This window comes from Acomys minous, assembly GCF_964271855.1.
Source record: "Acomys minous genome assembly, chromosome: 13".
NCBI lineage: Eukaryota > Metazoa > Chordata > Mammalia > Rodentia > Muridae > Acomys > Acomys minous.
This window is the reverse complement of record NC_140495.1, coordinates 3,690,209-3,761,613: the sequence shown is the minus strand read 5'-3', so window position 1 is coordinate 3,761,613 and position 71,405 is coordinate 3,690,209. Positions and strand designations below refer to the sequence as shown.

Sequence of the window (71,405 nt, the reverse complement as noted above, 5' to 3'; positions counted from 1 at the left end):
GTTGACTATGGTGGTGACCAGCTTCAGGCCCTGCCATTGTGGCTTTCCTACAGTAATGGAGCACAGCCTGGGAGTGTGAGATAAAATAAGCCCTTCTCTCATAAGTGTCTTTTTTTGCGGGGGGTCAGGATATTTTATCACAGTAACAGAAATGGCACACCGGCTGTGCCACCTACCATGCCCTATTGCTTTGTTGGTGGTGTTGAACCCATGGAGAGCTTCCTGCCTCTGTCTCCTGAGTGCTGGGATTGTGCCACACCCAGCTGTCCTCCTTCCTTCCTTCCTTTCTTCTTTCCTTCTTCCCTCCTTCCCGCCCTCCCTCCCTTCCTTCCTTATTTCTTCCCTCCTTCCCTCCCTCCCTTCCTTTTTTTCCTTCCTTTCTCTTTGGAGCCCAGGCTGGCCTCAAACTCACAGCCATCCTCCTATCTCAGCCTGCCAAGTGTTGGAACTGCAGTGATGAGGCGCCATGTCCAGCTCACAGACTCCACTGGTGGTGGTTTGTACACCTACCTGCATCTTCATTTAAAGAGCACGCCTGTCCTTAGAAGCAGGCCCTGTCACCTCAGCCTACAGACAAGGGAGGTGATTGGCCAAGAACACGTTGCTAAGTCAATGATCACGTGGTTCTGACCCATAGCTAGGCAACCTGGCCTGAAAGTCCAGCCTTGTACCCACTGTACATCACCCACTCCTGACGTCTGCTGCCCTGGGAGAGGTTGTTTCAGCATCAGGGAGGAAAGGAGGATGGTGCTTGCTGAGGCTGCCTGACGCGCACACCTATAACCTGGCGCCATGGGGGGTGGGGACCGGAGGATCACTGGGGATGGCTGGCCTCTAGCTTAGCTCTAGGTTCAGTGAGAGACCCCCAGCTCAAAGAAATCAGGTGATAGAACAGGTGTGACAGCGAGTTTCATGTCAACCTAACACAAGCTAGTGTCAGTTTGCAAAAGGGAACCCTAGCTGAGAAAACACCTCCACTAGGCTGGCCTGTGGGAAAGCCTGTGCTACATTTTCTTTTTTTAAAGATTTATTTATGTATTATTATGTATGCAGTGCTCTGCCTGCATGTACACCTGCAGGCCAGAAGAGGGCATCAGATCACATTATAGATGATTGTGAGCCACCATGTGGTTGCTGGGAATTGAACTCAGGACCTCTGGAAGAACAGTCAGTGCTCTTAACTGCTGAGCCATCTCTCCAGCCCCTACATTTTCTTGACTGATGATCGATGTGGAAGGACAAGCTCACTGAGGTCAGTGGTTCTCAACCTTCCTCATGCTGCGACCCTTTAATACAGATCCTCATGTAAAAGTGACCCCAACCATAACATCCTTTTTATTGCTACTTCATACCTCTGATTTTGCTACTGTTATGAGTGGTAATGTAAACACCTGTGTTTTCCCATGGTCTTAGGTGACCCCTGTGAAAAGGTCACTGGACCCCCACAAAGGGGTCATGACTCACAGGTTGAGAACCGCTGCTGTAGACAGTGCACTCCTGGGCGTGTGGCCCTGGGTGGTATAAGAAACCAAGCTCTAGGAAGCCAGCCAGTTAGCAGCACTCTTCTGTGCTCTCGGCATCAGCTCCTGCCTCCAGGTTTCTGCTCTGCCAGAGTGCCTGCCCGGACTTCCTCAGTAATTGACTGATACCTGGAAGCACAAGATAAAATAACCCCTTCCCTCTTTAGGTTGTTGTTGGAGCAACAGAAACCCTAACACAGCAGAACACCTGAAAGCTTCCTCTGGCCACTAAGTGTGTGCAAACACGTGTGCCTCCCCACACATGTGCATGTAGTACACCCACACATGTGCACACATAGGCATGCACACACACATGCACACATGCACACATACTGAGAGACCATGCAGAGTTAGATTTGGGCTGATCAGTCCTCATAGATAATATATTACTAAATCAACAAAACCAAGACATTCAACTTAAACCACTTTTTGAATATAATATTTTTATTATTTGTCTGAGCATTTCATACATGCAAACAACCATGTCTGTAATAACATAAAATTATAATGTGCAGGTCATATTTTAAAAATCACAAAGCCAAAGATCCTCTCAGGCTATCAATAAGGTTCTGAACTTTGCTTTCAAATCTCATTTGCATAAGTTATTTTTTTCCTGTTGCTCTGACAAAATGAAGGTTGCCAGGAGCTCACCTTTAGTTCTAACACCCAGAAGCAGGTGGGTCTCTGCGCATTTGAGGCCAGCCTGGTCTACACAGTGAGTTCCAGGCCAGCCAAGGCTACAAAGTGATCCCTTGTCTCCAAAACAAAAAAAAAAAAAAGGGAAGGTTTTCTCTTGGCTCACAGTTGAGGAGTATAGGCAGTCACCCGGCCCTGATGACAAGAGCACAAGGACACCGTCACAGTGGCCATCACAGACCGTAGCCCACATGCAGGGGGTGCCCACCCCACCCCGTCAACGCTCTCTAGAAGCATCCCCACAGACAGGCCAGAGGCGGGCTTCCAAGGTGATCCTAAATCCAACTAGGCTGACAACCAAGATTAAGCTGTGCACCACTCAAAAGGGAAATTCATGTGTACAGGAATCCGCACACAGGCCCCGGGGATGAAACCCACAAGCACCCCAGAGCTGTGCAGACATGAGACTATGTTGCTCCGCAGCTACGGGGAGCTGTGAAGATGTAAGAGCAATACTGACTTAGGATAGATGCGATCTTACCCTGGGCGTCGATGACTCCCACCTCAGTTGTCTCCCTGTCTCTCTGCTGACCTTTTTGTTTGGTTTTTCGAGACAGGGTTTCTCTGTGTAGCCTTGGCTATCCTGGAACTTGCTCTGTAGACCAGGCTGGCCTCGAACTCACAGAGATCTGCCTGCCTTTGGCTCCCGGGTTCTGAAATTACATGTGTGTGCCGCCACTGCCTGGTCAGTTGATTACTTTGTAAGGATTGGGGACAAAAATCCCCAAGATCACAGTAACCCCAGATTGTTTGTGCATTTCTTTTCAACTGCGTATTTAATGTAGGCTCTAAAAATGGAATAACACATATTCCTGTTTCAAGACAGCTCAAGGGCTGGAGAGATGGCTCAGCTGTTAAGAACACTCGATGCTCTGCGGAGGACCCAGGTTTGATTCTCAGCATCCACACAATTACAGCTCACAGCTAGCTGTAACTCCAGGTCCAGAAGGTCTGACACCCTCTTGTGACTTACTCATGCACCAGGCATACAAGGAGGCAAAGCATACATACATACACACATACATACATACATACATACATACATACATACATACATACACACACATACATACATACAATAAATCTTTTAAAACTCACATTGTAAGAAAAGATTCATAGGGCCAGGCAGTGGTGGCACACACCTGTAATCCCAGTACTCAAGGAAGCAGAGGCAGGTGGATTTCTGTGAGTTCGAGGCCAGCCTGCTCTACAAAGTGAGTCCAGGACAGCCAAGGCTACAGAGAAACCCTGTCTTGAAAAAACAAACCAAAAACAAACAAACCAAAAACCAAAAACCAAAAAAAAAAAAAAAGGCAAAACAAAAAGAAAAGGTTCATAGAATGAGACAATTATCCCTAGATTCTCCTGAGCCTTGCTTGTTCATTTAGAAAGGGGATTATTTCACTCTGTGTCTGCGTGTGTCCGTGTATGCCCTCAGCCTTTCTACACAGGTGTAGAAAGAACGCTCTTAGCAGGACTGTCTCCCCAATGGCCTTCCCCACACAGTGCTATTACAGGAAGACCAACCTAGGTCTGGCTGTTGTTTCTAGAGTCGTTGCTTTAGGGAAGCTAACTGTATGCTGGGCTCTCCCAGCCCGGTGCTCACAAGGCCTGAACAAGGGCTACAGATCTAGATGAGGCCCCAGCTGTGAATCTGTTGAGTTGAGGTGAGTGCACCTGACGCCCCGGCCTGGAGTGGCTTTCTGGTGTAGGAAAAGTAGGGCATCTACGACATTTTGAGATGCCCTTGTCCTCTGAGCAAAGGCTTTGCTTTCTGACTTTGTGATGGGTGGGGGGCGGTGGGGAGTAAATGCAGTCAATGCAGCAATGTGCAACACAGCACACATTTCCCCCTACTTGTGCTACGCCCTGAGCCCATGGAGATGTAACACATGGAGGATGTGGCCTTAATCCAGGCTGGAGAGCTGGTCCACAGAGCCACCCAGTCCCGGGAACTCCCAAGGGCAGACAATCAAGCTCACAGCTTGTTCCCAGGACTGGCGGACTAGGAGCAGGTGGAGGTTGTGTTCTCAGCCTGTCTGACAGTGCCGGCTCTCAGCCGGGCAGGCGATAAGCCTGTGTCCCCAAAGGCAAGTGCCAATTCCCACTTAGGTCTGATGGATGAATCCACAGGGATCATCACTTGCCTCTTGGGCTGAGCTGGGCGGCAGGCTCAGCGCTCACAGAGGGGTTCAGCACCGCTGCCTAGGAGACACTGGACAGTCTTCTCCCACACAGCGTGGCAGGCTTTCCTCTTGTCTTACAGAAGGACGCTAGGAGGTGGCAAGGTGAGGGTGAGAAGGGGCCTGGGGGGGGGTGGCCTCTGTGGATCAGCTCATCAGAGCCCCACAGCGGGTCTCTTTGCTCTCAACACTTCCCTCCACGCATCCTCCTGGGGCCACTGCCTCCTCGTCTCTCCAAACAGAACTGTCTTCCTGACCGTTTCTTGTGCATTCCCTTGTTCCTGAAACTAGGATGTATTTAAATTCAAACTGTAGAGAAGGCTCCAATTCTGTCCCATGGTGGGAACTATCACTGATGATGTCTAATAGTTGTTCAGACTTTTAAAAAATTATATATATGTGTGTGTGTGTGTGTATATATATATATATAGTGTGTGTGTATATATATATATAGTGTGTGTGTATATATATATATATACACACACACACACACAAACAGATTTTATTTTGAACTCTGTGTATATATACACATAATGTATGTATACATTTCTACATGTCTGTCATTTGCCCACTCATCACCTATGTGTTCTCTGTCATCCATCAGGCATCCATCTTTGTCTAGCATCTTGTCTGTCCTTCATCTCCATCATCTATCCCTTCTCCATTACGTAATCCCTCTATCATCCATCTACCTATCATCTACCATTCTCCTATGTATCTATCCATGTATGTATGCATGCACGCATGCATGTATGTATGTATGTATGACCTATCTACATGTCTGTCGTCTATCCATTGGTTTGTCATCTTTAGTCTACCTATTGCTTTATTATCTATCAATCATGTCTTCCTAGCATTTAGTTCTCATCTGTCTATCTATCTAATCTATCATTCATCTATCCTTTATTGGCATCTCCAGATGATCTTCAGCGGTTCTGTTTTCGAGCTGTTCCCACCCTGTTCCTGCTCCTGAGCTTTGGCTCCCAGTGAGGGTGCTGCTGACTTCTCACCCCTGAGCTCTAGCAAGAGAGACTGGACCCTGCGTTTTAGCTAATACTTGGCTTGCCATCCATTTGGGTTTGGGGATCCCTGCTACAAGCCTCCACTGTGGTTCCCTCCCACAAGGGTGTGAGCACCCCTCAGCTGTTTCTCCATGCCCCACTGTGGCTCTCTCCCACAAGGGTGTGAGCACCCCTCAGCTGTTTCTCGGTGCCCCATTGTGGCTCTCTCCCACAAGGGTGTGAGCACCCCTCAGCTGTTTCTCCATGCCCCACTGTGGCTCTCTCCCACAGGGGTGTGAGCACCCCTCAGCTGTTTCTCGGTACCCCACTGTGGCTCTCTCCCACAGGGGTGTGATCACCTCTCAGCTGTTTCTCAGTGCCCCACTGTGGCTCTCTCCCACAGGGGTGTGAGCACCCCTCAGCTGTTCCTCAGTGCCCCTCTGTGGCCTTATTTCTTGATCTGTTTTGGTTGAGGTGTAACTTAGATTCAGTAGCACACGTCATTCTTCGGTTTCTGTCATAACGAAAACGACAACGAGGCAGCCGTGGAAATACCCGGCACAAAGACTGGCCACGTCAGCACCCTGCTCGCTCTCTGGACTCTCTCTCGGTGGCCTACACTAAGCACTTTTGGCCGCTTGTTGTTGGATACCCATTACCAGAGAGACCACTGCGTTTTCTGTCTGAAGACTTCACTCCTCGTCCTCCTGACCGGCACCAGCTTCATCCCCACAGCTTCTGGGCTCTCCCACTGTTGCTTCTGGGCTCTCCCACTGTCGGCCTGCACCCCATGCAGACTTCAGATCCCAGGACCCCACTACAGCCGTACAGCCCAGGAAGGGTTAAGCTCGGGCTAGCGGCAGCTCAGCACACTTAATCCGGATTCCCAGCACTGATCTCCTGGCCTGTCATTTGCATTTCTCTCCTTTGTGCAGGCTTTTTCTTCCTGCCTTTCCCGGGGCCCAGGCGCCCGCCCGCGCGCCCGCCCGCATTAGCATACCGCGCGGGGCAGGCAGGCTGCAGGGCCCCCCGCTGTGCGCCAGCCTGTGCAATCTGCAGGCGCCATCAATTTTTCAGCACTTTTCCTCATTTCTCATTACAGTCAGGCCCACACGGCTCCCACTCAACACGAGCCTCAGCCGTCCGTCCTGCCAGCGAGCCAGAGGCTGTCATGTCCCCTCCTGACTCTGCCGAGCGTGCACCCGCTTGTTGAAGCGCCCACCATAATTAATCACAGAATTAATCCCGGCCAAGCCTGTCTTCCTGAGTAATTATGGCAGTGCGCTTGGGTGCCTGGGCCCAACAGCAATTTTTATCAGTCTTGAGAACTGGATAACATCCCCGCAGCTAGGAATGCTGTAGGGACCCTGGGCTGCTCCTACCTACCACACCCTCACTCTTTCACAGCCCTTCACACCTTCACAATACCTGCCTCTGCAAACGAAAGCTTGTCATGCACAGAGCCACAGGCATCAGAGAGGCGCAGAATGTTGGGGCTCACAGGGAAGGGTGTTTCTTTTGAAATAAGTACACGTGGCCGACGGAGACGTTATCTTTAGGTACCAAAGTGGGTGGTTGTCATAGTGATTTGTGCATTATTAAGAGTATTGTTCATCCCCGAAGCTAATTTGATAATGAGGCTGGCTCATTATCAGGAGGAGGCAAAGTTGGCATCTGCTTAGCTTTTTTTGCTGTGGACTTTGGGTCCAGCTCCAAATCCATGGTTGAGTCCCACAGTCCACCTTTGATGTTAGTAACTCCACCTCTCCTCTCTAATCTTTATGGGACAGAAGAAGAGGCCTGGGATGGAGGGAGCTCCTGACACCTGTTTAGTGGAGGTCCTCACAGCCTGGAAACACTTCAGGGCACACAGCGCGGCTGGAGAGGGTGGAAAGAGAGGCATCAAGATTAACATGCGAAAGGAGTCAGTTGGCCAGGAGGGCCAGAAACCGTCCCCACCATGGCGACATATGGGGGACAGAGCCTGTGTCAGGAAAGCCACCAATCTGCAAATGCGGGAGAGAAGGGGGAGGGGGGTCACGATTAACCTGACCCATCAAGCTTTTGACCTTCTAATCTACCTCAGCTCTCTGGTGCACTTCCAGTCTCCTAATAGACCATGTCTGTCTCTTCCTAGTCTTAGTTGTTGGGTGGCAGAACCCGGAACTCTCAGCAGGTACCCTCTGCGCTCTGCAACAAGCCTGCAACTTCAAGAGCCACCGAAAAAACCCACGCAAACCTCTTATGCAGAGACAGTCGCTCTCTGCCACCCAGGTGGATCTTGAACTTGGAACCACCTTGCCTCAGCAGTCTGGACACCGGGTCTGCCTAGGAGTGCAGGTTTTAGATGCTCTGGCCGGCTGGCTGTACCTTGGCTAGATACAAGGCATGTGGGTCTCTTCACAAGCTTTTCTGTTTGTTGGATGCTTTTTCCTTTAACAAAAGCAACAGGGCACAGTGGAGCTGGTTAACAGGGGAGGTGGTCCTGAACCTCCAGTCTCCTCAGAAGCCTTCACAGTCTTTGCGTCTGTTTGTATATTTCCAGAAATGTTTCTTTCCTCTATCCTCATGTGTAAATTCCTCTAAAGTCCGCGAACGCCGGCGCCCACTTTCCCTCTGTCACCCATACCCTTCTAGCAGCACATTGAAATCTTCCTCATCTTAGCCGGGCGTGGTGGCACACGCCTTTAATCCCAGCACTCAGGAGGCAGAGGCAGGTGGATCGCTGTGAGTTCGAGGCCAGCCTGGTCTACAAAGCGAGTCTAGGACAGCCAAGGCTACACAGAGAAACCCTGTCTCGAAAAACAAAACAAAACAAAAACAGTAACAAAAAAAGAAAGAAGAAATCTTCCTCATATAAAATAATGACCAAACAGTATGTCTGCTGAGCATGTGCTATAGTGCGGTCTGTGTGTGTGTTCATTCATGCGTGTGTGCGTGTGTGTGCAGGCAGGATGACGACCTCTGCACTTGCTCTTCAAGAGCCTTGCTTTTTTCTGAGGTAGCATTTCTCACTCATTTGCCTTGGACTCACCAAGCAGGATAGGCTGGCTGGCCAGCGAGCCCCGTGTATCTGCCTGTCTCTGTCTCTCCAGTGCTGGGACTACAAGCCATGTCACCACCTCAGGCTTTGTGTGGCTTCTAGGATTCTGCATTAGTTTGCTTTCTATTGCTGTGCTAATACGCGGACTCAAAACAACTGTGGAGGAAAGTGGTTTACTTGTCTTACAGATCACAGTCCAACTTCAGAGGAAGTTAAGGCAGGGTGTCAAGGTAGGATCCCGGAGGCAGGAACTGAAGAAGAGGTCACGGAGGACTGCTGCTAACTGGCGCGCTCAGCTGGCTTTCTTTTCTAACCCAGGACCACCTTCCCAGGGGCGGCACCGCCCACAGTGGGCGGGGCTCTCACACATCAATCATTAATCAAGAAGCTGTGCCGGGGACTTGCCCTCAGACCAATCTGACAGGCGACTCCTCAGCTGCCGTCTAGCTCCCCACAGGACTCCGTTTTCCGTCGAGTTGACAAGAAAACTGACCAGCACAGGCTTGGACAGGTTGTCATGCTTGCAAGGCAAGCGCCCCACTGGTGCCCCATTCCCTCAGCTCATGTTGTGGGGCTTTGCACAAGGCCCAGTGCACAGGGCAAAACTCCCCTGGAATGGTGCTACTATTTGGCGATTACAGCTTCTTTCAAACCCTTCCTACTTGTCTGGAACTTCAAACTTAAGGCCCTTCCCCCAACTGCACATTTCATCTCCTTCTGTGCCCCCCCACTCCCCCCCACCCCGCCGTCTCTGTCACAGTAAACCTGCATAAGAGCAGCAAGCAGCCACAGCCCGAATGCTATGCTGCCCCTCAGTCAAAGCAATGAGCTCGTTACTTTTAAATTCAGCCTCAAGCAAGCTCTCAGGACACGCGTAGAATGCAGTCACGTTCTTTGTCAGAACGTACCGCGATGGCTTCTAGCCTGGTTCTTGACAGAGTCTCTGTTCTCCTTTGAATCCTCACGGGCTGGGCCTCCACTGCCCTCAGATTACCACCATTGGGCTCACCAAGCTCAGCGTATAGGATTTAAGGGATTCTATAGCCCCAAATTCCAAACTCTCGCACAATCTTCCTGAAAACCTAAGGCCTAAGAACCACCCGATCAGGTGTATCACACCAGTGGCTGCACTCCTTAGCACTAACTTCCTGTATTGGCTGCTTTCCTTATTGCTGTAGCAAAATGCCCAAGAAAAGTACAATCAGAAAAAAAAAAAGGTTTTATTTTGGCTCACAGTTGGAGAGGCCTTGGTCTTCAGGGAAGGAAGGCACGGTATTAGGAGTGTGAGGAGATGTGGTCACTCGAAGAGCAGAGAGGTGAACTGAGAAACAAAGGTCTCATGAACTACAGACCTCAGGGCTGGAGGGCGGGGCCACCTGGGGCTGCTGGACTGGAGTGCGATGATTACCTCACACGGCCAGGATGCTGAACGTGGGGGTGCAGGGCTCTGTTTGCCCCCCTGGGTTCAGTGTTACTTTGCTCATAAGCTCCATTTGTCCTTTTTTTGGAACAGAGTGTTTACTATGTGCCATTTTGGGTTGGAAATGTGTAACTTTATAACTTTTTGTTTAATGGAGCCTCAAGGTTAAGAAATTGCCGTGAGTCTCAGAAGAGACTTTTTAGTTTTGTTCTGCGCTAGGCTCTTAATGATCCAACAACAGCACACTGTGTTCCTCAGTAGAGGGTGAAAAGGAGGCTTTGTGGACCAGGGTGGAATGCTTTGTGAGTTAGTGTGCTTGGGTGTGCAGTTGGCAAGGTGTGAGCTGATGGTGGTTAATTCAGTCAGCTTTGTTGGATTTAGAACCAACATCACAATACAGTTTGGGTGTGGGTATGAGGAAAACCACTGTGAATGTTGGCAGCACCTCGTCTGGCATTCTAGACGGACCAAATACAGGGAAGCAAACCGAACACCCAGGACTCACATTTATTGACTGTGGGCACATCTGTCTCACACTTGGGCCACTGAGCCTTTCCTGTCATGATGGATGGGTCCCTCAAACTGTGAGCCAGGTCAGGTATGTTGTCACAGCAGCAGACGAGTAACACAGCAGACGAACACTGTGCCTTCCATCCTTACCTTGTGTGGCCTTCCTTCCCTGGACTTGGGGTTGTCTAGTGACATCTGGCAGAAGCTACCACACGCAAGTCTCGAGCCTCAGTCTCAAGGGGCTCCCAGCGTTTCTGCCATCTCTGTTGTACCGGAAGATTTACTCTCCTCTCAGACACCTACGTCCTCCTTAGTCTGGCTCCTGGAATAAATAGCCATGCAGTAGAAATGAGCCCAAATTCAGTGTGGAGCAAGGCAAGCCCAGGCTGGCCAGCCATCCCCCAGCTGACTCGCAGATACATGAATGACCGTGTTTGGTTTGGGATGTTTTTGTCACAGAGCGTCATTGCAGCAACAGTTACTGATACACGTTTTAATAGACCCATATGGTGTGGTGGGTGTGGTGACTTTGCGGATCTGTCATGGCTGGGGCACAGGAAGTACCCCAAAAGACTCCTCTGTCCTTTAAGGATGGGATCTGCATGAAGGAGAAAGTGTGTGACCCAATTAAGATGCAATTAAGATCCTCCTCCGTGGCATCCTTTTATCTGCCGTCTCATTATTCTGGGCCCTTTTCTTCTCACCACAGGCACAGCGCTGCCCCTGCATGCTGATGAGTGCGTCTGTGGCCCGGCTTCTGAGAGCTGGAGATGTCCGAGCAATTAATTTGGACTTGAGCTCCCCTAGCCAGCCCCTGATAGACCCAAGATTCTGGGCACTGTAGAGCTTTTATTTGTCCTGAGTGTCATTTGGTTGCTTAGAGGTCAAGACTCATTCGGCACCTGACTATCTGAACGGAGTTTTGAAAAATGTGTGAAGGCGTCTCGCTGTTGCAAGTGGTTCGTCATCTTACTCCCCAGGGTCCTTCGCCTTCCCCCAGCAATGAAGAGTTTTGTTGCTGTTGTTGTTTGTTTGTTTGTTTTTGGTTACAGAACAATTCTCTCCCATGACAGGGAGGAATTTGTGGAGAGTAGGTCAAGGCTGGAGTTCAGGCAAGAAGACGGGGCCCTGGACACAAGGTTTTGCCCAATTGAGATCATTCATCTTCAAAGTTGTTATTAAAAAGTGTTTATTGATCCCTGTTATTTTGGTGGTTTTGTGGTATTTTCTTAGACATGTTTTTAGTTGTTCTGCCATTGTGTCTTTATCCTCTATGTCCTCTTGGGTGTGTCTACCCTTCTCTCCTGTCCTAACTATTTCTTGCAGTGTCTTCTGCAGAGCTGGCTCAGTGGTCAGCTATCCCTTCAGTCAGTTTCACTGTAGAAGGTCTTTATTTCTCCTTCACTAATTAAAGATAGTTGTTCTGGGTATAAAAGCCTGGGCTGGTGTAATATTACTGCCCAAGACCGTAGGCACTCAGCCCTCATGCCTCCTGAGTGTCTTTTGGGTTCTTAGACGTCAAGACTCATTGGTACTTGCCTATCCAAAGTGAGTTTTGAAAAAGGTATGAGGGATGTCTCGCTGTTTCAAGTGACTTGGCTTACTCTGGGTAGTCCTTGTCTTCCCAGAGCTAAAATGTTCTTTTTGTTTGTTTGTTTTTAAAAGATTTTAGTTTTGCTTTTGCTCTTCATATGTACACCTTGTTCACAGAGCAATTTTCCCCCATGACAGGGTGAGACATTTGTGGAGTATGGTTGTTGGCTCAGACCATGTTGTGATCTGTAGAACATGAGATGCATCTTTCTAAGCTCTTCTGACTTTGACTTTTTCTATCATGCAGTCGCCTGTTATTCCGATGGGTCTGCCTTTCTCTGTGGCGTGGCATGTCTCTCTTGCAGCTTTCAACATCTTTGCTTTAGGCTGTGCTTTTACTGTTTCAATTATGGCATGTCATGGGAGTTTCTTCCTGTTCAGGGTTCTGTGGGCCTCCTATGCCTACATGAGCATCTCTTAATCAAGATTTGGTACATTTCCTCTCATGGTTTTATTGAAAATAGTTTCTATGACTTTAAGCCAGGGACCTTCTCTCTCTCTTTTTGTTTTGTTTTTTGTTTTTTGTTTTGTTTTGTTTTGAGAGAGAGGGTTTCTCTGTGTAGCCCTGGCTGTCCTAGACTCACTCTGTAGACCAGGCTGGCCTCGAACTCACAGCGATCCACCTGCCTCTGCCTCTGCCTCCTGAGTGCTGGTATTAAAGGTGTGCGCCACCATGCCCAGCAGTCCTTCTTTTTTATGCCCATAATTTGTAGATTTAGACTTTTTTTTTTGTAACAAAACCAATCTCACAGCATTTATTATCACAGGATAAGGGGCACTAAACAATACAAATAAACATTTCAGGCTATTCTTGAAGCAGAAGACACTTATGGCCTTCTCAACTTCTCCAGTGAGTGACCATTTCTAATTGGAAACACTTTGGAGCAGAGTTATCATGATCCGGACCCAGTTTTTTCCTCGACTTTGTTTCCGAAAGAATCTCTTCTGCATCGTCAAAGTCAACAATACAGCCCTCTGTCCGCATGTTCCCTGCTCACACAGCCACACCTGAGTCCGAGATCTATTTTTCGAGTATCTGAAGATGAGGTTTGATGGGTTGCCGCCATCACCCTGTGTGCCTTCTGGCCCTGGCTGCCGTGTGCCATGGTGGGAGTGCTGTGCGCCATGGTGGGATGCACAGAGACCACATGACTAGGAAGGTCCCCTCAGAAAGCCACCTTTAAAAAAAAATTTAAATTTGGCTTTTCTACAGTGTCCCAAAGATTCTACATGATCCACTCACACATTTAAAAGAATGTCATTTTCTTGGAGTGAGTGACCCCTAGACAGTCCCTGTACTTTGTCTTCAGATCCAGAGTTTCCCTCTTCCGTGGGGTCCTCTTTCCATGAGGCTTTCTGCTGAGATTTTTATCAATTGACTTCTTCACTTCTAGCTCCATTTCTGTTTGAGTCCTCTTCACTGTTTCTGTCTCTTTACCGAACTCTGTTTTCACATCCTAAATTAAGTTCCTTATTTTTCTATTCATCAGTTTGTGACTAAGTTTCTTGAGATCCCATTTTATTTCAGCCCATCCCATATTTTTCTTTTCAGCTCACTCAAGGGTTACTTTGTGTTTTCTCTGAATCTTCTGAACACTTCCAACGCGTTCATAATTTTTCTTTTAAAACCTGCGTCTTGAATTTCATCTAAGTTGTTTCATCAGATCGCTATGGTTGCATCATTGACTGGGATGGGAGGGGCAATGTTGCCATTTAATTTTTTTTTATTGCTTTTGCTTGTCCAGGTGAGACTAGAACATTTGGAGTTAGGTCGATGGCTGTGTCTTTTGCCTGGGGGTGGACAGTGGGTTGTGTGGCTTGGGAGAGACTGGGATGGGTCGAGGTAGGGCCAGGGCCTTGCCAGGTCTGCACTGCACCAACCTGTCAGCTGGAGATGGCTCCTGGGGCTGAAAAGTGGTGAGAGATGGTGTGGTGGAGTGGCTGCCTCGTCCATGCCGGGCTGAGCTGTGCATGGCGAGCTGAGTGGCGAGGCCTCCTAGTGCTGAGCAGAAGTTGGAAGTGGTTTGGGTAGAGAGGCTGAGGTTGCTGTTAATTTAAAGATAGGGTCTAAAGCTGGGCATGGTGGCGCATACCTTTAATCCCAGCACTCGGGAGGCAGAGGCAGGTGGATTGCTGTGAATTGAAGGCCAGCCTGGTCTACAAAGTTAGTCCAGAACAGCCAAGGCTACACAGAGAAACCCTGTCTTGAAAAACAAACAAACAAAACAAAAAAGATAGGGTCTAATAAATGTTTAATATTAGCCCTATAATTATTACAGTGGTATTGTCTAACCCACTATCAATCAATAAAAACACAGACACCTGTTGTATTTTAAAATAGCCTTGATTCACCTGGTGCAGGGCAGGTATTGATCCCCTAAAGTACCTTCCATATTTCCCTGCCCAAATCCCACACCATCTGCTTCTGATAATGTCTGTATCAAGCTACCTCCCATCCATAATCCCAAATCCTCACTAATGTTCTTCATCTGGGCCAAATCCTCCGTCCTCGCCAGCCATGTGCTTCTCCTCCACCTCACCCATCTTGGCCTCCTTCCTTCTCTCTCTTCCTCTCCTGTCTCCTTCCCAAGATCCTTCACTCCCCAAGCCCTTGAACCTTTGCCATACAGGCCCTGCCCAGGTATTGGCTTTTTAAATGGTCAAATAGGGAGGCAAGGTTACAGAGGGTCAAGGTAGCAAGCAGACCTTGGGAGTCAGTAATTAGCATCAAAATACTGACTTCCAGCAGTCTGCCTTGCTGGACTGTGTGTGTGTGTGTGTGTGTGTGTGTGTGTGTGTGTGTGTGTGTGTGTGTGTGTCTGTGGGGGGGGGCAGTTAATGATTTCTTCTAAAGTTGTCTTTGTGGTGCAGCAGCGATGGATAATCAAGGCAGCATCTGACTTTTTAAAGGCGCCAGTAACGAGCTCTGTGCTCCCACTTTGATCTCTCCTTCTCCTGCGTTATCAGTTTTGAGGTTGCCGGCCACAGACGCTGAGAAAGAATACTTACACGGTCCTAGAAAAGGCCTGCATGGGATGAACTGGGGCTTCTTGCAAACCCCAGACATGGGGTGCTCCACCTTGAGAATAGATCGCTAGTCCTAGCCAAGCCTTTGGTTGACCACAGGCTGATGACACCTTCACCACCCTTAGTGACCTGGCAGAACTCTGCAGGGAAGTTGCTACTGGCATTTTTACTCAATGATACAGCTAGACGGGCATGTATTGCTGTGCTAAGAGGTGACACCCCGGGAGTAAACACATGGAGCCATGGGACTCTGTAACGTAAAGCAAGAGGCTGAACTTATTCTAACCAAACCCAGGCCCTGGATTCTTTTTGGTTTTTTGAGACAGGGTTTCTCTGTGTAGCCCTGGCTATCCTGGGCTCATTTTGTAGACCAGGCTGGTCTCGAACTCACAGAGATCCACCTACCTCTGCTTCCCAAGTGCTGGGATTAAAGGCGTGCGCCACCACGCCCCGCCTCAGTTTCCATTTTTGTAATAGCAGGAAAAGTTTTACCCACTCAGCACCCAAAAAACAAGTAAAACTCCTCCCATAGAGCTGGGCATGAACTTCTTCCTCCTCCTTGTCACCAGTGGGGGATGTGCCAAGGTGGAAGACACTGTGTTTAATGCAAACCAAGTCAGCCAGAGGGAAGGCGGGACTCATGCCTTCTGCTTCTGGGGTGGAGCCTGGGGCGTGCGCTGAGGGGGTCTCTGAAAGGATGAATGACTGAACTCATACAGGACTGTTTTCAGTGGAGGGCAAATGCATCCAGGTGTGGGGTCAACAGAGTCACCCTCACCCCTGAGTTCCTGAGGGGGCCTTACCTGTTTAGCAGTGGCTGGTCCCCACAAGCTGGGGGTTACATCTTAAGATCTGGGCCTGCTTTACTTTTCTGTGAAATATAGTTCAACCCAAGACTTTGCTCATGTGCCCTCCCTTCCACAGGAAGGCTGTTTAAACTCTGTCTCCTTCCCTCCTTCCCTTCCTACTTCCTTTTTTCCTCCCTCCCTCCCTCCCTCCCTCCCTCCCTCCCTTTCTTTCTTGTTGTGTCTATATATTTCTGCATCTACTACAAAGGTCATAAAAACAAATCAATGAGAAGAAGGACCCAATAATTCTAAGGCCTGTTTCAGGGATGGAGGTGGGGAGGGAATCTGCTCAATAAAATGAAAGAGAATTTAAAAATCTCACGAACAAGGGCCCAGCATGGGGTCCCCATCAAAGGGCCAGGGAGCTTTGGCTGTGTGCGCACAGGGATGGATGCTCCAGGCTGGGGGAGAGAGGGGCTTCTAGGCTTTGGTCTCCCTCCTGCCTACCTTCCACCATACATACAAATCTCTGTCTCTCCCTCCCTCTCTCCCTCCCCCCTCCTTTTCTCCTCAGATTCACTGGCTGATGTGACCCTGGGTAGTGTTGTCTGGGAAGCCGAGAGGAGAAGGTCTGGGCAGCCCACTGATATCCTCAGTGGCCCCATTTGCTAAGATTATGTGCAAAGTCCATGTCCCACAGAAAGAATGAAATGCCCTTTAAGGACCACATAACGGCTTTGATAGTAACACAGAAAAACGAGACATTACGAATACCACTGGCCCTTTCCTGGACCCATGTTGGAAATAAACAACAAGCAAAGACCTTAAAGAGAGCCGAGTTGGCAGTTGCTGCCCCTGGCAGCTGCTCCAGTAAACCATTCCTGGCCCCAAGCTCCCCACTGAGCACCAGACTCTCCAACGGGGCACCCGGATGTAGTACCGTCCTCCGTTCATCTGTGGTGCTCTAGGAGCGCCAAGGGTGAAGGCAACTGTGGGCTGGCTGCCCACGCTCAAACCCCTCTGTCCATTGCTACCACTTGTGGCTCTGAACAGGTGACGTAACCGCGGTACTCCCGGGCGGGGCGTAGCGGAAGCTTTCCTAGAGCGCCCTGGGTTGACTCCCAGCGCTGCTCCAAGAGCAGTGAGTGGTCTCTGTCACAGCAGCTTCTGAAGACCCTTTCTTTCCCTTCTTTCCTTCATATTATCAGGATCGATCTTAGGTCCCCGTGCCTGCCAGGCCAGCACCTCCGAGCCATCTCCACGTTTCCATCCTATCTTGAAGTCTCATTAGCCTTTGGCCCTGACTCAGTCCGGGGCCTGGGATGGTCCTGCCCTTGTGATGCTCTCTTGCCTCAGCCCCTGAGAAGCTGAGAACACAGGTCTGGAGCAGCAAGCCCGGCTGTTTCTTAGAAGTTAAGACCAGAAGGAGAGGGAAGGGGTGTGAGGAAGGGACGGGCCTGGTCCAGGGAGCTGTGAAGTCAACAAAGGCTTTGCCCAGCTCTTGGCTCTGTACGTTATCAGTGCTAAGCCTCCCTGGGTAAAGTGCTTACTACAGCTTCTTCCCAGAATCCCGCCAAGCAACCAAACTCTTGCTGTCAGCCTAAGTGGAGTTAACCTACTAAGAGACCTGGGGCAGCCTCTATGATACAGCCAGAATCTCGGCCTCACTGGGTTTCTGTGAGCTTGCAGCCATGTGCCAGGCCCAAGCACAGTCCCCTGGCAATGAGCACTGTTGGGAAAGGCCTGAGAGAAGACAGCCAAGGGCCTCTGTGAGAAAGGTTCTAAGTTTAGGGTCAGTACCTGTTAGTTGACTTTTTGTTCAAGGTACGTTCTCTGAGGGCCCTGCCCAGTCCTTTGGAGGTGAAGACGAGTTTCAAGGGAAACTCTTCTAAATCCATTGTTGTGGTTTGAATAAAATAATGGCTCCAAGTCGGGCGTGGTGGCGCACACCTGTAATCCTAGCACTTGGGAGGCAGAGGCAGGTGGATCTCTATGAGTTCGAGGCCAGCCTGGTGTACAGAGTGAGTCCTGGACAGCCAAGGTTATACAGAGAAACCCTGTCTCTAAAAACCAAAAAAGAAAGAAAGGAAAAAATCTAAAACAAACAAAAAGAAAACAAACAAACAAAACGGCCCATAGGGAGTGGCACTATTAGGAGGTGTGGCTTTGTTGGAGGAAGTGTGCCACTGCGGGTGGGCTCTAGCCACATCCAGTGTCACTTTCTTCTTGCTGCCTGTGGATCCAGATGTGAGCGCTCATTCCTTCTCCAGCACCCTGTCTGTCTGCACGCCACCATGCTTGCTGCCGTGACAACGATGGATTAACCCTCTGAACTGTAAGCCAGGCCCTATTAAGTGTTTGTATATTTGTTTGTTTTTTTATAAGGGTTGCCTTGGTCATGGTGTCTCCTCACAGTAATAGATAGAAAACTCTAACTATGACATCCGTGTTTTACTATTTGGAATGAGGGAAAGGGTGACCAGAGAGGCTGCAGCATGCTTGTGGACGCTGTCGCTCACCAGCTCAGTCTCCACGCAACCATTAGCAGCTGTCTGCACACCAGAGCGCCTGAGAACCTGGAAGCTTGCTTTGCCTATGAGATACCTCAGAAGCCCCAGTCTGGCACTGAGGGCTGGGAGGACCCCCAAAGAGCTGCTGGTCTCGGTCTGTGTCAGAAGGCAGAGGAGATTGTAGCCGGATGCCAGCGAGGTGTAGCGGGAGCATCTGCAGTTCCAGGGTGGGTGCACTCACCAGCAAGGAGTGAAGGCAAGCCGGCGAAAGCAATACCGCTATCCCCACACTGCTTTATATCTGGGTCACCTTGGGAAGGTGTCACTCACCCTCACAGACCCACCCGCCACCAGCGGAAGGCAGCTCCCCTGCAGTGGGTCACACTGCTCATGGGCGTTGCTCTACCACTTGGCTTAAGAGAGGAGTCACAGGGCACAGGCAGGTGGGTGAGTCTTCTTCCTGCAGGAGGAGTTGCTAGCCGCCCTGTAGAGCAGACCTGGTGCCGTGCGTCTCTTCGCCCCCATGGAGGCCTGATTTGAGAGGGTGCCAGGCTAGAAGACGTTCACCTTACCGTGGTTCCCTTCGCATCTCACTGTCCGCTGGTGTTGGGATCTCTCCTCCATGGGGGATATGGGGAAGCGGGGGTGGACATGTGCCCCTGAGGCTTGAGTAGAGCATACGATTGATCCCATTTGGCTGACATGGAGCCTCCAGTAGAGGTTCCCCTGGTGGATGCAGGTGTAGAAAAGCTGAGGGGAACCCTCTGTGCTCAGTGCTGGGGAGGCATGAGGAGTGGGGGGGGGGGCAGGCAGACTCTGAAGCTGGTGGTTAGGGAGACAGGGTGGTCAGTCAAAGGGATGATGTAAGGGGATGCAGATTGCCACAGTCAGACTCCATACAAATTAGCAAGACTAGGGGTTGCTCAGCCCCAATCACCTCTGTTTCTGGGAGAGAGAAGACTCCTATGCACCCCCCCCCCACGCCCCCATCTCGTCACCGTCCACTCCATTGTCACTTTGGAAGCCCTGATGGGAGGGTGTGGCTGTGAGGATGCTGTGACTGCCTCTCTGCTCCCGGGGCACAAGAGCTCTGAACGACACCAGGGCGGAAGTAGGTTAGACTGAAGGAAGAACCAAGCAGGATCCCTCTAAGAGCCCAAATTAGTTGCCACGGCAACACCCCCAACTCTTTCCCTGGAGAAATTTTAAAATAGGTCACTTTTTCTCTTTATGGGAGGTTGAGAGTTCTACAGCGATGGTGAAGCCGCCCAGGACTCAGCAAGAGAGGTCAGACAGAGCCAAGCTACAGACTTCACAGGCCGTTAGAAAAGGGGCATCGGCCTCTCTCCTAGCTGTGCCTCGCTGGCATAGCTGGGGAAGCACAGCGGGGGGTGGGAGGGGGTGGCATGAGCGCTGCCTGGGGATGGGGGGGCAGGGGTTGGGGTTGGGGGGAGGGGTGTTGGGACTGGGGGCTGGGGAAAGGGAGTGGGAGTTGGGGAGGCAGGTTCTGGGGCCCGGTTTTTTTTTTTTAGGATTGTAAATTACATTTTTATTTATTTATTTATTATGTGTGCATTCTCCTGCCACTGAGAACCCGTGGAGAAGGTTAGAGGGCACCTTGCAGAAGCTGGTTCTCTGCGGCCTGGCACTGCCACCTTCCTTGCCACAGGTGTTGGGGGTGGGGCTCAAAGTGGCTCCCACCCTTGCTGGGGAGGCACTTCCCGAGCACCCCTTCCTGTCTGGGTTGTCCTCACAGTTGCTAGGCATGCACGCTGCCCCCGAATTATGCGCCAGCTACAGGCTCCTAAGAACTCTGGTCCCAGGCTTGACACATTGATTTACTACTTATTAATCACAAGATGTAATGAGGCTCCTGAGAGTTTTGGTTTCTAGTTTATAAAACCTGGGGAGCAAGAACTGGAGCGTGGCTCTGTTGGTAAAGTTCCTGACATGCAAATGTGAGGTCTTGGGTTCAAGTCCCAGAAACCCTCACAAAAAGCCAGGCATAGTGGCACCTGCCTGTAGGCCCAGACTGAGCAGGCACTAGTGCTTGGTGGCCAGTCAGGCTAGCCAACAAGAGACTTGTCTCAAGTAATAAAAAAGCTGGACAGTTTCTGAAGTTGACTTTTGATCGCCATGTGCGTGTGCACATGTTCACAATAAGCTGCACACATGCATATGTATCTTGTCCCATGTGTACCCCCCCAACATGAACACACACGTGGTGTTTTGGATGAAAATGGCCCCCATGGGGAGGGCACTATTAGGAGGTGTGGCCTTGTTGAAGTAGGTTGGCTTTGTTAGAGAAAGAGAGAGAGAGAGAAAAACAAAACAAAACACTTTAAGCCAGCCCCAATTAAACATTTTCCTACATTAGAGTTGCTGTGGTCATGTTGTATCTCTTTGCAGTAATAGAAACCCTAACTAAGACAATACACACACACACACACACACACACACACACACACAGAGAGAGAGAGAGAGAGAGAGAGAGAGAGAGAGAGAGAGAGAGAGAGAGAATCCAGGTACAATGAACCAGAGGAACTGCTGAGGTGTGTACGTGGCTGTCCAGCTTTGTGGTCTGCACAGAGCAGACACGTGGGCATCATTTAACTACCTTCTGGCCTTTTATAGGAAATTTCTGGGTCTGGGGTGTCAGGCAATTTTGAGGCTCTCGTCCTTCGCAGACACCTCTCCAGCAGATGGCACATCTGAAGCTTCACCTCACACAAATGTGGGTGTCATCTGTTCCTCTCTCCTAGCCTTCTCTGCCCTCTTCCAAACTGTAGACCATGCTTGCGCTGTTTGACTAGAATCTGTCTCTGTGGTAAAAACAAGAGGGGCAGGTGTGAGGAGATGCCTCAGCCGGGAAAACGTTGGCATTCGGACCCCCAGGACCCATGCAAATGCCAGACGGACATGGCAACACACGCCTGAGATCTCAGTGTACGTGAGCTGGGTCCCCAGAGAGACCTTGCCAGCTAGAGTATTGAAACTGGTGAGCTCTGGGTTCAGGTGAGAGAGAGACCCTGCCTTGACATGTACAGTGGAGATTAACTGGGGAAGACACCAGCACCGATCTGTGTTCTCCACACACCTCTGCATACATGCACACACGTGAATACGTATATACACATAAACACACAAAAAGGTAAAAAGAGAGGATGGCAAAGGTCCTATGTGCTGCGTTGCCGTGGTCCCCAGGGCCCGGCACACAATAGGTGTCAGTAAATATCTGTTGAACAAACGAGAGAGTGAACAGGGACGCTGCTTGGTAGTTGCATATCTTTGTTTAATAAGACACGGGGGAAAGGCAGCCGCTGCTGTCCAATACATTTAATTTTCCTGGGAGGAAAGCGTTCTTTGTGAGCAGAAGCCCATTGATGCTTATCAATAATTGAACAGGCCTCAGCGCTGACATGTGTAGTGTCTGCACTCATAGCTGCAGCTTCCTCCCACCGAGTCCCACGACGCCAGCACGTCCATGCTGCTCCAGGTCCCCTGGGCAGGAAGATGGCTTAGCTGGTGAAGAGTTTGCCTTGCAAGCATGAGGACGTGAGTTTGATCCCTATTGACAGCCAACCAAATCAAACCGAACCCAGGGCCGCTGAGATGGCTGAGTGTGAAAGACGCTTGCTGCCAAGGCTGATGACCTGAGTTCAATTCCCAGGGGCCCAAATGATGAAAGATGAGAACCAGCTGCTGCAAATTGTCTTTGGCTTCCACGTATGCATGGTAACACATGTGTGCGCATGCATGTGCACATGTGCTCGCGCACCCCCTTCCCCATCCCAACTAAACAGTTAAATATGTAATCAAATTCAAACAACAGCAGGAAACAGAGGCATTCAATGTTTTGCTACCCTTACGTCCCAGCGTGCAGGTGTCAGCCTGGTCATCTTTGGACTGCGTTAGACACTAAATCTGCAAGCTTCGGTGGGCTCAGCTCTTCTGGCTCAGCCTCCGTCTTGTCTCAGGACACCTGGGATTAGCAAGCTCGGGTGTCTGGCTTGTCACACAGGCTCGGGGGGGGGGGGGGGGGATCCAAATCCAAGTCCTTACACCTGCGTGAGGAGCACTCCACCCACTGAGCTGTCTTCTGAGCCCCAAAAAGTGATCCTTAGTGGACTTCTCTGTAGGCACACAGCAGTTGTTGAGTCTGACAGCCTTCTCAACTAAGGTCCCCCAGTCACCTCAGCATGAGGCACGGATATGTCAGCCCTCCGTCCTCATCCCTCCTGAGTGCTGCAGCTCCCTCCCGCCCGCTCTAAGTGGGACGTCTTTCTTGATTCCGCCCTTGAAGCCCTTGGTCTGCCACCTCTCTTTCATTTCTCTCAGCCACTGTGTTTTGTAAAAGCAGGAACACATGGTGTGTGAGTGTGCGTGTCCATGTGTGTGGTTTATACATATACGTATATGTGGCATATGGGGTATATACAGCGATAACACTATCTGCCCTCACCCAGGACACAGATACCTCCTGACCTGTCAGGAGAAGTCACATGACCTAGGCGAGAACTTCCTTTTATCTTAAGACTTGTTGGTAAGAAAAGAAAACTATTCAAATTAAAGGTGGTTTATTTTAAGAAGTCCGGGAATGGGCTTGGTGAGATTGTTCAGCAGTTAAGAGCACAGACTTCGGGGCTGGAGAGATGGCTCAGAGGTTAAGAGCACTGTCTGCTCTTCCAGAGGTCCTGAGTTCAATTCCCACAGCCACATGGTGGCTCACAGCCATGTATAATGTGATCTGATGCCCTCTTCTGGCCTGCAGGTGGACATGCAAATAGAGCACTGTATACATAATAAATAAATAAATCTTAAAAAAAAAAAAAAGCACAGACTTCTCTCGAAGAGGACCTGAGCCTGGTTCCCAGCACCTATGTCAGATAGCTCACAATCAGCTCTAGGGAAGTGCCCTCTTCTGGCCTTCACATGCATTCACATAACTGCACACAGACACACATGCATTCACATAACTGGACAAAACAAACATGCATTCACATAACTACACACAGATACACATGCATGCACATAGCCACACACAGACACACATGCATGCACATAACCATACACGGACACACGTGCATACACATAGCCTCACACAGACAAACATGCATACACATAGCCTCACACAGACATACATGCATGCACATAGTCACACACAGACACATATGTGTGCACACTTGGATCCTGTGGCTCTTGCCTTCCTGTGCAGCCTTGCTCATCTGCTCACTCAGAGAGGCTCACCATCAGCCATCACGGCTACCCTTGGTGGGATTCTCTCAGAAATCAGAGCCTGTGGCTCACCAACTCAAGTCTCCCTTCAGAATGGCCTAAGCAGCTGTGCCTGCTCCAATCACCTGTGACTAAAGGTAGACATGGCACCGTCTGCTGAGAACGTGAGTGGGTCGATTCCCCCGGGGTTGGAATATAGAATAAAACCACAGCATGTATGAAGGGTCTCTTCAAGTCAAAGGCACATCTACTCTCTGGTTAAATGGCATTTGAGGGGTAGGAATGGGAGACCTCAGCATTCAACCCCCTGGGACTTCCTGATAGGTCTGTCATGTGGTTCCCACAGGAGTCAGCCTAGCTGTTCAGTGTCTGTTGATGCCTTTTATTGGCGAGGCACTTATTTATTACATGTTGGAGACAACCACCGACCTGACGTGATCTCGTTCGGATTTTAATTAGAATATTAATCAGCTACATGTTACACAACTTTGGCTAAAAATTCACAGTGCAATATACTAAAATTCCAAGGAACAGAGCCAATTTAATTTGTTTTAGATATTTTGCCCCAGGTTAACATTAGGAACTTATTATTGCATGTCCTATGGAGAAATTATTATTATAAATGTGCATATTGTGCAAATTAAAATCATATTTCATTCACGGAAAGGCTTCCTTGACTGCTTGAGTTTTAGTGACCGTGTTCTCCAGTCCCAAGGGATGCGAGCCATTTCAGCATCTCAGAATAGATCCAGCAAGGAGCTGTTTCTAAGACACTGAGGCATATGGCACTTTTGGAAGGTCGGTTTTTCCTCACTGTTTCAATAGCTATGGCTGAGGACACAGGGGAAGAACTGGGTGATGGTTGTGTTGTGTCCTTGTTCAAAGTGCTTCTGGCACTCACAGGAGTGTGTAAGGGATACTGGTGCTGAGATTTGCTTGGTGAGATTTCCTAGTTTTGGCTAGCTATCTGGAAAGGCTGCCAGGAGGACAGATATGCGAGCCAAGGTCTGGTGATGGAGTAGGAGCTCAGTGAGGGGAGACAGCATGGGGGTGTGTGAAAAAGTTGCTTATGGCTTCATCGTGCACGGGGTGGGCTTGGCAGGAGTAGGTCTGGGTGGAGCCACGCGCTGGAGAATTTAACACCATGGTAGTAAATTTGAGCTTTGTCAAGATGGGCCTCGGGGGAGTGCTGGAGCGTGGGGGAGTAATCTGATGTTTCGCATTTCAGTAGGAGTCGGCTGGCTGAGAGTGTGGGTTGGAAGGAGCAGGGATGTTAGTGGGCATCCCAGACTATAGGCAAGAGGAGAGATGCTGCCAGCACAAGACTGAGGAGTCACAGTGCAAGCGAGGCCCTTGAGCTGTGGCTTCTGTTGGCTCTCCCAGGAGAGCATGTCATGTGAGAAGTGCCAGGCCAGAGTCCTGAGCGACAGCTGGTGGGTGGAGGCAGAAGATGTAAAGACAACAGAGAGGGAGTGACCAGAGTGGCTCTGGAGGGAAGCCAGCTGGCAAAAGACAATGCAGAGTGGCCACCAGTCCCTCAGGCTGCTGATGCCTCAAACAAGATGGCTTCCTGAAGATGACGTCAGTCTTCTCTCCCAGCTGAAGGTTTTAGCAACCTGCTGCTGCCCTCTTGACCTTTTGCTTTGAACTCAGAAGCCATCTTCATATTTAAAGGAATTATATGTAGTATTAATTGGTGCTCCGCAGGGCAGTGGCTGCATTTCTTTTTATTTTAATTACCTGTGTACCTCTGTCTGTGTGTATACACATGTGAGTGCAGTGCCTGCCTTCAGCGGGCAGAATGGCATCGTAATGTCCTGGAGTTGCAATTACAGGTGGTTGTGAGCTGCACAGGGGTGGTGGGAATTGAACTAGGTCCTCTCCAAGAGCAGTACAAGGTCTTAACTGAGCTCCTTGCTGGCTTGTGATAAAGGTTCAAATGCAAGTTCTGTGAAGAAAGGATCAGATCATGTTTTCAGCAAATAGATTTAGAAAAGTTAGATAGGCAATCGATAACAGTACCAAACCAAACCAAGTCAGACAAAGCAGAAATCTCAGCTTTACTTTCCACACAGATGGAGAGCAGGATAGATAGGTGGTCCCTGGGCCTGAGAGGTGGCTTAGTGGATAAAGGCGCCACCACACCTGATGCCTGAGTCAGATCCAAGGACCTCGGTGGTGGGGAGAACAGCAAGTCCTGAAGCTTGTCCTGCATCTTCTGAGTGCTATGGCGTGTGTGCTCATACACCACACACACACACACACACACACACACACACACACACACACGAGAGAGAGAGAGAGAGAGAGAGAGAGAGAGAGAGAGAGAGAGAGACAGACAGAGAGAGAGACAGACAGACAGAGACAGAGACAGAGAGGTAATACACAAAATGTCAAAAAAAATTTATAAAAATTTGTCCCTGCCTGTCACTTGTGGCCTATGATCTTGTCAAAAGTTCCTAGTAATGAAATTTACAACATGCTTACAAAAGAAAAAAAATAATCTGGGCATCATCAAAATATAAACGTTTGCTCTGTGAAAGACCATGTTAAAAGGACAAAAGACTGCTATATATATATTTTTTCCCCAGGACGCATACATAACAAAAGACTTATGTAAAAAAGGTAAGAACTCAACCTTGAACAATGCAGGTAAGGCACTTGTATACATAACACAGAATGCATGCCCTAAGGAGAAGAAGTGAACGGCTGACAAAATTGGACTATGTTACGAAGCACAGACTATGACCTGTCTATATAAAGGAACAAGGAACTCCCAGGCGTGGCGGTGGACACCTGCCATCTCAGCACTTGGGAGGTGGAGGCGGCAGGACCAGGGGTGCAAGGGCGCGCTCAGCTATGAAGCAAGTGTGAGGCTAGTTAGGGTTCCTAAAACAAAGCAACTCCGCCTCACCCCTACACAACGGAATAACTCATAACCCACCACTACTTGGATGGATTTAAGGACATTAGACTGGGTGGACAAAAAAGCCAATCTCAAAAGGCCACGTAGGAATTCCATTTATGTGATGTCCTTAACCAAATTACAGAGCTGGAGAAGAGATGGGTGGAGGCGGGGATTAGGAGGGTTATCAAGAGGGAGGCCCCTGTGGGAAAGGGGTACGTCTATGCTGATTGTGGTGGTGGCTGGTAAAAATTCAAAGAAATTCAAGTAACTGTTAGAGGAAAATGGGTGAAAGTTCTGCGGGGAGCTCTCTGTGATCTTTATGCAGTTTGGTGGGTATTTCAGAATAAAAACTATAAAAAGTTATGAAAAAAGGTAAAATACTTTTTTGTGAGTTCACAGTGACATTGTCAATTTAAACTTATGATTGCTGATTAAATTTCACAGAGCTAGGAGGAGGGAGGAAGGGCGGGACCAGGAGGAAACAGGGATATAAGGTGAATAAATTTGTAAAAATAAATTTAAGTTAAAAAAAATACAGAGTTTATATCTACTTACTCTCCTACCACTGAGCAGTGGGAAGATTTTTAATGACCTTAACATACATCCTCTCTTCTCCTCTCTCCTCTTCCTCCTCCTCTTCCTCCTTTCTCTCCACCCACCAGACTCAGAGTAACAATAACAGTAACGCCGTCAGTAATATGACAGCTGAGAAATAACTGATGAGCAACATCACAGTCCTCTCCGCCTTTAAGGAGTATGTGCTTTGGAATAATGCAGAGTCACTTTGGTCCTGGAGTTTCAGGGGGGTCATGAGCTGGCCTGTGGTGCTGGGAACCAAACCCAAGCTCTGTGGAAGAGCAGCCGGTGCTCTTCAGTCTATCTTTGTACTGGCGTAACACCTGCAGTAAATAGTTGTTCAAACACTGGGTTTCACTAAGTGTACCTTTGGGTAGAGTCCTAGAAGTGGGTCAGACAACAGGTTTTGTAGATACTCGGATGATCTGAACATGCTGAGGATGAAACACAAGTCAGTACTAAACCGGAATGCTGGGCACCGGCTCTGGACGCTGCTCCTGAGTTAGACCCTCGTCTTCGCAGTGGAGTCCTCCGTCTGCTGAGGACCGCAGGGACATCTCTGTGGAGATGTGGAGGCTGAGACTCCTGTTGGCCTTGCTGGATGCAGGTTGCTCTCTGTGTAACAACCTGGAAGAGAAAGGCAGGAAGATACATGTCTTGGTGATGACACCGACTCACTTCCAGGACCCTGTCTGTTCTCCAGTTTTTCTGGAAACTCCCAATACTTTCCTTTTCCTGGTGATTTTTCTTTCTTCTTTCTTCTGAAACAGTCTTATGTACCCCTGGCTGGCTGAGACTCACTGCGCAGCTACAGATGATCTTGAACTCCCAATCTTCTTGCTACACCTCCTGAGTGCTGGGATACGGGGGCGGGGGGGGGGGGCGGCGCTTAAAACCCGGGACTCTGTGCATGCCAGGCAAGCACTCTGCCAACTGAGCCCCGGTCCTGACTCTGGGTCCGTCGTCTTAATCCATCTCCCCTAGGAAGCGAGTGCTACTAAGAAAGTTAATCACACAGAGTTGGTCAAGTTAAGCCCCTCCCCCCAAATGCCATGATTAGTAAGTGGCAGAGAGAGATTTAAACGTTGGCCTGTAGGGTAATGTGGAAGGTAATATAATAAAGCCATTTTTCCTTTCAAAAAAACAATTCCAAGTTAACAGTGAGACCAACACAAGGAAAACTAGGAAATATTTGGAGTCCTGGAACACAAGATGGAGAGACAGCAGGCAGAAAGGGTTTGGGGCTCTGCTGAGACAAGGCAGCTTGAAGCAAGGAGTGAAAATGTATGTGTGTGTGTGTGTGTGTGTGTGTGTGTGTGTGTGTACATATGTGTGTATGTGTGCATATCTTTATATATATGTATATGTATGTGCGTGTGTGTTTATATCTGAGTGCATGTACTTATGTGTGTTTATTTTATGTGTATGTGCATGTCTATGTATGTGTGTGTGTATGCATGTGTGTGTGTGTGTGTGTGCATGCACGTGTGTGTGTGTGTGTGTGTGTGTGTGTGTGTGTGTGTGTGTGTATGCTGGCCTCATATCTGTCATGCAGAATACAAGAAAGGCTAAGCACTGTGAACACAGAAGCAAAAGTAGACTGGCAAGGAGGACTGATGAAGGACATAAATAAGAAAGTGGGGTGACAGAGAATGCTGGGGGAGCCGGCTGAGGAATGACAAGTGGGTTCATTTTCCCTTCTTTCTGGTTTGTTTGAAATGTACACAAATGACAAAATAAAACTGTAGCAAGTTTGCTATTAATTATGGAAGCGTGGTTTTTACACTCAGCTCCCTCCCCTGCCTATGATACCAGGAATTGAAACTTGCGCGTGCTTGTCAAGAGCTATGCCACTGAGCTCCATCTCCCAGCGGTCTTGATGTTGGAAGCTGCTTAGAGGGAACGCCTTGGTGACAACTCAGGAAGACACGTGATTCATACACTGCCAAGTGTGCTCTCTCAAGCCATGTGAGGCACCTTGGTGTCTCGGACACAACCTGGAGACTTTGGGGATCTTTGTTCAGCCCCTGCAGGCTTCAGTGATGTGAATCCTGAGGTCCGAGTATTTGGATAGAGCGGAGCTGGAGTTGTGTATGGGCGTGGAGAGGGCCGAGGTCGGGGGATGGGGAGCATCTCGTGGGTAAAGCAAAGGCTAACCAGCTCTGATTTTCTTCTCCGGTGCTTGGATTTCTCTGCAGCCAATTTGGGAGGCGACACACACACACACACACACACACACACACACACACACACACACACACTCCAGGGAAGATTACATCCCAGCAAGAGCAGCAGTTGACTTACTAGAGGCACCGTGCAGGGACCCAGTGGCCGCCACTGGTGACAGTGACTAATGAAGGAGCCCGGTGGGCTGCATGTGGCTGTGGACCGGCATGGCTGATCCACATCCACCCAGAGTAAGATCGAAGGCTCCAATTTGGCCCGCTGAACAAACATATTTATGGAGGCTTATTGAACACAGAATTAATTTAGGAGGCATTAATCTGCAGAGGGCTCGACTGGCAGCTACAGTGGGGCTCTTAATGGATGGCAGTAGCAAAACCGAGCCAGGCTGCCACGGCCCTTTCTTTAAATGAGAAAATATGAGTTCCCCCAGCAGACTGTAGACCCTAGCTTCTCTAGAATAATTCAGCCTCCGGGTAGGTCCAGGGGACAAATGAGAGTCCTGAGGAAAGTGGGACATCAGAGACGTGTTGCTGTGCTCTCGGCTAGGGGGTCGCTTGCCTTACTCTCTACCCACGTTCGCAGACCGGCATTAGGAGCTCCCAGGAGCACGTTAGAAACACAGACTCCCATATCCTGCTCCAGGTGGGCTGAAGCAATGAATGTGTTTTGGCCAAGTCCCCCTGTGTATGAGTGTGCGGCACATGTATTTGTGTAAGTGTATGTGCACGTGTGTATGTGTTCACGTGGAAGCCGGAGGCTGACCTCAGGTGGTGTTCTTCAGGCTTTGCCAACTCAGAAGCCGTCTTTATATGTGAAGAAATTATATGTACTGTCAACTGCTCCATGGAGTGGCGGCTACATTTTATTTTAAGAGATTTTATTTTATTTTAATTCCCTGTGTACCTCTGTCTGTCTTTCACTGGGACTTGAGGTCAATGACAGGCTGAGCTGGCCCGTCAGCAAGTCCCAGGATTCCCCCAGTCTCTTTCTGCCCAGTGATGATGTCATAAGCACGTACCACTATTCTCAGGCTCCTAAAGTGGGTGCTGGGAACTGAACGTGAGTCCTCTGCAGGAGCATTTTGAGCTTGTAACCACTGAGAGCCGTCTCTCCAGCCCCCTCTCATCCTTATTTATTTATTTATCTTTAGAATTTATTTATTAGTGTTGTGTGTGTGCTTCGGAGCCTCTGTGGAGGTAGCGGACAGCTCGTGAGAGTTGGTCTCTCCTACCATGGGCTCCATCGGTCAGACTCAGGCTGTCAGGCTTGGTGGCAGCATCTTCAGCTCACTTGTCCCCTCCCTTTCTTCTTTGCTTTTCTTTCTGTCTCGTTTCCCTGGGCCCCCGTCTGCAGTAGGTTTCGTAGAAAAGGCAGGCAGCTAAGGTGCTAGGCTCCTTGTCTGTGTGAAAACATCTTTATTCTATAGCCCGTGTGATTTACAGTTTGCTTGTGCACAGAGCCCCAGGTGGGGATTCTGGGGTGCACACATCTCTGCAGATGTCTGCTGCGTACCCTGCAGCTCCCACGTCTGTGTAGCTGTCTGTGGAAAGCTCTGGAATCCTTATACTTTCCATTCTGAGACAGGGTTTCTCTGTGTAGCCTTGGCTGTCCTGGACTCACTTTGTAGACCAGGCTGGCCTCGAACTCACAGCGATCCGCCTGCCCCTGCCTCCCGAGTACTGGGATTACAGGCATGCGTCACCACGCCCGGCTATGCCTTCCATTCTTACATGGCGTACCTTACGGAATCTTTCTTCATCATTGCGCTAGGTTCTTGGCTTAAGTTTTAAGCACTTCTTTCTTTGAAAGGTTCCCATCCCCAGCTTTGTTTGTTGTTTTTTGAGATAGAGATTCTCTGCGTGGCCGGAACTATCCTGGAATTTGCTATGTAGAGCAAGCTGGCCTTGAACTTACAGAGATCTGCCAGCTCCTGCCTTCAAACCCTAAGAATAAAGGCAAGGGCCACCATGCCCCCCTTCTCTCTCTCTCTCTCTCTCTCTCTCTCTCTCTCTCTCTCTGTGTGTGTGTGTGTGTGTGTGTGTGTGTGTGTGTGTGTTCTTTGCTATGACTCCTGTTACTAAATATTGCACACTTGGTAAAAATTCTCTGTCTCTCTGTCTCTGTCTCTGTCTCTGTCTCTGTCTCTGTCTCTGTCTCTCTCTCTCTCTCTCTCTCTCTCACACACACACACACACACACACACACACACACACACATATCCCTCTCTTTCCCACCTTCTCTCTCCTGTTTTTTGAGACAGTGTCTCATATAGCCAAGGATGGATTCAGATTTGCTGCATGTAGCCAAGGCTGACCTTGACCTCCTGGTCTTCCTGCCTCCCCCTCCCAAGTGCTGAGGTTACAGGCACGCCCCGCAGTACCCTGCTTACATCTGTGTTTTATTAAGTTTTATTCATTTCGCTGGGGGCGGGCACACACCTTTAATCCCAACACTTGGGAGGTAGAGGCAGGTGGATCTCTGTAAGTTCGAGGCCAGCCTGGTCTACAGAGTGAGTCCAGGACAGCCGGGGCTGAAACAGGAAACCCTGTCTAGGAAAAAAAAAAAAAGATGGGGTGAGTTCATGCTAAATGTCAGGTGCAGACAAGCTTAGTGGGTTGACTGAACAGCCTGGTATAGGGGTGGGGTTTGCTGACAGTTTGGCTTTACTTAAAGGAGGACCCTGTATGTCAGCTTCTAGAATCTTCCCCCTTACTCCCTTTCCTAGGTTCTCCCCACTTTAGCCCCTCTCCTAGGTTCTCCCTGTTACCCCGTCTCTTAGGCACCCCAGTCAAGTTTCCCTCTCAGTGGAGGTCTACAGCTGAACACTGTCATGTGTGTGTGTGTGTGTGTGTGTGTGTGTGTGTGTGAGAGAGAGAGAGAGAGAGAGAGAGAGAGAGAGAGAGTCAATGAAGATGGATCTCCGTGGCTATACTTTCACTTTAGAACTCTGTGGTGCTCTAGGCTGGCGTGAGCCTCAGAGCTTTCCTTGCTGCTTTCTGGCTTGTGACTGTGCTTGAAATGTCCGACTCCTTTATGGCTCTGTAGCTTTCAAAGTAGAGTCCAGACTTCTCCCTAGACACTTGCCCTGTATCTGTGTCCTTCCCTCACTCGTGTGGGACCTTGAATGCCTCTGGGACCCGTGTCCTGCCTGCATCATTGGTTTTGCTCAGTTGCCTCATTAATTTGGGGAGTGTATCCTGAGTACGCGATTGGCTCCTACTTAATTCTTGCTCCCAGCTCAGTGTCTAATGCATTGGAGGAGCCCATTACTGCGCTCTGAACACGAAACAATGACACTAATATAGCTCTTTCCTCCCCATTTTTAAACCGTAGGATGAAAATTAAGCTTTCCTACTGTGGGGCTTAAAATGCCTCAATCAGAAAGTTATGGCAGACAGGGCTCTGGGATCACAGGCCTGTAAACAATGTGTGGCTGTGAGGCTTCCTCACCGCCGCACGCAGACAATGCCGAGCTCAGATGTAGGACGTGAGATTCTTACAGCTTTTTAAGTTACACCAAAAGGAGGGGTTTGGGCTGGGGTGATGGTGTAGACTCCCAGAACCCATGTGAAAAAGCCAGCCACGGTGGAGCAAGTTTTTATTTCAAGATGAGATGAGCAAAGTCACCTGGAACACCAGCCTCCTGCCTTCTCTTTCCAAGGTCGTTGGTAAAACATGCTAGCCTTCTGATGTGCTAAGCAGCCGTAATTGGAGAAAATTTAATAAACAACCATTAAGTTGCTAATAGAAGTGTCAGGACTCATCTGTCTCATAAGTTCTGATAATTAGTGTAGATTAGCTGCAAATACGAAGCTACCCAGTGTTCCCATCTGACCCGGAAATGGCCTTGCGGCCCCTTTCTGCTACCCTGGTGGCTGTTAACCAGGCAGGAGATCTTGGGGCCTCCGCCCACTGGCATTGGAGGGCAGCAGGGGAAACACAAGTCAGGTGGGTAGTGAGGTGACTTTGGGGGGAGGGTCTCTGCTGAGCGGCCTCTCTCTCCCCTAAGGTCTTGCCACGCAGAGGCTAGGGAACCTAAGAGGGCTTTCTCCTGGGTTCCAGCGATGGTGACAGATCTCTCTTACAAGGCTCCGTATGGGGGTTGGGGTGGGGTGGGGGGCTGGAGAGATGGCTCGGGGGCTGAGAGCTCTGCTCCTCTTTCAACTTCAGTTTGCATGTGGTGGCTCATACCCGTCTGTAACCCCGCGCCAACGAGTCAGACACCTGCTTCTGGCCTCTACTGGCATCAGGCTCAGAAGAAGTGCACAGACGTTCACGCAGGCAAAAGACCCATGTGCGTAAAACAAAACACTATAAAGTTTCAGACGTGTACATATGATGCGCATGTGTATCTTTGTGTGAGGGCCAGCATACATGTGACACAGCAGCATGTGGGGGTCAGAGGGGACTCTTGAGTGTAGGTCCACACCTTATTTCAGAGAGGGCCTCTTGTTCCCGCTGTGCACATCAGGATAACCAGCCCCAAGCCTTCCATGGACCCTCTTGTCTCTGCCTTCCAGTGTGCCATTGAGTGCAGACATGAGCTACTGTGTCCGGCGTTATCTGGGCTCTGGGGAACCCACATTAAGTCCTCCCATTTGTGCGGCAAGTGCCTTTTCCCCGTGAGCCATCTCCCTGGCCTGCTTGACTTCTGAGCTGGTGCCTTTCCCTCTGGAGAGAGGCTATGTAACCCAGGGTCGGGGAAGGGCGTTCTGGGCTCTGCTGTCTGGCGTTTGGTGACAGGGAGTGGTGTGGGAGAGCTCGCCTCACTCTGAGGCTCTGGCTGCCTCTGGAAACCGCCCCCAAAGAAGACCAGTTAAAACAACAAAGGCTTCAACCAAGCCTTGTGTGGCTATTTTGAGGCAAAAGGGAAATAACTTGGATGGAAAAAGAGGTGAGTAGAAATTCAAACCCCTCCCAAGATCCTCAGTTTGCAGGCCCTCCTTCCCTCCTTCCCTCCCTCCTTCCCTCCCTCCCTCCCTCCCTCCCTCTCTTCCTCCCTCCCTCCCTTCTTCCGCTTCCCTTTTTTTCTCCCTGTGTCTCTGTCTCTTTCTCTCTCTGTGTGTGTGTGTCTCTGTCTCTCTCTGTGTGTCTCTCTGTCTGTCTGTCTCTCTCTCCTCACCACCTTCGGGTACCCGAGGCTGTCCTCCGCTGTGGTGTTCGCTAGATGAACTGCTCTGTCTGTCTTGCCTTGGGCGGGGCCTCCTGAGAATAGAGTGGTGTTTGTGTCCACTGCGTGTTGAACTTGGCGGGTGTGAGAACTACTCGTTCCAAGGCAAACTACCATCTTTTAGAAGAGAGGGCTGGACCCAGTCTCCGTGCTGAGTGGGGATGGGCCCTGTGCTCAGAGGCCAGGCCTGGGTCTGCTCCAAGTGAACAGCCTCCTTCTTGGCCCCTCCTTCCAGGCCTCCCACTGGGGCGTAGCAGGCATCAGGTCTGGAGTTAAGATAATGGAGGAGTCCGAGCGAGGGAGCGCAGGGGGCAGTGGGTACAGGGAGCTTCGCAGCAGGGGTCCAAGAATCCCTGGCACTGCCAACTGCTCGTTTGGATAAATGAGAGGTTGTTGGCCAGGCCGGACGTCACAAGGTGCATGCTGGGGTGTGTGGCGCTTGCTGGAGAACTGTTTGCCAAGAACCAGCCCTCCTCCAAGAAAGATCTAGAAAGACAAGGGGCATTTTCAGGAAGTTTTTCTCCAGGTTCCCTTCTCTCCTTCCCAGCTGTCACAGAATCTGGTCCCAGAGTTTGCCTCCCAGACCAGAGAGGCGAGGGACTCACTTGAAAACTGTTGTCAGAGGGCGAAGGCCCTGTAGATCTTCCCAGTGCAAATGGCTCAGATCCGGGAGGTGGCATCTAGTCGCCAGCCCCACTGCACGCTGGCTGTGTGAGTTGGCTTAGCCTTTCTGTGGACAGTCAGCACCTACGGTGGAAGGGGACCGTTGATTGTCACATAAAGGCTGTGAGGGTCGAGGGGAAACGTTCGGGGAAGTGTTTACTCAGCTGACGCCTTAGCCATCCACCCTCAGGTGTCGCAGCTTCTTCACTCACAGCTGGCTTCTCCCTTCAGCTTCATGATGCTCCCAAGGGGCAGTGTAGGAGCCGGGCTGTGGAAGCTATTGCATCCGCTTTGATGTTTGGAGGGCATTGCTGATGAGCACAACGGTGTTGGTAGCCCCATATCTGAGACAGAGAAGACCCAAGTTTTGGGGTCCATCCTGTGCAATTTTTTTTTCATGGTGCCTAGTATAAAACAACAGCCCCAGCAGATGGAAAAGGCTGCACATTTTCACACCCCTGTGGCTGTGTCCAGTTGGTTCCCGGAGAGCCCCATGCTATGAACGTGTCCCAACACAACATCGTAAGCTTCCTTAAACATGAGTCAAATGCAACATTTCTTTTATGTTTACTTATTTATATGCTGTGTGTGGTGGGAGCGGGGTGGGAGGATGACATAGAGCTTGTGTGGAGGTCAGAGGGAAGCTAAAGGGTTCAGAAGTTCAAGGCCAGCCTTGGCTACATAGCAAGTTCAAGGGCTGCTTAGGCTAGCTGAGACTCTCTCTCCAGACACAAAGAACACACTCCCTCCAAGTAAAACCTCCTAAAGTAAAAAACGCTACACAGTAATTCCAACAGACACCACAGAGAGAACCGTGCTTTCACCTTAGACTCCAATCCCCCCCCCCTCTCTCTCTCCTTTGTCTCTATGTTGTACAAAGCTTTTGCCTTCTAGTCACCTTTAGCAGCAACACCCGCCTCCTGAGCGCACACAGCACCAGGGGGACCTGTGCTGACAGTCACAGTGCTCACTCAGCGTCCCCTGTCACTCCCTCCACACTCCTCATATTCCAAAATGGAAGTTCCGTCTGTCTGGGGTGCTTTTGTTGTTGTTGTTTTTTGTTTTGGTTTTTTGAGACAAAGTTTCTCTGTGTTGCCTTGGCTGTCCTGGACTCACTCTGTAGACCAGGCTGCTCTTGAACTCATAGCCATCCTCCGGCCTCTGCCTCCTGAGCGCTGGGAGTAAAGGCGTGCGCCACCACGCCCGGCTTGGGGTGGTTTATTATCTTCTCTGTTTGGGGTTCAGGGCTTGGATTGCCCATGCTCACCCCCTTCTCAGTGGTGGCACCCTGGCTTGGTTCTGGGTGGCCCACTTCCTGCCTCCCGGTTTGTTTCACTCGGTCCGTGTTTGGGGTGCTCCACTCCGCCTGCAGTTTCTCCCGGGCACTCTTGTTCTTTGTCTTGCTACATTGTTACTGCTTAAATCCTGCGAGGTGGGGCTTTGGCCTCCTTTGAAGAGAAGTCTGACACTGACCTGAGGTGGGGGGAACAGTATTTTTGGTGCCTTTCTTTTCTCCTGTGCTCCTCTTGAGTAGGGCCAGAGACAGTCAGTCCTGAGGGAGCAGAGGGATTCTTGGCAAAACACAAGCCTGTTCTTCCCTCCGGCCTCTGACTGTGGAAACAGATATTGCAGCACTTTCAATTGTTCTTTCCCATGAGTGTCCAGTGAAGAATACATTTGCTTGAGGGAATCTAGAATGTTCTTTACCTAAGTGTGTCCGGCCTTCTAGAGCATGGGTGGCTTGTGGCAGAGCCCTGCTCAGGAGGCCATCTTGCCAGTTATTACAGCCTAGCCTGTGTTTCCAGGGTCCCCTCACCAGCTTCATTCCAAGAATGAAGGCTATTTTGTAAGTTAGGCAGTAACTCGAGTTCTACCCACACTGAGCCTGGGATGCACCCACCGGCTCCACTTGGATGCTTATGTGTGACTCACCAGGAAATCCAATGTCTTACACAGTCGAAGGGGCTCATAACCAGGACCACAGAGACACCACACTGGGCCCCCTGTGCTTCCACAGTCCTGGATCTGGTGCAAGGACAGGATGGGCTACCCAGCATGATGGCCTCGCTCCTGTGGCCTGTTTGGTAACTTTCCTATTTAGAAACCCGGGTTTTTGTGGAAGGACAGGACAAGCAAGGAGGCCAGCACCAGAGACTCTCAGCTTAAATACAGAGGCATCAAAGAAGCCTGGGAGGCAGACCTGGGCTGCCTGGGCTGCACATGAGCCTGAACACTGTGTGCAACTAGGACCTGCTGAGCTGCCCAGCCAGGAAGGCACTCAAAAGTTCCAAACCACAGAGAAGACCTAGTTTCTAAGCCACAAGGATCTTCACAAGTGACCTGGGCCCAATGGTGACTAGTCTGCCCTGGGATTTCTCACTCATTGTCTCTGCAGTATTTTCTAGCTGTCTGTGCCCTGCACCCTGACACCTTAGAACAAGCCGTTTTCCAAGTGACTCACAGCCACTTTCAGTCTCCAGCCTTCAGCCAAAGCCTTTACTGAGTGACCCAACACTCGCCTCCCCCAACTTTTTAAAGGCTGCTTCCCTGTTGGAAAGCCCTGAGCTCTTGGCCTGGACTTTCCTGGGTCTTGGCTCAGCTGCTTGCCTCTGTGCTGTGTGGTTTGTTCCTCTGTCCTTGCACTTCCTGCATTGTCAGGGTGCTGGGTGGGCTGGGGTGGGGCTGGATAGTGGAAGTGCTCACTCTTACTGAGTGTCATTACTTCTAGATCTTTCCAAAGGACAGAGTAAGAAATAGATTTTCAGAAAAAGGAGTGAATCTGCCTGGTGTGGTGGCATACAAGTTTAACCCCAGGACTTGGGAGACAGAGGCTGGTTTGTATCTGAGTTTGAGGCCAAGCTAGCCTACGTACAGAGTGAGTCCTAGACTAGCCAAAGATAGGCAGGGAGACCCTGTCTGAAGAACAAAAAATAAAAAGAACTAAATAATAAGTCCACTCTAATTTATACTTAAATATAGCATTATGTGGTTTTCCATGTCACAATTACACATCTGCCTTCCTCTCTTATGCTGAAGTATTTCCTCCTAGCAAGACTTCCTCCCTCCCTTCCTCACCTTTCCTCCACCTTCTCTTCCTTTCTTCCTGAATAGCTAATTTATATTGTCTCAATCTGGGCTGAAGTGTTATGGCCCTGGAACAGCTATCCACCATACCCTAGCTTTATCTGCACATCTGTGAAATGGGTTTGAGAGTGCCAGGCCTCCCTGCAAGCCCACTGTGTGCACCCGTGAAATGGGTATGAGAGTGCCAGCCCTCCCTGCAAGCCCACTGTGTGCACCCGTGAAATGGGTATGAGAATGCCAGCCCTCCCTGCAAGCCCACTGTGTGCACCCGTGAAATGGGTATGAGAATGCCAGGCCTCTCTGCAAGCCCACTGTGTGCACCTGTGAAATGGGTATGAGAATGCCAGGCCTCTCTGCAAGCCCACTGTGTGCACCTGTGAAATGGGTATGAGAGTGCTAGGCCTCTCTGCAAGCCCACTGTGTGCACCTGTGAAATGGGTTTGAGAGTGCCAGGCCTCCCTGCAAGCCTGCTGTGTGCACCTGTGAAATGGGTATGAGAGTGCCAGGCCTCCCTGCAAGCCCACTGTGTGCACCTGTGAAATGGGCTTGAGAGTGCCAGCCCTCTCTGCAAAGCCGCTGTGGCAGGGTGAGGCAGACAGATGCTGAAGGCTGTAGAGGGGCCTGCGAAGCCCTAGGGTTGGAAAGCAGTCACCAGAGCCACGTGAGAAACTTCCCGCTCACATTGAGCATTGGTTTTAAAGAACTAGCTTCAGCCAGCTTTGTCCCATGATGCTGGTTACTTCCAGCTGAGGCAGGGGGATGCAAAGTTTAAATCTGCCTGGATCTTAGGATGAGGTTAGGGTCTGCCCCAGTGACTTGGTAAGTTGCCATCTTATATGAAAAAGTAAAAAAGGTCTGGGAGGTGGTGGTTGGTGTAGGCACTCAGCATGTGTGAGACCCTGGGTTCAACTCCAGCATCAAAAATGAAACCCAGGGGGCTGGAGAGATGGCTCAGAGGTTAAGAGCACTGGCTGTTCTTCCAGAGGTCCTGAGTTCAATTCCCAGCAACCACATGGTGGCTCACAGCCATGTATAATGTGATCTGGTGCCCTCTTCTGGCGTGTATACGTAATAAAAAAAATGAAACTCAGTGCCACAAGATGTGAGAGGGAGAAAGGAGGGAGAGAGAGCTCCCCTCCTTACAGACTGTGCTCAGGGAGAAGCTGACGAGAGAGACAGTATTCCCAGGAGCATCAGGCTGCTCTGCCACAGGGTGGCCTGCGTGGTGACAGCCAAGGCCTTTTCCTTCCAGGAGAGTCTAATGGCAGCAGAAGCAACTGGAAGGCTGGTCAGACAAAGCAGGAGACAGCCGGGACACACTGTGGCCCAGCAGGTGTGTTTTGAATAGAGAGTCTGAGGTGCTGAGCTTGAAGGGGAAAGCCCCAGCAGTGACACTGATTCGTGTAATTTTAAAGTCAAGGTTTGCCAATACAGTTGCAATTCTTCAGATACACCAAGTGTAACCCACAGATAAAAATTTCAGTTGAATGAGGGAGACATTTGCTCCAGGGGGTAGCCACAGGCAAGGTGCCCCTCCCCACACTCCCGTCAGCGACACCAGTGAAGCGCAGCGGCTCCTTGTCTTAGCTCCTTTTCTTGTTGCTGATACAAACCCTCTGAAAAGCCGGGTGTGGTGGCTCACGCCTTTAATCCCAGCACTTGGGAGGCAGAGGCAGGTGGATCGCTGTGAGTTTCGAGGCCAGCCTGGTCTACAAAGCAAGTCCAGGACAGTCAAGGCTACACAGAGAAGCCCTGTCTCAAAAAAAACCACAAAAACAAAAACAAAACAAAACAAACAAGGAAAACAAAAAACAACCAAAAACCAAAAAGCCTTCTGAAAAACATCACTTAAACTGTGGGGTGGGGGCGGGGCTTGTTTTAGCTCTTGGTTCCAGGCACCGTCAATCAAGGTGGGGGCATCAAGGCAGCAGGAACTGGAAGCGGCTGCCACCTTACGCTCCACAGAGCCCCGTCTCTCCTCTTACACAGTCTAGGATGTCCTTCTCAGGGAATGGCCTGCTCACGGTGGACAGGTTTTCCCACCAGATAGAGCAAGAGATATAATCCCCTACAGGCGTGCCCAGAGGGCCATCTCACAGGCCCGCGTCAAGATGGCAGAGTTCACAGTCACAGTTACCCCTCCGCCAAAGACGGTAAAGTGGAAGGGACACCAGTAGGCAATGCGTGTGTGTGTGTGTGTGTGTGTGTGTGTGTGTACACGCGCGTGTGAGACTGTGACTGAATGCCTGTTCTATACATCTATGAAAGCGTCACCATGGCGCCCACGCTTATCATCACTAATGTACGCTAATGAGAATCACGTGTTGCCTTGTTTGGGGGGAGGGTAGTGTATATTAATCTACGCGCTAGTTGAAAATCCGTTTTATGAGGTAATCCAAGGGTAGCTAGTGCTGGCCTCGGGAGCCACGAGAAGGACTTAGCACTTGGTCCTCCCTGTCCTTTGCTGACAGGGTGTTAGCTGCTCCAGTAGCTGCACTCAGAGCTTTTAGCAGATGCTACCTCCTCTCATTGAACGCAAATGAAAAGATAGACCATATTTCATTTCGCTAGAAGATGAATTTTCAATTGTGCTTAACTTTTTATGCTTTAGTGATCAGAACTGGCAGCATTATCATGCAGAGTTAATTGATTATGAAGCTGCTTAATCCAGGGCAAATTTTAAAACAGGAAGTGACTAAAGGTTACAAGGATGAAATAATTTTCAAGGAGTTTTATTGGTTATTACTTTGCAGGTTAGTTTTTGGCCACTTGACACAAATTAGGGTCAACTAGGAAAGTGAGCCTCAATTGGGGAAATGCCCCCATCAGATTGGCCTGTCGGCAAATTGTGTGCCATTTTCTTGATATATGATGTGGGAGGGACCTAGGCCATTCGGGTGGTGCCCTCCCTGGGCAGGCATGGGCCCTGTGCTGTGTAAGGAAGCGTGCGCGCTCCTGCTCCTGTGTGATGGAGTGTGACTGGGAACATAAACGCCAAATAAACTTTTCCTCCCAAAGTGGCTTTTGGCCATTGTGTTTATCACAGCAATAGAAAGCAAGCCAGGACAGTGTGTGTGTGTGTGTGTGTGTGTGTGTGTGTGTGTGTGTGTGTGTGTGAGAGAGAGAGAGAGAGAGAGAGAGAGAGAGAGAGAGAGAGAGAGAGAGAGCTGTAGGCACACGTGGTACAGCACGTGGAGGTCAGAGGACAATTTTGTGGAGTCGGCTTTCTCCTTCCACCTTTACATAGGTTCTGGGATTGAACATTTAGCTGGGCACGGTGGTGCACACCTTTAGTCCCAGCACTCGAGAGGCAGAGGCAGGAAGGTATCTGTGAATTTGAGGCCAGCCTCGTCTACAAAGTGAGTCCAGGACAGTCAGGGCTACACAGAGAAACCTTGTCTTGAAAAGCCAAAAACAAAAAACTCAAAAAAAAAAAAAAAGAAAGAAAGAAAGAAAGAAAAGAAAATCCACATTTAATGTATTTTAAATATGTGGCAGAATGATAAGGTATTTTTAAATTTTAAATTTTAAAGTATGTTAAATATTTGTGGAAGAAGTAGAAGAGAAATACAAACTCAAGAAGAAAAAGGAAGGGTGAGATTTCCCAATGGTTAAAAAGAGTTTTATTTATACATTTTAAATTGGATGGCAATGGGCATAAAATAATTATGAGCTCCAAATTCATTTCAATATTTTATTAAAAACTGATGGTTTTATGTCTAAGCGTCAATATTTGCAGTGAATTGAAAATTATATCCCTTGCAATCACATTAAATTTATGGTGAAAACTTTTAGCCCCGAGATTAAAAATATGTGGTAGGGTACACTGCTTTTGAAAATGCCTTTTAAAGATGTGCATACAAGCAAAAATTTGTAGGTCCCTGGACTATAGGGGCGTCACGTGACAGGGGGTGATGTCCTGTTTCCTGGCTCTACTCTCTACCTTCCCCGTCAAGCTCCTGTTCCCCTGGCAACTCCGGGTCCACGTGAGCAGCGTCCACGCAGCCTATCAGCACCAACAACAGCAACAAGAAAATAACCATAACTATATTGCTTGCTTAGCCTGGGCTAACCCCTGGGTTTCAGGCCACGTGACAATAAATATTTCTTGCCATGTCACTTTTCTCTTCATCTCGGCCAGTTCTTGTTGACCTCATCCATCTAGAGTTGCCAACGGCTGCTCTTGCTTCTCACAGTCTCTTGGTCTCTTGGAGGACAGGCTGGGCGTAGTTTTTTTTTTTTGTTTGTTTTTTGAGACAGGATTTTTCTGTGTAGCCTTGGCTGTCCTGGACTCACTTTGTAGACCAGCCTGGCCTCACAGCGATCCACCTCCCGAGTGCTGGGATTAAAGGCGTGCGCCACCATGACTGGCTTGGGTGTAGTCGTAAGACTCTGTCATGGTACTAGGCAGGCTTTGGAGAGAGGGAAAAGCATGGGAGACTACTTGTAGGCCTCAGTCAGCACTGGCACTCCATCTCTTCCGTCTTCCAGGGGTAATGCAGATCCATTTCTTACTGGGACAGGAGCTAGGAAGCATCTCACCTGGTGTGCTGCCGGGGGAGGGCTGAGTGCCGACAGCCTAACCCCTGGCTGCTGAGTCGGCGAGGATGGTTAGCTGGGATGAACTGGGGTCTGCCGAGGGGTAAGGATTAGGTATTCAAGCCAGGTTAGTGTTACTCAACAGGAGAAGGTGGACTGGAACTTGGGGTGATATCTGTCAGACGACCTGTTTGTTATTGTCCCCCACATTGTAGGAGCAGCTGAATCCAGAGAGTCCATCAGGCGGCAGCCTCCTCGGCTGGTCTCTCCAATAGGTCTTCCTGGACCGTGTGTGTGTGTGTGTGTGTGTGTGTGTGTGTGTGTGTGTGTGTCAGAGGCTGGAGGTTGATTTGGGGACCACAGGAATGTAAGTGCTGGGAGAGGGGACAGTAGGACACCATATGTCACACCTCTGTAATTCACTTTCTGGAAACTTCCTGGAAGGGAAGGGGCTTGGCTGGTTAGTTTTAAGGTCTACTTGAAGTGTCCTGGGAAGAGAGCCTTACTGAGGAATTACCTTGACTGTGGGCCTGTGGGCATATCTGGCCATTCTTCGTCTTGATTGTTAACTGATGTAGGTGGAGCTTGCTGTGACTGGAGCGAATCCCGGGGCAGGGCTCTGAATTACAGGACTGAAGAAAGCTAGCAAGCCACGATGTGTTTTCTCTCTTTCTGCTCTTGACTGATGGGCTGTGTCCTGGAGACCTCACCCTGACTACCTGGCAAAAATGGACGGAAACATGGAACTTTAGCCAAGCAAACCCTTTTGTCCCTTACACTGTTTTGTGTCAGGGTGTTTGCCAGCAGCAACAGACAATGATCTGGCCAGCTGGGTTGCAGGTGCATGTCCCGTCCAGCAGGACCAGTAATTACGGGGTCGCGAGGGGAGCCATACCTGAAAAGATGGGACGAGAAAGAAGGAGACCGAGACCAAGTAGAACTCCTATCAAGGTCTTCTTTATTGAATCAAAAGCAAAAGCTTATATGGGGTGGAAGCAGGAGCCGAGCAGTAGGGGGGGTCTGAGAATGTCTCCAGGTGATCTCAGCAGGGGAACATCCTGTGATTCATCTTGAAACAATTCCTATCTTACTTTAGCTAACTATCTCTTGGAAGGTCCCGGCTAAACAACATCTGCAGAGGTCGAAAGGAGGAGGTTATGCAGAGGTCGGAATGAGGAAGTTATGCAGAGGCTGAAATAAGGAAGTTTAGCTTTGGAATGGGGCTTCAGAATTTTGCCTCAGCCAGTAGATTCTTTTAGCCTTGAATGACCCTGGGCTGGCTCCGGACATCTGCCCCTTCTTTATTAAATAGAAGCAGAGAGAGAGAGAGAGAGGGGGGAGTAGAGGCCTGACCCTCCTGAAGATGGGCGTTGCGTTAAGAGGTCACTGCATGGCCATTTTTTCAGGTCACACATGTCCCCAACCTCCCAGACGCGTTTGCGGAGGACAGGAAAAGGATAGTAACATCCTTTATGCGCGTCAGCCTATATGCAGCCAGGCTTGCTCCTCAGGAACCTACCGAGATGTCTGGCATGGTTCCCTGCAGTGCTTAGCCTCGCACCCTCTCAAGTGAACAATCGACTGAAGCCCTTAGGTCTCAGCTTGTTGAAGTCGAGGCCACTTTTAGCCGCATTATCAAGGACGGCACAGTCTTCTGCCTCGGGGTCAGGTGGTTCGAGCCTGTGGTAATGAACTTCCACATGGGTGGGTCCCTGTATGGCAGAATCTATTTGGCGTTTGACAAAGTCAGTAATCTTTCTGAAAGCCCATGGTCCAAAAGATATTAGTAACAAGAACCCTATAAGAGGTCCCAGCAGCGAAGGAAGGAGGGTAGTCAGAAGAGGGGAAGCAGAAAACCAGTTTTTATACCAGGATTCAGCTCTATCTCGCTCCCGCTTGCGATTTTCTAGACTTTCTCTGACCTTCCTCATGCTATCTTCTACGATCCCAGTTTTATCGGTATAGAAACAGCATTCTTCTTTGAGTGCTGCGCATAATCCCCCTTGTTGTAAAAACAGCAAATCTAGCCCTCTCCTATTCTGCAGTACCACTTCTGCAAGGGAGGAAAGCGAATCCTTTAAAGCTGCCATAGCAACCTGTATTTCAGCAATATCCTTATCTATGGCTGCACTAAGCTGGTGATAGTTTTGATTGGAGATCACTAAAGATGAAATGCCCGTCCCGGCCCCGACAGCCCCGAGCCCCAGTAGAACCGCGATGGTTGCGGCTGTAATGGGCTCGCGTTTGACTCTGGATGGTGTACCCGGAGGAGTCCAGAAGTTGAGAAATTCGTCTGTAGAATAAACTGTTAATCGAGGAAGTAATCACAAGGGGGTTGCACCAATTACTACAGTCACGTGTGCCAGAGGGGTCAACTGTCTCTGGGAGATCCTTTCTTTTAACAGTTATATAATCCCAAGAAGATGAAGGTTTCCAATAGGTATCTCCCGTAGTCTCACATCCCCAAGCGGCACAGTAAAAGTCTTGGGCCCCACCACAGCGGTGGTTATCAGGACGGGGCCGATGAGAGGGTCCCGGGCAAACATAGAGTCCTCCGGCCCAAGCAATCCCATCCTGGTGTAAGGTTTTGTGGAGCATGATGCGCTCCAGGACATTACGGCAGCCGGGGCTGGGACCACCAACCGAGCGAGAGAAAGGGGGCGTCTCCTCGGGAGCCTTAGGCCAAATAATGTCTTCCACGCCCCAAGAAGAGGGGCCTCCCAGGGCCAGGGCACAGAGGTCAACATGTAAATCGGGCCATTGGGGGTTAATGCCCTGAGAGGAGGAGGAATTAACAATATCTCCCGCTTGGTTAATAATGGCCCAGGTAAAATTATAGATTGTATAAGGCTGAGGTTGGCGCAGGAATGCGGCGAGAATCACTTCAGGAAGGCAGAGGCAAAGGAGCGACGCGGTGAGTAGCAACATGATGAATCGGCGGTATCTTTTTTATCCTAAAAAAGAGCACAATTACATCTTTTCCTCAGGGGAGTTCCCTGGGAGAGGGGGGTTAAAAGGTTTGATTAGGCGCTCAGGTAACCAGCGCGCATTTTGTTCTTTCTGATCATAAATGCAGGCATGACCTTTGCCCCAAATAAGGACTGGGTCGGGTCCATGCCATTGGTGGGTCAGTGGATCCTTCCACAGAGCCTTGGCATAGGTGGAGGAGGTGGAAGAGTGCCAAAGGCGATCGGCCGCCGAATGGCCAAGATCATCCTTTTGTAGAAAATTTAGGACGAACAATGCATGATTGAGAAGCAGGCGAGGCCCTGCTGTAGAGGGATATAGGATTCCTTTGGAAAACTGTAATTTATTAAGCATTGCTTTAAGTGTCTGGTGGGCCCTCTCGACAATTCCTTGTCCTTGGGGATTGTAAGGTATCCCCGTAACATGTTTAATCTGCAGTTGGGCACAAAAGGACTTGAAGGCAGAGCTTGTATACCCAGGGCCGTTATCAGTCTTTAAGGTAAAGGGTTTGGGGGCAACAGTAAGGCAATACAAAACATGATCAATAACATCTCTAGTAGACTCTCCAGCGTACAATAAGGCAATATAAAACATGATCAATAACATCTCTAGTAGACTCTCCATCGTGTGGAGAGGCGCAAATAAATCCACTAAAAGTATCTATAGACACATGAATATACTTAAGTTTCTTAAAAGAGGAGAAATGAGTAACATCCATTTGTCAGACCTGTCCAGGCATGAGGCCACAAGGGTTGACTCCCTTTTGTGGCTCGGGAAGAAAGGTGACACATGCCTGGCATTCTTTAACAATAGCCCGGGCTTGTTCCCGAGTGATGGAGAACATGTGGCGAAGGCTTTGGGAATTAAGGTGGTGGAGGGCGTGGGCCTGTTGGGCTTGGGAAATTAGATCAGAGGGATAATCTTGAACCTGAATAGACCCGACCATCTGGGTGGCGGCATCGACTAACCGGTTTCCCTCGGCAAGAGGTCCAGGGAGTCCAGAATGAGCCCTAATATGTCCAACAAAAAAGGGTTTGGTGCGCCGATGGATAAGGCTTTGTAATGCCGCAAATAATGGGGCAGCATTAGTGGTAGGTTTTATGTGAGGCACTGTTTCTAGCAAGGAGACCGAACAGGCAATGTAGGCGCTGTCGGTATATAGGTTAAAGGAATGGTCTGGGAGGGCTGTAAATACCTGTATTATAGCATATAACTCAACTAGCTGTGCCGAAAGAAAAGGGGAAGACACACGAGTGGTCACTCCATCAATGGAATAAGCTGCTATACCATTAGAAGATCCATCCGTAAAAACTAAACTAGCCTGGGAGATAGGGGACAATTTCGTCCTTTTAGGGAAAATAATAGGCATTTTGTAAAGGAATTGAAGCAACCTATCGGGGGGATAATGGTTATCGATTTTGCCTTGAAAATCTATGCAATTAATGGCCCAGATATCAGAATTGATAAATAGCCAATTAATCTGAGCTGGGGTATAGGGGAGGATCAAAATGTCAGGGTCTTTTTCAAAGGTTTTTCTCGATTGTAAGCGGCCATCCTTTATGAGCTGGGCCACCAGAGATGGGTAGGTGGCAAGAACCTTAGACGATTCCGAAGGGAGGTGTACCCAGTAAAGGGGGGCGCCCTGCCAAAACACCCCCGTGGGTGTAAAAGGGGTGGGAAGGACAATGAATTGTAAGGGTTTAGTAGGGTCAAAAAAGGAGATATTTTGGTTGTTAATGGCAGATTCAACATGAGCTAGGGCAGCCTGTAATTTAGGGGGTGTCAGGGGCCACTGGTCTACCCAGACAGGGGCATCACTTCTCCAAGAGATCTTATCTGCCTGGGGTGCAGGGGATACAGTGAAAAAACAATCCTTAAGTCTAATATAAGTTTAAAAACTTACATCTTTGTAAGAAAATTAGCTTATCAGTAGATCACGCTCTGTGGAGATCAGGTTGAAATTTAAGAGTTCTGTCTCTGTTAATCTCCAAGTGTTAGGATTAAAGGTGTGCACCACCATGCCCTGTCACAGAGATCTGCTTGTCTCTGTCTCCCGAGTGCTGGGATTAAAGGCATGTGCCACCATGACTTGTTTAATTGTTTTATTCTAATTTTAGTAAAAAAAATTTTAAACATCTCAAACAAAAACTAATCAGGAAAACAAAAAATTCTAAGTCCTAGGTAGTTAACTACATTCCCTAGCCTAGTTTAGAACTCTATCAGCCTCCTAGTTCCGCCTCTCCAACTAGCCACGTGTCTGTAGCCATCTCTGTTCTGTAGGAGTCAAGCCCACAGATAACTAGGAGCAGTTTCTGTAAAATTATCTGGCTCAAGGAAATATTAGCCCTGGACTTGTTTAGTTAGTTGGATCTAAGCTGGAAACTCTCAGCTGTAAATGTTTGTTTCCAAGGACAAAACTTCTTTATATCTCTTATTTGAGAATCTAAAAATTTTTAGAAATATTTCAAGTAAACATTAAGCAAATAAACAAGAAAATTATAAACACCTTGTAGCTAAGGAATTTGGAATTAACTCTATTTGCTAGACCAATTTGAAAAACTGTTAGTCACTTACAAGCAAAAAAATTAAGCAAGAAAATTCTAAGTTTTAGGCAATAAACCCTATTTCTTAGACCGTGCTTTTTCAACTTGTCACATGTTTGCAGCCATGCCTGTTCTGTAAGAGGCAAGCCCCACAGGCAGCCACTGTGTCTGGGTTCAGGCCCTGGAAAGGGCAGGTCTGCTCCTGCCTCAGAGGCAATACTCTTACTGCCCCATAGGCTGTGTGTGCCATGTTGTGCTGCACTGTTTTAGAAAATTGGCCAGCGAGTAAAGCTTAGCCCTCTATCAAGACATAGAAAAATGAAACAATATTTTAAAAAGTAAACAAATTTACAGACATAGACATAAAATTTGACATAACGATTATAAAGCAATACCCGAGTTCCCTGTGTCCTGAAGGACTGTTTGAATCTCTGTAAGAAAAGCTAATGCGTACAAGGGCTTTTTTAACTCTAACTCCTCTTTCCCTGAGAAAAATTTTAAGGTGGCGAATAAATTACGCCTCCTTTGAGAGACTTTAACCCATCTTATTGACAGAGATGAACACTTACCTAAGTGCGGAGAGGTCCTGTGAGCAGCAGGCCCGCACCCGAGACGATCGGAGGTACTTTTGACCTCGGCGAGATACTTGACCGCGGCGTTTCTGAACTATTTCCCACGAAGGGTCTCTGTCGTGGTAGAGGGCTCGTACCTCGTGGCCACGTTGGGCGCCACGTGTCCCGTCCAGCAGGACCAGTAATTATGGGGTCGCGAGGGGAGCCATACCTGAAAAGATGGGACGAGAAAGAAGGAGACCGAGACCAAGTAGAACTCCTATCAAGGTCTTCTTTATTGAATCAAAAGCAAAAGCTTATATGGGGTGGAAGCAGGAGCCGAGCAGTAGGGGGGGTCTGAGAATGTCTCCAGGTGATCTCAGCAGGGGAACATCCTGTGATTCATCTTGAAACAATTCCTATCTTACTTTAGCTAACTATCTCTTGGAAGGTCCCGGCTAAACAACATCTGCAGAGGTCGAAAGGAGGAGGTTATGCAGAGGTCGGAATGAGGAAGTTATGCAGAGGCTGAAATAAGGAAGTTTAGCTTTGGAATGGGGCTTCAGAATTTTGCCTCAGCCAGTAGATTCTTTTAGCCTTGAATGACCCTGGGCTGGCTCTGGACAGGTGCATTTGCATCTTCATGAGCAGAGGGCACAGCAGTGGGAAGGCTAACCCAGCACCCAGAGGGCGGTGGCCAAGCTCTCAGGCTGAGCTTGAAGGTGCATCACTGTCACCTCCCATCCTCGCTTTGGCCCACTCTTGCCCCCACTCCCCTCCCCTGCCATCTTCTGTTGAGACAACCCTGCAGAGCCTCTCTCTCCACCTTGCCTGCCTGCTTGTCCTCTTCTCTTCCCTGCCTGACCTGACCCCAGCAATCTTCACCTCAGCCCAGGCGCTGACTCTTCTCTCAGGCCTTTGGTTTGCAGTCACTCATCCTTCATGGCCTCTTAGACATGCATGCACATCACATGTACACACGTACGTGTGACACACACACACACACACACACACACACACAGATGGCACTCTTGTAAAAAGCAGTGTTGAACGGCACTTGGCGTTTCACTACATTTGAATAGTTCAGATATTATTAGCACATTTTGTTTTTTAGAAATGCAATTAATATTTCCTCACAGAGATAGCTAATCATTTCACTCCTCTTAGATGTGTGTGTAGGAATAAATAATATTTGGAATTGGAATCGGAGCGTCCTCACTGAGGCTCACTCACTCCAAGCAACAGCACCTCTGCTGCTAAAATTAGACGTCAACGAGGAGGCTGAGGTTTATTATCTCACAGAACGGCCTGAAGCAAACCAGCGCTGGGCGGGCTCTGCTCTGATTCGGGCTTTGGGGCTCGAGGCAGAGGTCCTGCCTCAGAGACGAGGCTTTTGACAGCCTAGACTTCAAGGTGACCAGAAACCCAGTATGAGGCCTGAGCAACAATTTCTGAATTTTGGAGTAATGAGACAGATTTTTTTTTTCCTTGAGCGTGATGGAGGTGCATGCCTGTAACCCCAGCAGCCCGCAAGCTGAGACAGTAAGGTCAAGAGTTTGAGGCCAGCCTGGGCTACATAGTGAGTTCCAGGCCATCTAGGGTTATAATGTGAGACCTTGTATCAAAACCAAAAACACAGAAATACCTGAACCGTCCAAAGCAAAAATAAACAATCCAGAAATAAAGAAATGGGGACGAGGGGGGGAGGGGAGAAGAAAGGAAGGAAGACTGTCTTCTGACCCACAGGAAGTAATCCCTCTAAGAGATGCTGGGAGGAGAAGGTCAGGAGCCAAGAAAGGCGACAGCTGGGAAGAGCTGCTGTACTGTCTTGGAGCACGAACCCTTCCTCCCCGACCTTTCTTTCTTGGCCCAGGCAGACGTCTCTGTGAGGCCCCAGCCTGGCCGGCACAGCCCACGCTCCGTGGTTCCCCTATGACTTAGGTAACTTCTACCCAGTCTTCACTTACTACTGACATCTCCCTATCCACCTCGCGATGCTACTGTGAGCGTTCAGCGGTGCCTCCCTCCCTCCCCTCGGCGGCACATGTGCTGACATTGGAATGGATGCTCGGTGGGTAAGCCCACTAAAAATGGTTGTACAGAGACCCAACACGCCCTGGTCGCCAGGTTCTGAGAAAAGAGGTTTTGTATAGTGTGTCACTTTTTTTTCTCAGATGTGTCAAATCTCAACTCTCTAGTATCTCTTACACTTTTTTTCCAGTTACACATAATTTAGACTTTTCCACTTAAAAATTTAAAATAAGTATTGCAGGGGGTACATAGCTAGGTGGGAGAGCATGCTTGACTCTGGGCCTAATTTCCTTCATTGAAAAAAAAGTTTATATTAAGTAAAACCACTCAAACATATAAAACTTTTAAAGTTTTTTTTAATGATACCATATGGTCTTACCATAGAGTCCACGTTGGCCTTGAACTCACCTTCTGCCTCAACCTCCTGAGAGCTGGGATTACAGGTATGCACAACCATGCCTGGTGGGTAAAAAGAAAAAAAAAATTCCTTAATTGTAGGAAAAGGTTCTAAGGTTGCAAAAAGAAAAATTTTTATGAGCACTGTGTGAGACACCTTTTGGAAATCCTAGACCCCTTTAAGGAGATCAAGTAAATTAACATTCAAAGATAAATTCACTCTTATTAGCAGCACAGTGGTTCCCTGCCATTAGCAGCACCTTCCAGTGAGCAGGCTCAGCGTGCCTGGGTGTACGGCTTCCTGCAAAGCTACTCGGGCCGAGGCATCATAAAAAAAAAGAAGCTTCCACGAAACGAGGAGAAGCACTCAGGGGAGGATTTCCACAGGCACGGAGTTAATCTAGACAATTTCAAAAGGATTGGCCTCATGCTGTCTCTAAATTGCCTGGGGTAGCACCCAAGTGGGAACGAAGGCAGCTGGTTTAAGGTACAATCCAGGGGCCTTGTGTGGAGTGGCTGGCCTCTTCTTGATGAGAATGTTGTGTTGTTCTCCCACCCCCCCCCACCCCTGTACCACACACACACTCGTGGGCACACATGCACACACATCCCGTACTCCCACGAGGTGTATGGCTTCCCTCTTAGTGCATTTGCTCTGGTTGCCATAGCAACGCTGTAGTCAAGTTCCCAGCTGAACAACTTTTACCAGACACAAGCATATTTTCCTGGCCCGCCCATCACTGGCTTGGTGCAGAGATGGGCCAGAGTGTGGGCTGCACAAAAAGGCCTCTAAAGGGTCAGTGACCCCAGGGAAGGAAGGCCACCCCACCTTGAGGAAGGGCCTCGTTACTCCTGGAGCCGTCTCTGGACACGGAGTGCTTTGGTGCTGTCTTTCTGTACCACAGCTAGGGAAGCCTCTAACCGACAGAAGATACCCATCCTTCTCAGGGGAGACAGGCTACAGAGACGGCTCTGAGGGTAAAGCACTTGCTGAGTAAGTATGAGGACTAAAAGTTGTTGTTGTTGTTGTTGTTGTTGTTGGTTTTTCCGAGACAGGGTTTCTCTGTGTAGCCTTGGCTGTCCTGGACTCACTTTGTAGACCAGGCTGGCCTTGAACTCACAGAGACCCTCCTGCCTCTGCCTCCTGAGTGCTGGGATTACAGGCATGCGACACCATGACTGGCCCTCAGAATCTTTTATTTCATGACTTTCTGTGTGGGTGCAGTCTATCTGTTTGTGTACCCTGTGTGCTGGTCCTTGAGGAGGCAGACAAGGGCACTGGCCAGTCTCCTGGAACTGGAGGTACAGACAATTGGGAGGTGCCATGTAGGGGCTGGGAATTCAACCTGGGTAAGCACTGAACCATCTCCCCAGATCCTGAAAACAATTCTGCAAGGGTGAAGTGATGGAAAAGTATATAAACCTTGTATCCAATTTATAGAATAGGAAATTTACACCATTTATTATAGAACCTGGAACACTTAAAAATAAATATTCTGAGTTTTCTATTCAAGGGGCAAAATGAAGCAAACCCCCAAACAATGACAAAACCCAAGAATATCAGACTTTTAAGACACAAGGATCAAGTTTCAGCTCTTCTTTTAAATTATATTTTAAAGTTATTTTTAATTATGTTTATATGTGTGGGTGGGAGCCATATGCATATGTCCGCCGTGCCCAAGGAGGTCAGAAGAGGCCATCAGATGCCCTGGAACTAGTTACAGGTGTGGAGTGTGAGTCACCCAAGGTGGAATCTGCAAGAGCGGCGAGTGTGAGCCACCCGAGGTGGAATCTGCATGAGCGGCGAGTGTGAGCCACCCGAGGTGGAATCTGCAAGAGCGGCGAGTGTGAGCCACCCGAGGTGGAATCTGCAAGAGCGGCGAGTGTGAGCCACCCGAGGTGGAATCTGCACGAGCGGCGAGCGCTCTTAGCCATTGTGCCATCTCTCCAGCCCTGGGCCGTTACTTCCATTGCTAAGAGACTTGGGTTGTGTTAATTTACATCTTCAAGCCTGAGTTTCTTCAACTGTGAATCAATATTGTAATAAAATGACCTGCTATGGTCAGGCACGTGGTGTGCACCTGTAATCCGTGCACTCAAGTGGTTGAAGCAATAGAGTCAAGTGTTCAAGACTAGCCTGGGCTACATGGTGAGAGCCTGCCTCAAAACATCATCATCATCAACAACAACAACCCCCAAAACAAACAAACAATAAAACAAAACCCAAAGCATCCTGTGATTACTGATGTAAGACTCAAATGAGACTATACACAAAGTATTTGCGAGCACTGCCTCAGATATTATTATTATTATTGTTACGGAGGATGCTGAGCAGCATGGGAAACCACGGATGCACATACAACCTTGTTTATGCTGAAGAAAGCAGCATGCACCTAGAATGCTGTATGGTGGCTGCCAAAAGGCTCTCATCAGTATCTGGGGGTGTGTATCCAGTGTTTCCGTCCCCCCACTTTTATTTTGGCCCACTCCTGAGGGCTCTCCTTTTGTGCTTGCGTAGTGTGCATGATATAAGTGTGTAGATTTGGGTGTGTGTTGTGTGTGTAGGCCCAAGGTTGGTATCAGGGAACATCTTCAATCTTTCTTTCGCCTCCTTCTAAGATTTTTTTAAATGTATATTTTATGTGTGCACGCATTCTGGCCTCTAAATATGCATACACGGGCAGGCACACACACACACACACACACACACACACACACACACACACACACACACACGTGCCAGGGTGTGGTGCTATAGAAGCCAGAAGAGGGCGTCAGATCCCTGGAGCTGGAGTTACGTACCCATGAGTGCTGAGAATCAAACCCAGGTCCTCTGCAAGAGCTGAAATTGCTCTTAACCCTGAGCCATCTCTCCAGTTTCCACGGTTTCTTTTGACACAGAATCTCTTCATCAGACTCAGATGTTGCAGATAAGGTCTCTCTAGCTACCCAGCTTGTTTGGGCATCTAGCCCTGTCTCCCCCATCCAAGGCTGCAATTACAAGTGAGCCACAGCAGATCTGTGGGTTCTGGTATCTAAATTATGAACTCTCGTCCCCTTACCTGCACAGCAATCGCTTTAGCCATGTATTCCATCTTCCCACCGTGTGGCCACCACTGCCCAGTGTGTCCGTCTCCCTGTCATGTGGCCACCACTGCCCAGTGTGCCCATCTTCCTGTCTCTCTCTCTCTCTCTCTTTTTGTATTTTCTTATTTTTTCCTTTTCTGTTCTATTTCCCCCCTTTCCTTTAATTAACATGTAATAATCAAGAATGACATCATAATTTCAAAGAATAAAGGTTAATCACAAATACTCTGGACACCCTCATGTCCTGGAAGTGAATAGAGGGCGGAGCCTCAGCATCCCGGAATCGAACCATCTGCACTTGAATGCTGACCCTTGGGGTACCCATCTGTGCAGCCTCTCTGCACCTCAGCTTTCTTGCCTGTCAAACAGTGACCCCAGCACCACACCCCCTATAAGCGAATGAGTGCATGCCATGTGGATGGAGACTAACCTCCAAGGCAGAAGTCACCTGTCGCCCAGGCTCTTGGATTGGCTGTCTTAAGCCACAGACTGTGCTAAAGCAGAGGATGCTACACAGTGAGAGAAGTCTGCGGTGTCCCTCCTGCCTCCAGCCACGGGGGCGTTTGTTTGTCTACTACTCTCTCATCCCTCCTCACCCTTAATTAAAAACCTAATTTCTCTATTACCATAGCTACGCGTGGAACAACAACCGACTTGTTTTGCCAAATTAATTTTGCTTTGGGGAACCTGGGAGGACAATGACTATCAGAGTAGCAGGCAGATCTAAACAGAAAGCGCTTTCCAACACTTACACCAACTTTTGAAAGTGGAGAGACTAGATACCAGCAAGTGACGGTACAAGGGAGCTTGGTTTACAGTTTCCACAGCGCCCAGGATGATGCAGGCAACGCTGTGCTCTGAGCACTCAGGATGAGGCAGGTAGTAAGTACTGTGTCCCCCAGCACCCAGAAGAACACAGACATATTGTGCCTGCAGCACTCAGGACAATAAAACCACGCAAAGACTCCCTAGGCTCAGAAGTCAGTCCACAGAGCCATTTGGGGAAGATGAGAAGGTGCGACCTGAGTGGAGAAGGTGTGCCACAGGATGGTTGCTTTGAAGTTTCCAGAGCCATATGCCGTTCCCTGGTAGCCCCCTCCACTTCCGGTTTGTAGCTCCCTCCACTTCCGGTTTGTAGCCGAGATGCACCTGCTGTTTTAACTGACCGCCACCACCGCGCTCACCACTTGCTACCTCTGCTCCAGCACGGACTCTGTCTACAGCTCTAAGCCCAAAACGGCTCTGTTCTTTTCTAAGTTACCTTGGTCGTGGAGTTTTAATCACAGCTGTTGGACAAGTAACTAATGCATTATCCCTGAAGAGAAGTTTGCAACTGGGGCTTTAGCTTGAGACCCATTGGCTATTATAGGCAAAATATCCTGGAGTCGGGGGTGGGGGGTGGGGGGTGGGGGTGTGGCGTGTAGGAGAGGTGGGGGGGAGCTGTGGGAAGGGGGAACATCTGCAGTGTGATTTTTCTGGGCATCACCTGCGGTGGGTAGAGTCAATGTTTCTTCTTTTGTGTGACTGGATTTTTTTTTTTTTCCTGAGCTGAAAATTGCTCTCAGCAGCTGTGCTTGGTCTGTGCTCCAGGCTCTTACTCCCAGGGTGTGATTTTGGGGTTATTTCCAGTCTAATGAGATAATTTATAACTCGGTTCCTAAAACCAAGAGGACTGCAGTTTGTGGCAAAGAACTGTAGAATTCCAGAGCTGGGAGTTAAATCAAACCAAACCCAAACAAGCCAAGTAATAACAACAACAATGATAAAACATCGAGGCGGACACCCCAGACCGTCCTGCAGCGTCTAAGCCCCACGTGCAGCTGCAGCCACAGCAGGTAAAGCCGGTGCCGCTGAGACCCAGCGGACCTCTCCGTGTCCAGCTGAGGAGCTGTTCTTCTCCATGGCTGGGCCGGACAGGGCTGGCTTCTCTGCTGCCTGGGTCGTCAACTCAGGAAGGAGGAGCCCTGCTCTCAGCCTCCGCACTCATAGCATTTCCCTGAGATCAGACTCGCCTGGCTGCTCACCCCAGGGGCTGGCGTTACCTGCTTCCGTGGTCTCACCAGCACACTGTGCGTGTTCATGGGGAGGGGCTCTCTTTTAGGTACTGGCTTATGACTGAGTATAGCTCACAGAAGAGGATGGTGCACAGCAACTACTCAGGGAGAGAAGGGCTTGTTTGTCGGCTGGGGGCTCCTGGGTCAAAAAAAAAAAAAAAATAAGAAAGTTGTCAGCTGCCCTTCCAGTCTGTTTTAAGACTGTGTCTATCATGTGCTGATGTTGTTTGGATGTAAAATGTCCTCCATAGCATGTTTGAACACTTGGGGTTAGCAATCAGACATTTCCCTGGGCTGCCCTCAGGGACCTAGGGACACTTTAAGTCATCACCCACCAAGATGGAGTGTGTCAGGTGAGGTGTATAAAAGCATTCCCCCTCCTTTTTCCTCTCTCTCTTAATTTCTTAGTGGCACACCTTGGCACAGGCAGGCTAGCCAAAGGTACTCCCTCCTGTGTGCCTTTATCCCTCCCTCAACCCCTCTCCCCTTCTCTCTGCCCCCTCACTGCTTTCCCTCTCTCTTAATTTGTAGTGGCACACCTTAGCACTTTATCCTATCACTTGGTCCCTAATTGGTGAGTGTCCTTTTCTTTACTTCATTCCCTCATCTTCGCCTCTACCCCTTTTCTGGAGACAGAGTCTCCTGTAGGCCAATCTGGCCTTGAACTCTCTATGTAGCTGAGGATGACCTTGAACTGCTGACACCCCCTCCCCCACCTCTATTTCCAGAGTACCGGGATGACAGGCCTGTGCCACCATACATGATTTTATGCAGTGTGGGGCTTGAACCCAGAGCTTCATGCATGCTAGGCAAGCACTCTCCCCACAGAGCTACACTGCAGCCTGCTGTCACTGGAGAGGTTGGAGAGGTCTACAATGCCTCCTCTCTCCCTCAAGTCTTTAAACCTTCCTTAGGTACTTACAATCCCATTTCACAGAGGAAGGGAAGAGATGCATGGTGAGGTGGGGTGCACAGATCAGGGGCAGTGAGCAAGTGCTGAGCCCTGCACACAGATCTGGCTGCAGCAGCTGTGGGCTCCTCCTGGTGCCTTCCCTAACCCACGCACTCAGGTGTGGTTCTGGGTCTCCTCAGAAGTGCGCTGAATGAAGTCCGTGCCACGAGATCTTCGGTCCAGCTGGGGGTGCTGAAAAGGAGATTTTCTCCGCAGTAAATGTTACTGCTCTTTTAGCTGGGCTGCCAGCACCAGGTCAGGTGCCCATGTGGAGCTCAGGGCTCGAGAGACTGAATCAGGTGGTAACAGTTTTGACTGACCCAGCTGGAGGAGATAAACAGTATCTCTTATTCTTGTGTGTGTATCTCTAAAAGTGAGCTTTTCCCTTTCTCTTTCTCCTCCTCTTCCTCCTCCTTCTTCCCACTTCAGTTAACTCAACACAAGCTCTCTCACAGGGACGCTCAGAGGTTTGTCTCCTAGGTGACTTGAAATCCTAGCAAGCTGGTGGTCCCCCAAATTAACCATCATCCCTTTATGGCTGTTCTTCCTCCATTGGAGGGTGTCCATATTTTGGCAGAGCCCAGATCTGGCCCTGCTTCTAAGGCTCATACTCCCCGCTAGGTACCCTTTCCCACCTCTGGGACACCGGTCCTGGGCTGGCCATTTGTAAGTCTCTGGACCTTTGGAAAGAGCCGCATAGAGGTGGGAGCTTCAGCGGTGAGTACAGGGAAGCCACAGGAAACTTTGAGGCAAAGGACCGTGTGTCCAGCAAATGCTCCCTCCACACCTGCTGAGTGGAGTTTGCTGGAACATATGAAGGCTACAGTTGGCTGCACAACAGGCTTCCTGGCCAAAAACTCCTAAAGAGAGCCAGGCGGGCCTGGGAATGGTAGCACTGTGGTCCCTACATCTGTTTGGATGTGCTTTGGGTACTGCAGGCATTCCCGCTCCGCCGGCTCCCACACTTGTTCCTCAACCATGCACTGCTCATGTGCAGAGCTGGTTGTTAGCACTTCCCCAGGCAAGGTCCGAAGGGAGGGGGGACCCATCTATTCCGGAGAAAGAACAGAACCACAGCCTGTGGGTGGAGAAAACAAGCACGGTGTTCTAACAACTAGAGCAGTCCCTGGGAGGTGCCTGGGCTCAGGGCAAAGCTGGGTGAGTGGAAAACCGGAGTGGCTGTTTCCAGCAAGCTTCTTCTCAGCAGAGACCCAAGAGAATCAATCCTGTCATTTTCCTAGCATGAGGGTATGGTATGTGGGTCAGAGACGTGGCAGCCTCTTCCTCTGTGACCCTCCTTAGAGGCTACCATATTCCGGAAGAACACTCCCCCCTGCAGAGGCATCTTCAGGCAAAGTAATGCAAACTTCTAACCACTTCTGTCAGGGAGGGCAGATGCTCCATAGTCCCCTGGGCTTAAGTTAACTCTGCCTCCCTATGACTCCTCCCTATGGAGTCATCTGTGGATCTCTCTCAGGCTCTGCTCGCAGAGACATCCAGGGGACACCACCTAGACACTGCTGCTCCCCCTCTGCGCTGAACTGTGGAACTTACCCAGGGAGCTTTGAGGTCAAGCCATCGTTTGAAAGGTGAAGAGACCAAAGCTCAGGGTTGGAGAGGGACACGTGTCCTCTGGGAGCTCAGGGCACAGGGCGACTTACTCTTGTACCCACAGGCCTTGAGGCTTGTGCAGCAGGAGATTTCAGGGCACAAGTTTCCATCCTGGTAGACAAGCTAGGCATGGCTGCCATGCCCAATATGCCAGTTAAGAGACAAATAACAGAAAGGAATGAGGAAAACAGAATTTTAAGGTGGCCACACTGGGAAGAGGAGCAAAAAGACCTGTTGGCCTCCTTAGTCTACGTCAAGACCTTGACATGAGGTTTAGGTTTAACTAGAGAGCGGGAGGTTTAGATAACTAAGTAGTCCTGGTCAGGGGGTGCTGTCTCGTTCTCACAGCTCCATCCTGCCTGTGTGGTGGTCTGATAGGATGGCAGACCTTGGTGAGAGCTCCTCTGTTGAATTAATGGATTTTCTGTGCTCCCTCCATCTCTTAAATGATGAGATGGAGACCTGTTCCATTTATTAATAAGCTCTAAGCACCATGGCTGGGCAGATATTGATCTATTCTAACCTGTCTAAGCGAGTCTAGCTGCTCCCCAGTCACAAGCCCTGTTATGTGCGCCCTCTAGTCTCGTCCTGGTCACTCCTGCTCTGTCTTTGTCCCCAGGGTGACTCCCCTGTGGTGACCTTCTTCTTCTTCTCCCCCCTCTCTCTGCTTGGGACCTCCAGACTGGAAACAGAAGTCCTGTCTCCTGTCTCCTCTGCTCAGTCATTGGCTCTTCAACCTCTTTATTAACCAATCAGAGAAAGTTGGGGAGAAAGTTTTACACAACTGAGACAAGAGAATCCTCAATAGCAATGAAAATACCAGAATGTGTTAGCATTTAGCTCACTGCTGGTTCAGCAATTAACAATCGAACACTCAGAGACATCTTAGTGCAGTGTGAGTGAGGGTCACCTCTCCACTCCTCCCGGGGGACAAGTCCCTCCTCCCACTGCACCAGGTTCGGCTGCTCCTTCCCTCTGCACAGGTTTCCTGGGGGGAATTCCAATTTTTGCAGGCCGTTGTGATGGCTAATACCAGTTGTCAACTGAATGCGATCTAGAATCACCAAAGAGGTGAGCTCCTGCGTGTGTCTGTGAGAACTGTCTAGGCTGTGTAGATTAGCACACCCGCCCACTCTGGAGCTGAGAGCCTGCGCTGAACAAACAGAAGAAAGCAAGATGAACGTTTATTGTTTTTAAAATTACATGTATTACCTGTAGGCCTGGCTAGCAATCAATCAAGACACAGACACTTGATATATTTTAAAATAGCCTAAGTTAACCGGGGGCGGGGCAGATATCAATCCTCTAAGCTACCTCCCATAGTAGCGCCTCGGGCATGGGATCCCTGCCTCCATCCCATGCCACCTGCTTCTAATAACTTCTATCAGGCTCCTCCCATCCATCATCCCATATACTTGCTAATGTTCTTCATCTGGGCTGCATTCTCCATCCACACCACCGGCCATGTGCTTCTCCTCCAGCTAACTCATGGCGGCCTTCCTCTCTTCACTTCAGGTCTCCTTTCTCCTGGTGGTGGTCCTTCTTCTTCCCAGAATTCCTCTCTCTCTTAGCCCCACCTACCTCCTTTGCCTTGCCCAGGTGGGATGGCTTTTTATTAAGCAAAAGGTGGGTCAGACAGCAAGCAGTAATTAGCATCAAAATACATCAGATTATCCCCCAACAAACATTCTTTGCTCACTGCTGCTTCCTTCCTGTGGACACTGCCGTGTGAACAGCTGTCCCCGAGCTCTGGCCACCATGATCTGCCTGTCAGCCACGATGGACTTCCTGTGGCACTCTAGCCAGAAAAGCCCCTTGTCCCTTCAGTTGTTTTTGCTGTCTCTGTGATCACAACAAAACCAGTATCTACTTCAACAGTTATTGAAGCTGCTGAGGCTGGAGAGGTGGCTCACACAGCAAGCTAGAGGACCTGGGTTCAATTCCCAGCACCCACATGGCAGCTCACAACTGTCTGTGACTACAGTTACAGGGGACCTGATGTTCTCTTCTGATCTCCACAGGCACCAGCCACGTGGCGCACAGGCACACATGCGTGTGGACAACCACACACATAAAGCAAACAAACAAACAAAAAACAAAACAAAACAAAAAACAAACAAACAAAAACAAAACAAAACAAAAAACACCAAACCCTTTAAAACAACAACAAGAAGAAATTGTTACAGACAGGTGTATTTTCTTCCGTTTCATCCTTAACAACGCCAAGTTTTAGCTGCCACATTCTTTCCCAGATGAAAGACTACACTTCCCAGCTTCCTTTGCAGCTCCTTCTGCATGTGTACTTTCTGGCTAATGAAATATAAGGTCAGCTACCTCATGAGACTGGAGGTGGGAGGTGAGTGGGGGGACGGGAGGTGGGTGGGGGGTTGGGAGGTGGGTGGGGGGTGGGAGGTGGGGGGATGGGAGGTCAAACATCTCTAGCATCAAGCCTTTCCTCCTTCTTCTCCAGCTTTTAATTCTTTGGATCTCAGCGTGATGACAGAAGCTCCAATTGTCATCTTGGGTCCTAAGGACAAGTTCCAGACCTTGAAGACAAGAGCTGTATTGTGGAACAGTGGAGTGGTGACCCTGGGGGGAGCCCTGTCCTTGGTGGCTTTTCTTGCTTCCATACTGAACAGCATTCTTGTGAGCATATTGTAACATTAATTCCTATGTGATTTAAATCATCTTTTTTTTCCCCAGGCAGGGGAAAGGAAGGAGGCAGGAGGACAGTCCTCTACGCCTCGATGCACCATTCTACCCCAAGTGAAAAGATAGACAGCTTATTATTTTAGCTGTGTAACCATTAAAAGAAAATGCTTATTCTTACAGCCTTCTTTGATGGAGACTAAGTGCCTCATTAATGCTCGATCCATCTGCCAAGGGAGGAAAGGAAGGCGGTGAGCAGCTGCTTTGGGGTGCCCTCCCAGGGAGCACCTGCCTCAGCGACGTAGCCTCATGTGAGAAGACTGGGCTGGCTGGCACGCCGAGCATTGCCACTTGCTGGGAGCTGTTTGCAAGGCCAGGACTGACTTAATGTAGCTGGCCTCTTCCGGCAACATCCTGGCGTCTGGCAGACCCAGGAAGGTTGGCTGGGCCATTAAAAGAGAGAGTGAATGATGGCAAAAAATAGAAGGAGAGAGTGTGAGCAATGTGATTTCATAGGAAGAACAGGTGCAAAGGTCCAGTTGACCCCAGGTCCATCTTTGGAGTATTGACATAAGCTTTATGTAGAGGCAGAACAGGGCCCAGGTGTGCTGGCTGAGGCTCTGGAACAGCCTGATTGCCTAGGGTGTGGCCGTGGCTTTGACTCCTGGGGGGTTTGTTCTACCTGGTTCTGCTGTTCCTAGAGTCCAGGGTGAATATAGGACAATGGCTTATCCTTGTGCCTTTGGCCTGGAAGGGGCTGGCTACGTTCAGTAGGCAGACACCAGGTGTCCTATGCTGACTCGGGACAGAGCAGAGGAGAGACACAGGATGCAGGTGGAAATGGCAGGCCCTCATCCTGTTTGCAGTCTCCTTGTGGTCCAGGTGAGGAGCCACAGCTTCTAAGGGCCTCTCTTCTAGTGATGTGGATGAAACTGCCAGGGTGCAGGGCTTTAGGGACACGGACAGAGGAGGTTTACAGGACAGCCCAGGGTACCCACAGAGGGCAGGAGACCCAGCTGAGATTGTTCAGTTGTGAGCAAAAGAGCAACTAAGATTCTTGCTGTTGGCCTTTCTGTTAGGATGGGAGAGTGTCCTGGGGCTTGGGAGGCCAGGAACCACACAGCTTTAAGGTGGCGGATATCCCAATGGAAGGGCATCCTGAGATACAGGGGCCCAGCAACAGCATAGCTGTTAGGTGGGACAATGTTCCAAGAGAAGGGGACCCTGAGCCATGGGAGCACAGGGACCACACTGCTCTGAGGGGAGGGCCTCCTTAGCAGTAGCCGTGCAGCTCACAGGGGAGGATTTCCTCAATGCCAGCTGAGCTGAGGAGCTCAGAAGCCTAAGCCTGGCCCCTTTCCTTCTCTTCTGGGCTTCTTGGCTTCTTCCGAAGAGAGAGTCACACCAAACAGCAAATCTCTTAAAAGAGATTTATTGGAGGGATGAATGCAGGAGTGGCTGTGCCTGCTTCCAGGAGAAGACAGCAGAGAACTGGACAGACATGGCCTTTATATAGGGTTTTTTTTCAGGGGGTGGAATGGTCTACAGAAGAGATTTCCAGAGTGAGGATTGGTGGGATTTCAAGTCCTGAGTTTGGAGGAAACTTAGGGATTGGTGGGTTTTTGTTCAGGCTTTTCATGTAAAATTGCACAATCTGGCAGGGGTCCCACTGAGGGGCTGGAAATGGTCATTGTGACAATTAGAGGCTGGAATTGCCAAATTGACAGAGAGATATGAGGACGGGCCTCTTACCTCATGGGTCAAGGGGTTTACACAGACTTGAGTTCTAAGGTATCCCTGCCTCCGAGGAATGGCTAGTTTATACATTGTTGCCACAGAGATGGCGCCGGAACCCACAGACTAGCTGTAGTTGAACACGCCTCCCTCCCCGAGATCCCTGTCAGCAGCGGCCATAACTGAGGCCTCAGGCGCTGTTGCTCTCTCCGTGGTTTCAGCTCTCAGTTTCTCCAAGTGTCTGATCTTGGTCCCTGGCTGTGGAGATTTAGCCTCAGCCGCTCTGGAATCCTGAGGTGCTGCTGTCCGGAGGGGTAGAGAGGCCAGCAGCACCGTCCAAAGATCCCAGCAGCCCTTTCAGGGACCACAGGGAGTGGCGCTCAGGGGCGCTGAAGAGCTGAAGGTGGGGCACCCAGGGAAGGATGTGGGGGAAGGCCAGAGGCAAAACTTGAAGCTGCCCAGCCTGGCTGCCGGAGCTCCTCAGGCAGGACCCTGACTGTTTTCCTGCAAAGTATACAAAGTTTACAAAGTATAAAAAGTTAAGGAAGGCGGTCCAGCTGCCTGAGGCACAGTGTGAATACATTTCCTGAGATGCAGTGTGAATACATTTGCCGTGTTTCCCACCTTTTGCTATTGTGTTTTAATGTTTTCACTTTTGTTCTTTCTTGTTGACATGAGGGTTACAACATTTCTTTAGTGGTTAGGGCATCCTTAGCTCCCCCATGCCCTGGCAGCACAGGCTTGCAGCTGCTGGGACGCCAGCTTTCTCTCAGCAGAGTCTCACAAGGCTGACAACCAGGAGTCAAGGGCCGGAGCTCCCCAGCAGCTTTCAGCCAGTGAGGTGGGATTGGCAGATGAAGCCCAACTTTCTGTTTTTGTTTGTTTTGTTTTATTTTTTTCAAGAAAGGGCTTCTCTGCATAGTCTTCCCTCTCCTGGAACTCATTCTGTAGACCACACTGGCCTCAAAGTCACAAAGATCCATCTACCTCTGCTTTTGAGGGCTAGTATTAAAGGCCAGTGCCACCACTGCCCGGCTGAAGCCCAACTTCCTGTCCCTGGGTGGTAGGGACTTTTTGCAATTGTTCCCAGGACAGCAGCAACAGCCTCCCTTGGGAACACCTAGCACTGGAAGTTATCAGGCTGGAGAGACGGCTCAGAGGTTAAGAGCACTGGCTGCTCTTCCAGAGTCCCTGAGGTCAATTCCCGGCAACCACATGGTGGCTCACAACCATCTATAATGAGATCTGGTGCCCTCTTCCGGCCTGCAGGCAAAACACTATATGCTTAATAAGTAAATCTTGCGAGAAAGGAAGGAAGGAAGGAAGGAAGGAAGGAAGGAAGGAAGGAAGGAAGGAAGAAAGAAAAGGAAGTTATTAAACCCTGCCCACTGCATACTGACTGACTCAGAAACCTAGCAGACAAGACTCCAAAGCCTTCCAGGCAGCTCTCACTCACGCGCAGATGAACCCTTGCTACCCTGTTCTCCAGGTATCTTCAGGGCTAACCTGTTTACTGATGGACCATGCCTGTTCCTTTGCGTCTCTGCCATCAACTTCTGACAGTCCCTGGGGTCTTTCTCCTCCCCTCTGTGCTTCCTTCTACAGTAGGTCAGTTTTGAACGCTGTATGTGACCTTGAGCCCTTTCTGTCTCTGCCTCTTGGGTGCTACAGCTACTTTTTTGTTTGTTTGTTTTTCGAGGCAGGTTTCTCTGTGCAGCCTTGGTTGTCCTGGAGTCTCTTTGTAGACCAGGCTGGCCTCGAACTCACAGATACCTGCCTGCCTCTGCCTACCAGAGTGCTGGGATTAAAGGCGTGCAGCAGCATGCCCAGCTTGCAGCTACTGTTTAAACAACTATTTTTCTCCACATGCTTGTTCCTTGCTTCTGTGAGAGCCTAGGTGGCACAGGGGTTCCCAAACACAGCTAAGGTTTCTTGTCCTTGTGTCAATACAGGGAAGCTATGGTTGGGCCAGTGACTAAGTATCATTGAGCTTTATAGCTAAGTGAGAGCCTGGAGTCCTTAGACCAATGGTTTTCAAGCTGTGGGTCCCCACTCCTTAGTGAGGCTGGGCGACTCTTTCGCAGGGTTCGAATATCAGATCTTTACATTACAGTTCATAACAGTAGCAAAATCACAGTTATGAATCAGCAATGGAATAATTTTATGGTTGGAGGTCACCATTAGGTCGCACTGCAGGGCGTGGCTGGCAGGCTCTGCCCTCTCCCTAGGGGCGGGGCTTCCCCCTCCCAGAGGCCCTTCACTGTATAATGCAGACATTTTGGTTCTCCTCCCCCTTGCCCCCTTCCCCCCTTCCCAATCTCTCCCCTTCCCCTTCCCTGATTACTTCACCCCCCCCCCACCCCCGGCATTGCGCGCCCCTCTCTCCTCCTCCTCTCGCCTCCCGTGCTACTCCCGATAAACCTGCCTTTATATAGCTTCCTCTCCTCATCCTCATTAGTTCATTCCTTTTATTTTGCAGGGGGAGGGGGTGTTTCAAGACAGGATTTCTCTGTGTATCCTTGGCTGTTCTGGACTTGCATTGTAGACCAGGCTGGCCTCGAACTCACAGGGATCCACCTGCCTCTGCCTCCCAAGTGCTAGGATTAAAGGGTTCATTCCATTAAAAAAAAGATTTATTATATATGCAATATTCTGTCTGCCAGAAGAGGGCACCGGATCTCATTATAGATGGTTGTGAGTCACCATGTGGTTGCTGGGAATTGAACTCAGGACCTTTGGAAGAGCAGCCAGTGCTCTTAGCCTCTGAGCCTTTATCAGTCAGTCGCCATGTCACGAAGAACTGAATTAAAGGATTGCGGCATTAGGAAGGCCAGGAAGCCTAAGAGCCAGAAGATGTGGGTGTGTGGTGCTCAACGTTCATTCTCCCCTGACGTAGAGGCATGGCTTCAAATAAAACTTGTGCCATTCAACTCTTTCCTAGGCAAGCGCAGTGGAGACTGGGTTGTATCATGGAGACCACGTGAGTGTTTCTGCGGGTAAAGTGTATGGAGATGGGGTATTTGCATATCTATGAATATTCGCATTCCTCATCTACATTCACACACATATGTAATTGCTTATCTACATGCAAATATATGGAGATCAGCCTAGCCGGGAGTACAATATGTTAGCTGATTGGTACAGAGCTGAAGCTAACAGGGCTGCAAGTGTCTGACACAGTGCGGGGCACAAAGTAGACAGCGAAAACAAACATAAATGCCCCACAGCTCTTCAGAAGGCTGATTCTCAAAACACATCAGGGATAGTCCCACGCAGAGCAGCAGCCAATAGGAGCTCTGAGGAACGAGAATGTTCCAGACACGTGGAGATGAGGGAGAATCTGAAGCTGGCTGTGTCTGAGCCTCCCGCAGCCTCCACTGTGGGCAGCCCGTGGGCTCTGCCACGGAGCATGAGGCACCACTGGCCTGTGCCTGTGGCCACTGTCCCCAGGTTCCCTCTTTCCTCCCTGGAGACAGACTCCTCTGTCACCAAAGCATCCCCCATAGACAGAGGAGGGGGAGAGTGAGTCCACTGCTCCCATGCGCGTGGACAGATGGGTATCTCCTCTTCTGAGAAAGCAGGCTGCGTTGGTTACTTTTCTTCCTGCTGTGTCAAATGGATGGCAAGAAGCACCCGGAGAGTGTGCGTGTGAGGGCTCACACAGATTGTCAGGCACCTTCAAACAAACTTTCTAGATTATTTCATTGAGGTGGGAAGAGCCTCCACGTGAGTGGTGCCGTGCTGTGGGTAATGCTGGGTCCCTGCCTGGACACAAAGGAGAAGAGAGCTGGGCACAGACTAGCATCCCTCTCTGCTTCTCAGCTGCGAACACAAGGTGACCTCAAACTCCCCCACCGACTGTGGTGGACTGCATCCTCAAACCAGGGGCCGAATAACCCCACCCTCAAGTTGCTCTGGTCAGGATTCAGTCACAGCAGCGGGATGGGGACAGACAAGGAAGAAGGGGCAGTGTGAGGGGCCTTATGGGGCAGGCTTAGAAGCCGGGGTGGCTCACAGCTAGGGCAGCCACTCCTCACTGGAGGCTGCTTGCCTACATCCGGGTGGGTTTGGAAGCAGAGGAGGGCCAGGAAGCCCCGAGGGCTGCAAATTTCAAAGCCGGGTCCCCAGCAAGCATCTCTCCCGGGGGCAGGGAAAAGGCTCAGAAGGAGCAAGCCTTGGCCTACTGCCTGCTACTACAGAAGACACAGAAGAGACCAAGAGGAAGCAACAAGGAGTGAGTGTTGATGGCCCCCCGGCATGGCCACAGCCTGTGACTTGCAGCAGGGACAGCTAGACTTCTGCATCCCCGGCAGGGTGCTGGGAAGTCTTCCATTGCAGAGGACCCCTTCTCAAGGCAGTTTCCTGTGGGCAGTTATTTTGGGAACAGGGATTGGATGTTTGGGGGGGGGGCAGCCAAGGGCCTGGCGGCAAGAAGGGCTTAAGGCTGAACCGGCCTCCATCTCTGACACAGAGGTGGCCTCCATCCTCCACACACAAAGAAGCACCACATGGTCACGGGGTCGTGTGGCTTGGAAGTGGTGCCTGTCCATGCTGCCTGCAGAGTCAGGAACCAGACACTGGAAGGCAGCCCTTTAAATTTTTTTTCGACTATGGGAGGAACGAAGGGCAGTTGCGGTGTGTGTGTGTGTGTGTGTGTGTGTGTGTGTGTGTGTGTGTGTGTGTATGTCCACGTGATCCAAGCCGATTTCTCCCAATTTGTTTTTTCTGACGCATTGGAAACCGCACAGTGCAGAGAAAATTCGTCTCACGTGCCCCGGCCTGGGCCTGCTTTCCCGGAACGCGCATCCAGAGACGGCTGTGTCAACATTGCTTAGTCAGGCACCCTCAAAGGGATGAGCTCTGCCAAGAAAACACTCTCAACCCAGACCCTGGGGTGGGGGTGGGGGTGGGGGGCTTTGTGCACCCTTCAAAGTGAGAGTGGCCTCTTAGTGGACAAGGCGCTTCGGACACCTCACAGGTGTCCCTGACCCTTCTAGAGGCCACCACTGCTTCTCTAGGTTTCCCTGGTCGGTCCGTGTGTTCAGAGGCTGTGCTGGCCCTGAAGCCACAGGGAGGAAGTGGGCAGGGAGCCAGGAGGGCGGATGAAGCCTGGGTGGAGGGTGTTCCTGGTAGGCGCAGGCAGCTAGGTGCCACACTGGATGTCATCCTGGATGGAGAGCTCTGGTGTCAAGAGCCTCTGACGTGAGTCTCCCGTGTTTGAGATCTGGATGTCAGTCCCTGGTGTTCAAGATCCAGATGCAACACACCGCACCAAGTGTTGAGAGACCTGGACGTGACCCCCACCCCAGCGTTTTGGAGATGCAGATGTAGTCCCTCTCTTAAGAGACCCAGAAGGAAATCTCACCCCAACCTGGCTGGCGTTAACAGCTTCTAATGTAAAACCCTCCCCCAACTTCCGTGTTTAAGACCTGGATGTAGACTCCCAGTGTGGAACCAGACGTAAACCTCCTTGGAGGCCTAGCTTGCTGCCTGTGGGTCCCTTCTTCAGCTACAGCTGGAGGGCTAATTCTCTTCTTTCCTGGTTCTTAGGGGTCAGAGGTCAGTTGCCTGTATGGTCAGGAATGTTCAAGGTTTAGGATCTCGCACCAGGCACCAGGCACAGTAATGAAATCCCTTCTTCCCCCACTGTGGAGTAAGTCCCACTGGGCCACGCTGCCCAGCTCATGCGAGGACTACAGTCCTTCAGAGGGTTAATTTAAGATCTTGAGATTTGGCCGCAATCCAGACCCTAATGACACTGTGGAGTTTCCTGCCTCTTCTGGCTCTCTCCTCAATCCTGGGCTCTCAGGAGCAGGCAGGGTGGGCTGGTGGGCTGGGAGTTGTGAAGCAGCCTCTGGTGCCTCTCTGGCCTTTGGCGTCTGTGCAGTGGGCGTGGCTGCTAAGAGGTCTTGTCTTGAAAAAAAAAAAAACCTCACAGGGAATCAACTTGGCTACTCTCTCTTGGGTCTCTTCTCCGTGTGAACTCGCCCTTATTGGTGGTTGCCCCCCTACCTCCCACGGAGTTACCACTCACCTCACAACTGTGGATGCAGTGTGCCAGTTCTCTCTGTGGGCAGCATCCATCCCTTCACACCACCCCACTGCTGAGGAAGTCGGCTCCCTGACTGCCACCCACCGCAGTACATAACTCCCACATACTCTGCTGGGTCCTTCCTGGCGTGAGGGACAGAGAGAGAGAGAACCCCAGAGACAACAGCATCAGAAGCCTTTCTCTTCCTTCACAGCCCCGCCCCCCATCCTGTCACTCAGCCTCTGATGACCACCCATAAAGTCGCAGCCTCTCACTGGTGTGTGTCTGAGATTCTGGTAAGCTCTGACATCCATGTGACATGCTGTGGGGATCCCCCCCCAGACTCCAGTTTCTTCAGTCATGGAGGGGGAGTCTTTATAGATGAAATATAATCCACTGATAATTCGAAGCCCCATGTTAGCTTTTGGTTCTGATCTCGTGTATTAGAGCCTTGAACAAACTCTGAAATTGACCAGCTCAAATTCTACCTGTCCTTTCCCCTTCTATCCCCTCAGAGACATGCTAATTTAATCTATAATGTGGCCAAAGGGCAGTTAGGAGAAGGGAGGAGAAGCCAGAGGCATGAAAAATCCCCAAACTGGATCATCCGCTCCCTGGATAATGGGCCTTGCCTGAGCAGAATGCTCAATGAAGACTTCTCTCTCTCTCTCTTTCTCCCCCCCCCCTCCAGTCGCCTTTGCCCCTTTCTGCAGGAGCTGTAATCTGCATGCCCTAATGCATTAAACCGTTGAGCTCCTCAGGCAAATCGCTCCATCCCCTACCTCATTCACAGGCGGGCTATATCATTTGGAATTGAGGAAGTGGTTAGTTTTCATTTGCAAATAGCAGGACGTTCAAGCACCTTACCAAATGCCTGTCCAAGCGCCCAGAAACTATTGTTTTTCCGTGGCTTGGGTGAATAAAAGAAACTCGCACACACTCTTCATGATTGCCTTCACAGCTCTAAGTATCACTGTTTGAGTGAATACCCTGTGAGTCATAAACTTGTCCAGTTGCTAAATATCAGTTGTCACTACTGTGACCGAATACGTGCCAAATGCAGCTTGAGGTGGGAGAGTTGACTCGACCCCAGATTCAGGAGGAAGGGAGGCACAGTGGCTGCTACCTGCAAATAAGAAGCAGAGAGAGATGGAGGCTGATGCTCAGATTTGCCTTATTTGGTCCATGGGACCCTACGGCTCACTTTCAGGGTGGGTTACACCTCCGTGGAAGTATCTTCACAGGCACAGTAAGCAGAGTGTCTCTGAGGTGATTCTAAGTCCAGTCAGGCTGCTAATGACGATTACCCATCACAAGGCTCCAGATGGCCTGTCCGGGCCTCTCAGCACCATGCTTACCCTGCTGTCCAAAGGCGGCGTCCTTTTGTTGATGTCTCTGCCATTGAACGTTCTACAAATGATGTTCTTGGGCTTAGCTCGTGATATCAAGGAGGTCTCCTCTCCTGCCTTACCTTCCTTGCTGCCGATGCTAGAAGTTTCCCTCTCTCCCTTCCCTTCTTCATTTTAAAAAATGGAATAAAACTTTTAATAGTGATTGGTAATGATAGTTTATAATGCTCCTCATCTAATTGTTGAGGATAAACTCTGCGACAGGACACGGGAAGACATTCACATGTGCTTTGCAGTTAGCTGGCTGCCGGGAGTCTCAGACTTGGGTGTTGGGAGCCCTTGGTATGGAGAAGCAGCGCAACCACACAAAGCAAGCATGACATCCTGCACTGAGCCCCCAGAACCCATTTAAAAAAAAGCTGGGCACGGCAGGGTGGCTTGTCACCACAGAGCTGAGAAGGCAGAGCTAGGCTGTCCCTGAGGCTGTCAGCATCGGAACCTGCTCACAAGCTCCACACCAAGGAGAGGTCCTATCTCCAAAGAAAGAGGTAGGCGGAGTCAGAGGAATGCCATACTCAGGGCTGTCCTCTGGCTTCCATGAACACACACACACACACACACACACACACACACACACACACACTCCAGAGGGATGAAGGGAGGAAGGGAGGGAGGAAGGGAGAGCATAATTAGATCATCTCAATGCCAACGAAACTTCAGTTAAAAACTCTGAGTGGAGTTTTAACGAGTTTGATTGTATTGCTTCTGTGACACCATTAATAAGTGGTGGTGATAAG

The 71,405-nt window shown here is 49.8% G+C and overlaps 1 long non-coding RNA gene across 1 annotated transcript; it reads right to left on the bottom strand.

Annotated features, from left to right (window-relative positions):
• Positions 1-42,990: 42,990 nt before the first annotated feature.
• LOC311580517 lies at positions 42,991-55,372 on the bottom strand. The gene is made up of 3 exons (XR_014773487.1): positions 54,981-55,372; positions 51,125-51,204; positions 42,991-43,372 (listed from the first exon to the last, which is right to left on the bottom strand). It is a non-coding gene; the product is annotated as an uncharacterized lncRNA (long non-coding RNA).
• Positions 55,373-71,405: the final 16,033 nt, after the last annotated feature.